The sequence below is a fragment of the Miscanthus floridulus genome, chromosome 14, assembly GCF_019320115.1.
Source record: "Miscanthus floridulus cultivar M001 chromosome 14, ASM1932011v1, whole genome shotgun sequence".
Taxonomy (NCBI): Eukaryota; Viridiplantae; Streptophyta; class Magnoliopsida; order Poales; family Poaceae; genus Miscanthus; species Miscanthus floridulus.
This window is the reverse complement of record NC_089593.1, coordinates 27,587,629-27,658,379: the sequence shown is the minus strand read 5'-3', so window position 1 is coordinate 27,658,379 and position 70,751 is coordinate 27,587,629. Positions and strand designations below refer to the sequence as shown.

Sequence of the window (70,751 nt, the reverse complement as noted above, 5' to 3'; positions counted from 1 at the left end):
ACCACACACTAGCTCACAGGTGCAGCACGCGCCTGGTGGGACAGTTTCAGTGATTCCCATGAGGACCCTGCCAACATCTCGTGGGATGAGTTCGCTGAAGCATTCACTGAGTACCACATTCCCAAGGGTATCATGGAGGCCAAAGCCGAGGAGTTCCACAACATCAAGATGGGAAAGGACAGGGTGACTGAGTACACTACTCGTTTCACCAACCTTCTATGCTATGCACCTTCCTATGTTGTGAACTCTGAGAAGGAGAAGCTGTACTACTACCGCAAGGGACTTAACCCGCACATCAAGCTGAAGTTTGGCGGTATTGAGAGTAACACATTGCGTGCTCTGGTGGATCGCTGCATCCAGATTGAGAAGGACCATGCTGAAGCTGGAGAAGAGTACAGGGAGAGGAAGCGTAAGCCTGAGGAGTCCTTCCGTGGACGTGATCGCAAGAGGTTCCGCAGAGATGCACCATCCAGGGAACGCTCACGTCACAACAGGGATGACAACCCTGGATCGAGTAGGGGTAGTGGAGGCTACACCACCAAATACTCCTGCCCTGCTCAGGATCGTTACACCCGGGACCGTTACACTCAGGACCGTTCCAACCATCCCCGCTCAGCGAATGAACGCCCAGCACAGAACCGCTCTGCACCAAGCACTGGAAACTGGAAGGCCCGCACCAACCCCTATAGGCGGTGCGCCTGTCACCTGCTTCGCTTGTGGCCAACTGGGTCACAAAGCCACTGAGTGCCCTCAGAACTCAGCCGCCCAGAAATCTCAGTTCAAGGGATCTGCTACTCATGGACGTCTCAACCATCTGGACGCCGAGGAAGCACAGACTGCCCCTGACATTGTGTACGGTAAGTTTTTAGTTAATGGCAATACTGCATCAGTTCTATTTGACTCTGGAGCAACTTGTTCTTACATATCATCCAAGTTTGCACGAGAGCATGACCTGCTTGTAACCCCACGTGGAAAGCCTATCATCACCAGTTCACCTTTAGGAGACCTAAAATGCACCCACATCTATAAGGGAGTGAGTCTTACCATTGAGGGTCTTATCTTTAAAGCCGACCTAACCCTGTTACCTTCCACTAACATAGATGTCATCTTAGGAATGGATTGGCTAACCATTCACCGAGGTATCATATCATGTTCACCTAGATACGTCCAAGTGACCCACCCATTAGGCCAAGCTATTAGATGTGAACCCCAGACTGGAAAGTCCACCTCTATCCTATGTGCCCTGAAAGCAAGTTTAGAATCACAACAAGAGGAGAAGACAGTTCATGATGTGCCTGTGGTCAGAGACTATCCCGATGTATTCCCTGAAGAATTACCGGGCATGCCACCAGACCGTGATGTACAGTTCATCATTGATCTTTTGCCGGGAACAGGACCAATTGCCAAGAGACCCTATCGCATGTCAGTTGACGAACTGGCCAAGCTCAAGAAACAGCTTGATGAGCTTATCTCGAAGGGATATATCAGACCTAGTGCTTCACTCTAGGGATCCCCTGTTCTGTTTGTTAAGAAGAAGGATGGCTCAATGAGAATGTGCATTGATTACCGGAACTTGAACGCAGTCACCATCAAGAACAAGTACCCCCTGCCAAGGATCGATGATCTGCTTGATCAGCTCAGAGGTGCCAAGTATTTCTCCAAGATTGATCTCAGATCTGGCTATCATCAGATGAAGATTCGAGAGAGTGACATCCCGAAGACAACTTTCGTGACTAGGTATGGGCAGTTTGAATTCACTGTGGTATCCTTTGGACTCACGAATGCACCCGCATACTTCATGAACATGATGAATAAGGTTTTCATGGATGAACTGGATAAGTTTGTGGTAGTATTCATTGATGACATCCTTGTCTATTCTTCCATCGCTGAAGAACATGAACATCATCTAAGAACTATGCTTGAGAAACTAGCCCAACATCAGCTCTACGCAAAGTTCAGCAAATGCGAGTTTTGGCTACAGGAAGTTGCCTTCCTAGGCCATGTACTATCAGCTGAAGGTGTCGCAGTCGACCCAGCCAAGATTGAAGCTATGAAAGAGTGGGGTCAACCTCGTAACGTGACTGAAGTCAGAAGTTTCTTAGGATTGGCTAGATATTACCGCCGATTCATCGAGAACTTTTCTAAGATAGCCCGTCCAATGACCAACCTTTTGAAGAAGACTAAGGAGTTCAAATGGACGCCCAAGTGCGAGCAAAGCTTCCAGGAATTGAAATTGAAGCTTACCACAACTCCTGTGCTAGCATTGCCTGATATCAGCAAAGATTTTGTGGTCTATTGTGATGCATCCCGTCAAGGACTTGACTATGTATTGATGCAAGATGGAAAAGTGATAGCTTATGCTTCTCGACAGTTGAAAGAACACGAGAACCGTTACCCTACTCATGATCTTGAGTTAGCAGCAGTTGTGCATGCCTTGAAGATCCGGAGGCACTACTTGATAGGCAACAAGTGTGATATCTACACCGATCACAGGAGCTTGAAGTACTTTTTCACTCAAGAAGATCTAAATATGAGGCAACGCCGATGGCTAGAATTGATCAAGGACTATGACCTGGAAATTCATTATCATCCGGGTAAAGCTAACGTAGTTGCAGATGCTCTCAGTCACAAGAGTTACTGTCATGCTTTGATCATAGAATCCATACCACCTGAGCTCAAGGAAGAGATTGATGATTTCCAACTTGAGATACTACCACATGGCTTGTTGAATGAGCTCCACATACAGTATGATCTCACAGATCGCATCCGTCAAGCTCAGAAGAATTGTGAGGGGATCGAATATCTCCGTGGTCTGATGAAACTAGGCTACAAGACCAACCACCATGAAGATGAGCAAGGAACCATCTGGTTCAAGGACAGAATCTGTGTACCTTCCGATCCAGCACTACAAGAAGAAATTCTGTCAGAAGCTCATGATTCTAAGTACTATATTCACCCTAGAGGTTCAAAGATGTATCAAGACTTGAAGAAACATTTTTGGTGGAAAGGTATGAAGATGGACATTGCAAGACATGTGGCACGATGTGACACCTGCAATAGAGTCAAAGCTGAACATCAAAGGCCTGCAGGATTGTTGAAGCCTCTTGATGTTCCCGAGTGGAAATGGGAGAGCATATCCATGGATTTCATAGTCGGATTACCCCGTTCACAGAAAGGCAATTATTCCATTTGGGTGATTGTTGACCGCTTGACCAAGGTTGCTCACTTTGTACCCGTTAAGACCAAGACTGATGCTGAAAAGTTAGCAGATCTATATGTTGAGCATATCCTCAGATTGCATGGAGCTCCCTCTAGTATTGTATCTGATCGTGGCCCTCAGTTCGTGTCCCGGTTTTGGGAAGCTCTGCACAAGTCCATTGGAACCCAACTTGATTTTAGTACCGCTTATCACCCACAGATAGATGGACAGATTGAACGAGTAAATCAGATCTTAGAAGACATGCTTCGCGCTAGTGTACTAAATTATGGCTCTGACTGGGAGAAATGCTTACCCTATGCAGAGTTCTCTTACAACAACAGCTACCAAGCCAGCATCAAGATGTCACCGTTTGAAGCTCTGTATGGCAGACCTTGTAAGACACCTTTGATGTGGTCCCAACTGGGAGAAAGATCGTTCTTTGACTCCGCTAAGATTCAAGATGCCGAAGAAGGAGTTGCCCAAGTAAGAGAGAATTTGAGAATTGCTCAAAGTCGATACAAGAGCTATGCTGACAAAAGGAGAAGAGAACTTGAGTATAGTGTGGGAGATTTCGTCTATCTCAAGGTATCCCCGCTACGTGGAACCGTCAGATTCCATGTGAAAGGAAAGCTTGCCCCTAGATTTGTTGGCCCATACAAGATTTGCAAGAGGATTGGAAAACTCGCTTACAAACTCGAGCTACTCGAGGAATTGGCGGGTGTGCATCCCGTATTCCATGTGTCACAGCTACACAAGTGTTTGAGAGTACCCTATGAAGCAGTTCCAACTGATACACTTGACATTCAAGATACACTTGAGTATAAAGAACATCCTATCAGAATTCTGGACAGAGATACCAAAGAGACCCGAAGCAAAACTATTCCTATGTACAAGATCCAATGGAGCAACCACACTGAGAGAGAAGCAACATGGGAGAAAGAGTCTGACCTCTGGCTATAATATCCTTACCTCTTTGAAGAGTACGTTACACTTTAATCTCGAGGATGAGATTCTGTTAAGGGGGTAGGACTGTAACAACCCAAAAATCCATACACCAAAAATACCAACTACAAATTTTTTCTTAAAACTCCCATGTGATGATGAGTGTCATGTAAAGAAACCCAACCTAAGAGTTGCATTAGAAGTAACCCAACCCAAGTCAACACATAAGCATGGCATGTCATTTGTTGATTATGTTATTTAATTTCTAACAAATAAAATGTTGCATACAATGTTAACTCAAATTGTGATTTGGATTTTCATTTGCTTTATGTTATGCTTAACCACTCCATTAAAGAAATAAACCATAAAACAATTACTAATCAAATCAAAAGACTAAATGCTGAAAAGAGAAAACTAAATTCTATTTCTATATAACAAAACTACACCTAATTTTTGTTATACAAAATAGCTAAATAAATTCCTAATAAATATAAAAGAATATGGTCGGCCTCATATTAAGAACTCCAATGAATTTGGTGCACCCATTTTGAATTCATAATTTAAACCAAATTTGAATTCAAACAAATGGAAGAGAAATGAAAAACAGAAAAAGGAAAAGAAGAAGTGGGCCTCCCAGCCAGCTGCTCGGCCTGCGCCAGCCAGCCCAACCGGCCTACCAACCGCGCCCGCCTTCCCAGTGCGCGCGCGCGGCCTAGCTTGTGGCCCAGCGACCAGCCCCGCACGCTGCTCGCCCACGCGCCCAACAGCCAGCTGCCGCTGCCACTTGGCCCCACGCGTCAGCCGCACATCGCCCACGCCCGCGTGTTTCCCCGTTTCACTCGCAACCGCTGCCCGCTGGACCCCGCATGTCAGCCGCACACCCATCTACAGTGTCATCTTCCTCACCCACGCCTCAACCGCCTACGCGACCGGCGCCCGACAGCGGAGGCAGGGCGGACCAGGGGGTCACGCCCGGGGCATGACCCTATCTCCTTGGCGCCACACCCACGCAACCCTTGCGCCGTGCCTATGCCACCGCACGCGAGCCCTTGGATGCCACTGATCACGCCACCACCGCTCGTTTACCGTCCACCATTGGAGCTTGTAGCTCGGCTATAAAGCCACGGCCCTCGGTTGCCTTAGCGCTCGTCCCATTGCCCGCCACCACTTGGTGGCCAACCACTTCACTGAGAGTAGAAGGCCGAGGAAGAGATCGGGAGAGGAGGGTGGAGCCGCTGCTGGGAGGAGGACCGGGAGCACGCCGGGGTTCGAAGCACCGCCACGGATCAAGCCAGAGCAGGCGACACTGCACGGCACGGCTTCCGGAGCTACATGGCCTTGACTCTTCACTGCACCGCTATCCTCTCGCCCTCAACACCTACGGTGAGCCTTCCGGCCTCTCCCTGCTCGCCACCTGACCTTACTGTGTTGGCCATGGCGCTCCACATTGTGATGCGCGTAGGCCAAGGCCATCTCCGGCCACTGGGTACACACGCACGGCACACTCGCGCGCACACCCGCGACCATCTCCTAGCCCCATGGACGCCGAATCAAAGCTTGCGCACACCGCGCTCACGACGCTACCGCCATGGCGTGGCCACCGTTGGCACACACGGCCGCCTCGCCGGACTAGAACACAGCCAAAGACGATCGTAGTGACGTCTGGAGGACAGCCGCGTAGACCGAGGCATCGATAGCCGACCGTAGTGCCTCGGCCACGAGCACCGAACCACCAGCCGGAGTTCCGCCGTGCACCTCCACCATGGCCAAGTCTGTTGGGGGCACCTGGCGTCTCCTTGACTCGCCTGACCTGATCACTGGAGCCTCATGAAGCTCACACGCACCATTGATACGCCTCTTCGAAGCCGTAGCCACCTCACCGACGTCGCCGTCGTGTCCGGAGGACTGCCACCATGGCCGCCGGGAAACCCCTACCGGCCACATGAGAATCCGAGCACCGCCTTGAGCACTGGACGCCCTCGCCATGCTCCCTCAGAACCGCTGAAGCCTTTACCCGCCTAGCCGAGACACCAGGAAGCCTACACGTGCGACTTCACCGTCGGCGGGCACCACCGAACCGCCAACCACCGTGGCCAGGGTCCTAGGGAGTCCTAGCCGTCGCCCCGACCCCATCGTCGCAGTCGCCGAAGCCTAACAGCGCTTTTCCCCACGTCAATTGGGCGCTAGCGCCGCTGCGGAAGCTCACCGGTGAGTACGTCGCCGGTGTGAGCGCGCCGTGGAAGAAACAGAGGAGGAGGGGCGAGTTGAGCGGCGCAGCCCTGAACTCGGTGCACGTGTGCCGAGCCAAGGAGAAGAGACGGTGGACTTGGTCCACCATGTGCCCTGCCGTAGGTCCATGGACCATGAGCGCTGGTCCACCGTGAGCCACACGGTGTGAGCCGCGCTGTGGACGAAGCCCAATAGAGGCCCATGGCCGTGACATGGCTGCGCCACAGCACGCCACGTGTCCGGCCCGGCCCGACCCAGACCGGCCCAGTTCAGACCCGGCCCGTATTGACCGTTGACTGGTCAATGTTGACCATTGACCTGGCCCCACATGTCAGCGACACAATGTTGCTAGACCCACACGTCAGACGGTGACGTCATGCTGGCGTCGTGATGGCGTCACGCGGGACCCACATGTCAGCGACACAATGTTGCTGGACCCACACGTCAGACGGTGACGTCATGCTGGCGTCGTGATGACGTCACGCGAGACCCACATGTCAGTAGCAACACAGTCGAGGTGATGTCATGCTGACGTCACGATGACATCAGTGGGGCCCACCTGTCAGCCGCGGTTAGCTCTGATGATGCCATACTGACGTCAAGCCGAAGTTAAGACCATGCCAGCGTCGAGGACCTCGGCAACCACTCCGACCACCTCCGCGATCTCACCGACCATGTCGGCGAGCTCTCCGACCACTGCGGTGACCTCTCCGACCACTGCGGTGACCTTTCCGACCACTTCGGCAACCTACCGACCACCTCCGCGAGCTCTCCGACCACTGCGGTGACCTCTCCGACCACTGCGGTGACCTTTCCGACCACCGTGGCAACCTTTCCGACCACTTCGGCAACCACTCCGACCACTGCACCAGCCAAATAGATTTAATCTTCAGAAATTCATAACTAATTCATACGACCTCAGAAAAATATGGAACCAGGACCAAAACTCATCTAAAATCGAGCTCTACGCAATGAACCCATGTTTGAGTGCATTTGCCTCTTTTGAATTTTCATTGCTTCTTTCTGCTATTCTATAGATGTCGCTAATGCGACTATAATACGATCATTTGCAGACTCGGAGGAGAACCTGACGGACGAGGATCGTGATTACCGTGAGGAGTATGGAGACGACTACACTGAAGGTGCCACATCCCACCCAACATCGTAGCACCTATTACGCATGGCTAATATAGAACTGCTATTGCTTTACTTTATTGTTATATTCACACTATGATAGGACTTGCCTGGTAGTATGCTTTCTTGATGGCCTTTACCTTGACGCAACCTTGCCCCTGCTCACCCAGTTGTTAGGCTAGTCACACGCTTGCTACTATATTTCATTGCTTATTACTTCTACTACGCTTGCACTACATTGATGCGTGGTGGAAACTAGTGTTATCTGGACTATGGGGAGTGCCGCGTGTGTGACTTGGGTGCGTGGAGGGTGAGGGTTGTGTCGACCAAGTTGGAGTATACGATGAGCCTGGGGCAAGTCTTGCCGTGGGGTGCTACCTGGGCACCCCTGGAATGGATACCTGTGGTGGGTAAATGGTATATGAGGTGGCCCTGGGTGTGAACCTGTGATGGGTGGAGCACAGGGTGGAGGTGCTGTGGTGGCACGATAAATGGAAACCCTGATGAAGACATTCTGGCTTGGTCATCCCTAAGGACTTACTAGTACTCAGATTCACCGGGAAGCCTTACGTACCACTCGCCCTATATGGTGCGGGACGGCCGAACTACTTGGTAGGATATTGCCACTACTGCTAGGTTGATAGCGGACAGTGTAAGGAGGTACGGGGCGCGGAGGATTTCCCCCACACCATTCTAAGACTTCATGGAGACCTTGTGGACCTGGCTCATGACTCACAGTTTCAGCCACCCCAGACCAGACTTGGGGTGTACCAGGGCTGAATGGTAGAGTGGCATTATCCTAGGCTAGCAAGCGGCCGGAATCAGCCCAGTTGACGACGGTCAGCGAGGAAGGCGGATCTTGTGGTTATGTAAAACCTCTGCAGAGTGTGTGGTTGATCGATCGATACATATGCCGACTTGTCGGTTATGGACCTTTCCTGGGTTTCGCTTAAACTAGATAGCGAGATGAGTCCTTCTTTCTTCCCCTGAGAGTGAGTGTTCGGTCGTAGCCAGGGGCTACGGGCCTTAAGACAGTGCCAAGAGGGAGTTGGCCTATCGACTGAGCAATGGTATGGTTGTGGTATGGTGATGGTGTGGAGATGGTGGTATATCGATCCCAGGATCGAAACCTGGCTCTAGAATGGGAATGGGGTGGAATGGGTGTGGTTATGGTGTTAAAACTTGACTATACAATTATATACTTGATTTGCTAAATACATAGGAAACCTCAGCCTTATAGGTTCCTTTTTGAATATATCCAATTTGCATCCAATTTCCACAAAGCAATGCTCATAGGGTTGGGAGTGGCCAGTACAAATCGTACTGATAAATTTTGGCACACAGGTTCTACTGAGGAGTATAGCTCCGAGAAGTTTGACGGTTGAGGGATTCGTTCCTACGCTCGAGTTTGGCGATCTTATCTTCAAGCTGTTCTGAATGAATGCTACTTTTGATTCCGCCAATGCGGCGATGTAATAATTTATGTAATTCCGCACTATTTGTACTCTGATATAATCGTTGTATGGATGTGATATTCGACTAGAATTTGGGTAATATGATCTACCATGGTCTTATTACACTTTGACTCTGTGGATTTCTCTTCACGGAAATCGGGAGCAGTGGATAAGGTTGGCCACGGTGAGCTCGGAGCTTAGCGGTGCTCCGTGGCCATGGCGGCGACGGCGATGCACAATACGGTTTTACCTCGGCTTGGATGGTGGCACAGGTGGGTCGGGAAGGTGGAGCTGTGGGCGAGGTGGATTGGGTGGTGGTGCTGCGTGGGTAGCGAGCGAGCGCGGCGGTGGCGTGGCGGTGGCGACGCTACGCTTTGCTCTGCTCAGGAGCCGCACGCGAGCGAGATGGAGAGGACGAGAACGAAAGTGATGGCGTGAGGACGTGAGTGGCTGAGTGCTCGCCCTTGTGGCATGGTAGGGCAGGCCAGCGCTGGCGTACAGCCGCCAGATTGTGTGCCTGGCCTGCGCACGGTCGGCCATCGAGGCCGTTTGAAATAGGCTATCAGGCCTGATTCAGTCGATTGACAGGGCGACTTTGAGCTCCTAGATCCCCTAATCTATGGTGATTTAGCAAAAACATCATTACTAAGAATTATAGAGCTACAGAAGATCTGTAACTTCGCTTAAAAGAATTTTTTCTAATTGACAAAGGTTTTCAAACTACAATGCTCCAAAGTAGGCTACTTTGAACGGAAAACCAACTTTAGACTTAGCAAAATTTCGAAATCTCTAAACAGCATTTGATTGCTACTTTGGAGCTATTTTTGACTATGTTAGGCACTGAATTAGCTCTTGACCCTTAAATAAAGCTTGTTACCCATGTCAAGAACTACAACTTTTATTAAGGGTGCACTGCCATGCAAACACTCTATGCTATAGTTCAACTTTAGTCAAATTAGGATCACGAAAAATGACATCATGAGTAAACTAGGACAGAAGAAAAATTGGCCCATGTCATGAATACAAACATTGTTCCATTTACCATCCTAGATATGTCTAAGGTGTTTTTGTGACCTCACAACCATCTCTTGCATTGGTCACACATGATCACAAGCATATGCATGTATATAATCAACATCACATGTGATAATATGTAAAGAATAAGATGAAATTCCATATGCTCATGCTCATGAATGCTTGGATGATGCTTGTGCTCATGAAATGCAAGTGTCAAATGCATGCTTAACACTAGGGTGTTACATATGCCAGCATAGCTGCGATGGTTAAGCCATCCAAAGCATCCCTCCACGCTAGGCACAGCGAGTCTGCTTGTGAGGATGGCTACCGAAGGTCCATAGAGTATGGGAGCAACCGAAACTTATACAACAATGGGCCAAAATCATGGAGTCACACGTGCAAGATATCCAGTCGGCCGTAGCAAGCCATAGTCGGTCATGGCTACATGGTTAGCCACCCGCGGGGGTCGAAAGCCTGCTACAGCTAGCCGAGGCTGGCCATGGTTGGCTGCTTGCTAGCTGGGGAGGCGTTTCCTCAACTATGACTTATCCAACAATGGGTTCAAGCATGCGTCCACTCATGCAAGGCTTCAAGGCAGCATTAGCCAACCATAACCGGTAATGGCCGCATGCCAGCCACCCACGGGACCATCATCCAGCCATAGCCAACCCAAGCTGACTGTGGCTGGCTGTCGACCGAGGTGCCACGGGGGTGGCCAAGGGTCGATGGAGCAGTGAAAACTCCAAAAAAAACTAGAGGTTTCATAGCAGTTTACCTAGGTCTCAGCCACCAAAAAACCCTCACCCCCTACTATACCTAAGAGGTAACCCCCGTCCTAGGAGTTTTGGGGATTTTTTTTGGTCCTCCAGGCACACAATTTTGGAAGACAACATGAAATCCATGTGATATGGGTTTGCCTAGGTGTTTTCCTCAAAAACTTGGGTTCTAGGGAATTGGGGCACACGGGAGATGTTGTGGCCACGGTTGGACCTAACCTTGGACGTTTCAAGTGTCAGCCACATAGGCCGGTCCTCTGAGGACCACAGGCTGCCCCGTTAGGACCATGGCTCGTTTTCAACTGTTGTCGCCCATTTTGCCTTCCCGTTAGCCCTTTTCGCCTCGTATTTTCCATTTTTAGATTGACTTAACGGTTTTCGTATCCTTTTGCCCCATCATAGCCATTTTATCCTCTTTGTGGCCTGTTTTTGGCCCGACATGAGTCATTTTCGCCTCAGACGGCCTATTTTCGGATCGACTAATCCATTTTCTCATCTGGTGTGCCCCAACCTTGTCGTTTCCTCCTCCCGTGAGCTGTTTCTGCCTACCGTGACCCATAATCGGCATGCTCATTGCACGTCCAACTTGTTTTCCCGCTGATATTCGTGCATACATACGTTCATACATGTGGGACCAACCAACCATTCATCCATTGAACCAACCTATGGTTCGATCCTTTGCAGCCATTCGTACACACATGGCTAGGTCTAGGGTTCCATCCTTTTGGTATATGGTGGCACTTAAATTGTTTGTATGCCCTCTCACCCCTGCCTCATAGTAGGATAGCAGACGCCTGGGCGAACAGCTGTTTTTGCAGCACGGACGTGTGGGCGAGGGCGGTTTTTGCCCCACGAGCACCTTAGGATCGTCGGCTCGAGGACTTGGCCTATTTCTCACTTGGATACCATGAACACCTAGGCCAAGCACTATTTTCACACCTTGGACGCCTGGGCAAAGCACTGTCTTTGCCCCACAAGCCACCTTAGGACCCAGGGACCTGGCCTGTTCACGGACACCTAGCCAAGGCGCTAGTTTGGTATCTAAACACCCTGGTGAGCTCATTTTTGCCCTACGGTCACCGTAGGGCCGTCGGTTCACTCCTAGTAGCGGTAAGACCGAATGTTCACAGGCCAAGCACCTTGAACCAGAGGAATCCAATGATCACAATTATGAACTAGAGGTAATTCTGTAGGAGGAGCACACACACTGGCAAAGGAATCCAACACGAACTGAATCCCAGCCGGCACAGCATGAAGATGTAGGGACTATCTGTTGTTGGTCATCAAAAGCAAGTGGAGCTCTCCAACTCCTCAGACATAGTTGCATTACGCCCATACAAGGTTACTGAAGAAGTTCCATAAGGAATCTGTAGCCATTTGCACTTCTAGTGGATTTTCATTGGACTCAAACATGCTAACCAATCCATGCCCAAGATTAAGTCATGAGATGGTATAGCCAGAACCTCGAGGGTTGAGAAAACTGACAAGATGAAATGGACCAAGTACACTAAGGAACTATAGCACCGCAACTCATCACACTCCCATCCGCAACACGCACCTTGCACTGAATAGACGGAACTATCAACTGCGGCAGACGATCCAGCACACGCTTTCTCAAGAAGGAAGAAGTACTCCTAGAATCCAGCAAGCAGATAAGAATCGGCTTACCCACATCCTGTTCGGCAGGCCGTAAACAATCGTGGATTATTTACTGCTGGCTGGTTTGGTGTGAGAGAAAAATACTGTTCTGACTGGAAATTTACGATCGTTTGCGACAAAGCGAACAGGCTGTGTCAGTAACTGTTGCTCTTCATGTTGAGGTTGTTGGCCCCCGGATCTTCGGAATGGGTGAGCCGACCACTCCCCAGCGTTGCCGACCACACACTATGGCTAAAGGTAAAAGAAGGGAGGGAGAACAGAGCGCACACACACAGCACAAGCACCAGCATTGGCCGGAGCTCTGCAGAGGAGATAGCAAAACTGAACTCGCTCTCTTTACTGAGTTGCAGTGGGAAGCTATATATACAACTCTACCCATCTAATCCTAGTGCGCAGACATGTCAGGCTGCCATGCTGTTACAGTGACTGGATGTGACAGCAGGACTGACTTTATAGCTACAGTGCGTCAGGAGAGCCTTTCAACATCTTCCCCTACAGCGACTACAGGAAGGGCAGCAGATTACTTTTACAGAGGTTCAGACTGTTCACCAGTATCAGAATCAGTATCCTACAGAGCAAATAGGTCCCATACCTTTTGAATGGTGTTCAACTGAATGGTGGCAGGAAAGTGATGGTCGTGAGACTATTTCTCCGCGCACCGCTAGCACAGCCCTTGAGCGCGGTTGTACTGACGCAGGTTGCATAGCTTGTCATCAGCAGCTCATGCTAGCATTGCTCCAGAGGCTCTGGACGTTTGGCGGTCTTGTCCAGGGGCAAGGGCAGTTGCAGGGCCGACTTGAACATGAACTTGGAGTTACCAGCCCCATCATGTCTGAAATCATTCTTTAGGCCCAGATCGGCGACCGTTGGTGGTCCTTAACACCTTAAAAATAACCGTCAACTCCTGCATAAAATCCTCCCATATAAACATCAAGCTTAGTATTAGGGTTTATAACTAACAAATTCTACGAGTTTTGATGATTATTCATTTACAGGAGGATATATCAGGAAAATATAGAAAAAATACTCAAAGTACGCATTCAGACGAAGAGTAAAGCAGAACCATACAAAGCACAAGGGGAGAAGAGCCCACAAACTAAAGCTTACCTAACCAAATTGGGCTCAAACACACGTAGACGTGGCCCAGGCACAACATGCAACCACCATGCGAAAGGCGATCGCGGGGAGGTGCCATCAGGGGTGGCTGCACCCAGGGTGCGCCCGCACCCCTCTCCGCACCTCTCACCTCCAGCTGCCACGTGTCATCCTCCGGTGATTCCCCCAAGGCGATGGCATGCGAATCAAGGAAATATTCTTCCAACAACCGACCATTCTGCTACTATAAATAGATGGGGGAGGCCTTCTCACTCGACACACCTACACTTGAGCTTCGTTCTTCATCGACACTTATAGTAGTGTCCCTCTAGGTGCCTCACACCTAGTTGTAGTAAAAGAAAATAGGAAGAGAGCTGCGGAGGAGCCGGGTTTGTCGGATCCTCTTCGATTTTGTACCTTTGATGAGCCAACTTATTTCTGAGTAATATCTAGGTTCTTCTTATGGTATTTCCAAGTTTCCTATTTGACTAAGTTTAGCTCTTGTTTTACTTTACTTAAGGGAACTCTGCTCTACTGAGTGCTCTAGTCTAAGGATCCGAACTAGAGTAGTAATCGTTAGCATAGACGTGGTGTCTAGGCTAGTGTTTACCTGAGTTTGCGCCCAATCCTACGGATAGTTGTGGTAGCCCCAGAGGTGACAACTCTGACTAGGCCTTTGTAATCCACCACATTCGAATTGGTGTTTCCGTAGAGCTTTTTGGGAGCCTCACCCCGACTAATTTTTCTCACCCCCTCGAGGGTCAAAAAGGTATTGCTGCTCCGAAGTAAGTAAGTATAATAAGTCTGATCCTTGGTTATCTACTTTATCTTAGGAAAATCGTAGAAAACCTCTCTCTACCTATAAAAACATTTTTTTTCTTGGACGACCTTGATCCTTTCTAGTACACTTCACATTCCCCGTGGAAAAGATACCTTGGAACACTCCCGGATGAAAGCTACAACGGTATCCATGCACTTATGGATTTATCTATTTACGTTAACTAATACCAACAACGACTTTCTCCTGTAACACAGCGAGAGAATAGGCAGTATCTAGAGTTTGGGGGCCCTGCATAATTACGACAGCACGGACATCATCTTGCAGTCCATCAATAAAACGAGTAACCAAATACAAGGGATCAGTGGCAGGATTGTAAAATTTGAGCTGATCAATCAAAGCTGCAAACCAATCCACATACTCTTTAACAGTTGTTTCCCAATGGATGTGAAACATCTAACGGATCAGCAGCCGATGCTGATCCCTGTCAAGGCATTCATGGATCATCTTACAAAATTCAGGCCAGGCTAACTGCTTCAACTGAGGTTAAATAGACTATACCCAAAGAGCAGCAGCATCAATAAAATGCATATGAGAAACCTAAACCCACTTAGCTGAATACATGTCAAAATAGTTCTCAGCCCGGTAATCCACAAACGAGTATGTTCACCAGTAAATTGTGGAAATTTTAGTTTAGGCGGACGTTTCGATGAAGCGGAACCGTGCTCAGGTGGACGATTGCGAGCGATAAACAAATCAGAAGTTGTGCCATGAAACTTAAAGGGGAGGTGGTGGAGGAGGCAAGGTCATACCCTTGACCAGGGAATGAGATAGGGTTGTGAAAACACCAAACTCATTCTCCCAGTTATGGAGATCATCGCCGTGCTCATTGAGCCGAGCAGCTATGTCACTAGCAGATAGGCGCTGGATGGCCTGCTCCAAGGGCGTCGGGGCAGAGAAGATGACCGCGGACGCAGAGAAGTTGTCGAGGATGGATCGACCCCAGTACTTGTTGAGTTTGGTGACCTTCAAGTGCAGATCATCCACCAGTCCTTCGGTATCCAAGCGCCACGTTTGCAGGTTGTTTGTGGTGACCTCGATCTTCTGGACACGCTCATCCCGGCAGCACGCTCCTCCTGGCGGAGCTCCAAATCAAAGATCCGGCGCTCGAAGGAGAGCTCGATGTCGTTGAAGCGCTTGTCGAATTGGGACGTCTACTTGGAGAAGAGGCGGTGCATCTCATCCATCAAAAGCTTAGTCTCCGGGTTCATGGCGTCGAGACAACATTGGCGATGGGTATAGTGGTTGCGGCGGCGGTCGGGTTCGCTCCGGATCGTAGATTTCCCCACAAAACAACTCGCGTGCCTAGGAATTATAGAGAAATTTCTGGCGGCAGTAGCTCACTAACCCCCAGAAATCTTAATCGGACCTAGAGCTTATGCAAGGTGATCAATGGAATGCGGAAAAGCGAGCGACCAAGGATCGATTGTATCTTATACCAAATGTTAGAGGGAGGGATCGAGGAGAAGTAGAAAAGGGGGGTCAGAGTAGGAAGAACACGGGGAATAGCGAGGAAGGATTTAGTAGAAGGCAAATCACAATTGTGTTCTTTCATAATTCTCTCTTGCTCTCCAAGGGTCTCTCTTATACAACCGGTCAAACCGATACTCTTTGCAGCGCAGCTGCTAGTGGTCACGGCATCAAGTCCATTCTGGCCCAGTGAATCTCTTGTTAGGCAGTCGGGCCCTAGTGCCGCTCCTAGGCTTCTCTTTACATGTTGCCGGACTTGCTGCAGGTGCGTGGCCTCCTTCTGCGTCTTCTTGTCCAAGAGCTCGTTCAGGTTCAGCCAGGTGTGACATTGGTCACCACTCGCACTCGGGTCGGGGTCATGGAAGCACCCCTGGAGGCTAGGGCCTGTTTGGAACGCAGGAATTTCACAGGAATTGCGCAGGAATTTCACAGGAATCAGTTCATTTTCACAGAAAAAAGTACAGGAACAGGAAAAAAATCCTGCGTTCCAAACAGGCCCAGATATGGAGTCGCTTTCTTTTTTGATATAAGATGCTTGGTGCCTTGGTGGGCTGGGCCATGCCCGTGAACTCGTGAAGGACAGAAGGTGAGGTGGGGAGTGGGCAACTGGTCTTAATAAGCGTGATTTGCTGGCCCCCTCACATGGACACTATTCATATGAACCAGCCAGCAGTACTTTTCTCTCACATAAACGAACCAACAACTATATGAACCAGCCAACCGAACAGGCTGAATATAATTCTAGTTGTATGGGCAGTTTGGGTATCGGGACATAATACCCAAACTGCCTAAAATAATTGACAACATATTAGGTGCAAACTAACTAACCCGTGCAAATTTAGAAACTACCAATTAGAACCACTAGATATTGATCCAATGGATGGGGTGAGCGGGCTTAAGCGAAAAAAGGCCGACGGGTGGGGGGCTTAAGCGTAAAAAAAATCACACCTCTCACCCCATCCATTGGATTAGCATCTAGTGGTCCTGACGGGTAGTTTCTAAATTTGCACAAGTTGGTTGGTTTGCACCTGATACGTTGCTAAAATAATTTTGGATTTCTAGAGCTGCTATCTGAATTTGTGATCGAATATTTTGACTTCGGGTATTTTGGATACAGGTTTAGGTATTTCGGCTTCAGCTGTTGGGTATCGAGTAATTTGCCCCGGCCTAGTCGAGTCGAGCGGCAAAGAAGGTACGGGCATCATTTGCACAACGGACCACAACAAACGCGGGCCAGGAGTCACATGTGAGGCCCAAGCGGCCCAGATGATGCGATTCCTCTCGAAAGAGTCTTCGTGAACTCGCACGGCACAGGGACTCAGGAGCAAGAAGACCCACCCCCACGCCGTCTTGGAATTGGTCCCTGCTCCGGCGGCGGCGGCGGCGGGAGGACGAGGGAAGCGAGGGGATGGCGCAGCCGAGCAAGGAGCCGTGCAAGAAGGAGGCGTGCGACATCCAGGCCTGCCTCTCCAGGAACATGTTCGACTCTAGGAAGTACGCACCCCTTTGCTTCCCAAACCCGAAGACTTCGATTGCTTCGTCGGTCTATGGATAGTTGGTGATTTGGTTTACATGGATGGGATGGGGCCGTGGGGTATTTATAGCTGAATGAATGCGCGCTGTTCAGGTTTTAGGAACGGGCAGGCCTTGAGAAGTGAAGAAGCTTTGGAGTCATTTGAGACCTATGTAGTGTTTACTTCCCAAATTGTCTGAGACTGATTAGTCTTGGCATGATTTAAGATTCATTGGGGTGATACCGTTCGTGAAATTTAATTAGTATGACTAAGAACTGTTTTTTTAGTTTAGATTATATGCTTCTCACTACTACTGCTATTTAAATTTGTGTTGTTTATTTAGGCACAACAGAAATTTGACCTATATAAACGTTAGGATCTTCAGTCTACATTGGGGGCGTTTGGGTAATGATGAGTGTGCCTTTTTATCAAATATACATCATTGTGTTTACCAGCACTAAAAAAAGCGGTGGTATTTTAGTAATTATGGTTTTGGATATTGTCAGGTGTTAACACGCAAGCATACATTTAGTAACTGTCAATACGATGCATATAATTTTTGAATCATGTTCTATATGGAAACTAAGTTAAGTGTATAAGATTTTATGAGATCATACTCAGGTGCCCTGAAGTTCCTGCTTGTTCTATTTCTTCAGGTGTGTGAGAGTTATTCAGTTACTTCAGTCATGTTGTGAGCAGTGCGAGTACAAGTCAACACACTGTGGTTCCTTGTCCGGATTACTTAAGAACATTTCTAAGTGATGAAACAATACCGACATGGTTTACTGCAGCCATTGAATAAAAGTAAGTTTTAAGACATTTAGGAATGCTGTGGGTACTACAGTTTGTTTCTGTTTCTGCATTTTTTCACTACAATTTTAAAATTGAAGTTTGATTCTTATGGTAAGGTTTCTAACTCCTAGTTTTATGCAAATAACAGCATAATACGATGAATTTGAGTTGTCTATCCTGGTAAAAGGTTGTCATATTTTATCTTGATCCTGAGAGCAACCATGTTACTGCTCGTGTATGGTTAATACTTAATATACTAAGGTCAGAAGGTTAGAACTATCAGTTATTCCAATCCAAGCATAACTCATTAATATTTCTTCTGTGATACTTCCACAACACTATCTGCATAGATATCCCTGATCCCTGAAAACCAAAGCTTATTAGTATATATATGGGCAAATGATAACACTGAAGCTAAGATAGCTTGAGGGAGAATTCGACACTTTCTATCTGGCATTTCTTCTAGATGGTCAGATTTCGCAAGCAGAATCATGTGCTACCTGTTCTTAGATAACTGCATTGCCAAGTTGACCATATGCTGCCATGTGCAACAAAGGATAGCAGTAGCTGAGCAAATCCCACTTACTTTTCTCTATGCATGAAAGAGAAGAATATCAGGAAAAATATTTTCTCTTTGAGATCCAAATGTGGATAACTTCTTTTTTCTAAACATAAAGTTCTGAAGTTTCATAATAACTTTGTCATAAACACCAATTTTCTTATTCATGTAGAGGTTGATTTTGGAAAACAATTGACAGAGAATTGCTTTTACAGGTTCTGTTAGGTTACCTTAGGACTCTCTGGGGGGCACGGCAATCACTCTTATGGATTAAGGTATTGTACAAATATGTCAGTTCATGTTCATGTTGCCTTGTTTTACTGTTTACCTGAGCCTACCTTATCAGGTTTCAGTTTCGATGCTATTTGAAAATGTCTCTTATTTAAGAATGTTTCTTCTTCACACAGGAGGACTCGTAGGGGCATCAGCAATGCAGACATCCTCAACCTGCAGAATGATGCTCTGGTCTCTGAGTTGTTTGGTACTGAGTTGAACAGCATAGATGTTTGTTAATGATCGGTTCTAATTCCTGTGTACCTGTTGTATCCTTCATAGTTGTTGAGATCCTCTACACATGTAATCCCATGTTCCTGTCTTGAACAGCTAAATAAGTGAACCCCATGTTACATATCATACAATTATCCATATGGAGATATACTTTAGTGACCCCCAAAGTTCTGTATGCCATTTCAATGCTCACCGAGCCATGTTCTATGGCTACAAAATCAAATCTTGATGAACATCTAGGATGACAATTTATCTCTTGGGCAGAAACTTGTGATGTAAGATATGATTCAAATAAGCAAACTCTGTGGGGACATTTCAGTGTCACACTACTCGGCATTTTTGGCCAGTTCCAGGTTGCTGAGAAATACCAGTACCCTACTTGAAGCAATTCAGGGTTTGTGCTGTACTGCCATGTACATGAGTTGTCTAAGACTCTGTAGTCTGTAGCCAACAAACCTTTTGGCTTTTGCTTGTGGAATGAAAACCTGTGCTTCTGTGTGATGCAATACCTACCACTACCAGGCAAGTGTATAAATAAACTGGTGTGGTATGCGATGCGACCGAATTTTTTTTAATTGTAAGGCCTTTTTTCGAAAGTTTCTCATAAATAGATTCCTAGCGGAAAGAATTTAAATAATGGACCCTAACTCGGCGTCATCGATACCGTCTCTGGCGCCGAGCCCCTGGGCTGGGACGAACTTACATGGAAGGAAGCTCGGCGCCATTGACGCTGGCGCCGAGCATGCAGTTTCAGGCGCCGTGAACGACGTGCGTCGTCAGATCGATTCGAATTCGAGGCGGCCCGGGGAGAATCTTGCCAAACGACCCGACCGGCCGGTCCCTAGAGTCCCAGTCGTGCGACCCCGCTGACCTGAAGGCGCTCCTCGCCTTCTCCGACGCCTTGGACAGCAAGCCCGCCGGGTGGGGCCCCGGCGACGCCGCCTGCTGTTCCTGGACCGGCGTCTCCTGCGATCTCGGGCGGGTGGTCGCGCTGGATCTCTCCAACAAGAGCCTCCACGGCGGCATCTCCTCCGCGGTCGCCTCCCTCGACGGCCTCGCCACGCTCAACCTCTCCCGGAACGCGCTCTATGGCGCCGCGCCGGAGGAGCTGGCCGGGCTGCCGAAGCTGCGGGTGCTCGACCTCAGCGCGAACGCGCTCTCCGGCCCGTTCCCGGCCGCTGCTACCGCTGCCGCCGCCGCCGCCGGCGGCGGCTTCCCGGCGATCGAGCAGGTCAACATCTCCTTCAACAGCTTCGACGGGCCGCACCCCGCGTTCCCCGCCGCGGCGAACCTGACGGCGCTTGATATCTCTGACAACAACTTCTCCGGCGTCATCAACTCGTCCGCGCTCCGTCTTGCGCCGCTCGAGGTCCTCCACTTCTCGGGGAATGCCTTCTCCGGCGAGATGCCCAGCGGGTTGAGCCAGTGCAGGGCGCTCACGGAGCTCTCTCTCGACGGCAACTGTTTCACGGGGAACATTCCCGGCGACCTGTACATGCTGCCCAACCTGAGGAGGCTGAGCTTACAGGAAAATCAGCTCACCGGCAACCTCGGCAATGACCTTGGTAACCTCTCTCAGATCGTGCAGCTTGACTTGTCCTATAACAAGTTCACAGGCTCCATCCCTGATGTCTTTGGAAAGATGAGGTGGCTAGAGTCCGTAAACTTGGCCACCAATAAGTTGGATGGTGAATTGTCTGCTTCCCTGTCCAGTTGTCCACTACTGAGGGTAATCAGCCTGAGGAACAACTCGCTGTCTGGTGAGATTGCTATCGACTTCAACTTGCTGCCGAAGCTGAATACTTTTGATATTGGAACCAACAATCTGAGTGGTGTTATACCTCCTGGCATCGCCGTGTGCACCGAGCTGAGGACGCTGAATCTTGCAAGGAACAAGCTCGCAGGGGAGATACCAGAGAGCTTCAAGGAGTTGAGATCCCTGTCGTACCTCTCACTGACAGGGAATAGCTTCACGAACCTCGCATGGGCATTGCAGGTCTTGCAACACCTGCCCAACCTCACAAGCTTGGTGCTCACCAGGAATTTCCGTGGTGGCGAGACAATGCCAGTGGATGGCATCAGTGGGTTCAAGAGCATGCAGGTGCTCGTCCTGGCAAACTGTTTACTGACAGGTGTAATTCCGCCTTGGCTGCAGAGCTTGGGAAGCCTCAATGTGCTGGACATTTCATGGAACAAGTTAAATGGGAATATCCCACCGTGGCTAGGGAAGCTGGACAACCTCTTCTATATTGACCTATCAAACAATTCTTTCAGTGGTGAGCTTCCTATGAGCTTCACACAGATGAGGAGTTTGATTTCAACTAATGGCTCGAGCGAGCGGTCACCAACAGAGGACCTCCCGTTATTCATCAAGAGGAATTCAACTGGCAAAGGTTTGCAGTACAACCAAGTCAGCAGCTTCCCACCGTCACTTATACTCTCAAACAATCTGCTTGTTACGCCTCACTGTTAGCTGGTTGCAATTTTCAGCTGGGACGTCTGCCTGCCTCGGAGCGCTCAACAAGGTTCTGCCCGCAGTTGTGTGCTTGGCGCGTCCTCGACGGCCGCAGCCCGCCGCAGCAGCCCTGCAGTAGTTTGCTTGGCGTAGACGGCAGCCAGAGCAGGCCATAAATGTAAATGGCCGCGCGCGTCGGGTCGGGTCGTTTGACCAAGATTCTCCCCGGGCCGCCTCGAATTCGAATCGACCTGACGACGCGCGTCGTTCACGGCGCCTGGAACTGCATGCTCGGCGCCAACGTCAACGGCGCCGAGCTCAACGCCAGAGTGACTGGCGCCGAGCTTCCATCCATGTAAGTTCGCCCCAGCCCAGGGGCTCGGCGCCAGGGACGTTGGCGCCGAGCTCGGCGCCAGCATCGATGGCGCCAAGTTAGGGTCCATTTTCTGAATTCTTTCCGCTAGGGGTCTATTTGTGAGAAACTTTCAAAAAAAGGACTAAAAAGTAAAAAATTCGGACGATGGGATGACTTCAAGCTGACACGCTCAGGACACTCTACAACTAATTCTTGCTGTCTACTTGGGACCAACCGGTTTGTTGGTGTGTCCTCCACCTCCACTCCACATGGCCGTTCCTTAACTTGTTGCTCATCTTCGATAGATGTCATGATTCAGTGAATGAAGCATTATATATTTGAAACGAGAAAAGGGACCGGTAGTATTCGGTCCATCCTTTTACGAAAAATGGTAGGATTGTACTGGATAAAGCCGCTTCAATTCTTCTTTACGACGGGTTAGCGACATCTAAACGGTTGAAAGCTGAAGCAGAAAAGGGTGTGACTAGGAGTGCATATTTTGAATTTTCGAAATGTGGATCCTCCTTTTTTGTCATTTTCAACTGTTGCTGAGTCAGATAGTCTTGATTTGTGGTCAGAAAAGTTATACTTGCATTCGCCGATGTGATTAGGAAATCTAATCTAGATGTGCTTCAGTTTTCATTTGTACAGGTCGTTTGAACAATTGTGCCTGGACCTCAGCTGAAGATTTTGAAATGAAATTAGACTGAACTTTGCATAATTACGCCCCATAGGACCAGAGAAGCAGATTATACTGCACGCTTTACAAAAGTAGCATTCTAATGACGTTTATCTTTGGAATATGAAGCAATTTGACAAAAGATGCAAAATCAGCCTGACTTTACAAATATCGTTCGATGCAGAGTTCTGATAGCTGCCCTGATTTCAGTAAGATCTTGCAGCTCGTCAAACTTTAAGCAAAACACAAGGCATAACCAAAATTTCTCAACACTCACACAAGTACACAACTACAACAAGAGAAACTTCTAGCAAGAGAAACAGAACATTCATCAGCAAAAGGCCACTCCCACTGATAGCTCTGAACCAAGTCCTTGGTCCTGCGCTACCGAGAGAAGCATGTATTGATCAATTGATCACCTCCGTATATACACCTGATAGGCTGATACATCATCATGCACTCATCAAAGACACTATTTTTTGAGCTGCATCAGATCGGCGGCGCCTTCCGCGACGGGGCGGCGCCGGACTTGTGCGCCAGGAAGAGCTTCTTAAGCAGCCTGAGCATCATGAGCAGGCCCATCCTCCGCCGCCGGACAACGGCGTGCTTGCGAGTCTCGAAGGCGCCTTCGTAGCCGTCGCCGTCGCCGCCGGCGAGCCAGGACTCCTTCGCGGTGGCCCACGACGGCGTGCCCATGGTGAGCGGGCACGGCTGCGCGGCCCGGGCGAGCTCCTCGTTGAAGTCCTCCCACAGCATGTCCATCTTGTCCTCCACGGCGAACCGAGCCGAGCCGTGGCGGTGCTGGTCGTAGCCACCCAGCTGCTGCTGGTGCTGGTCGTGGTAGTCGCTGCCGGCGGCTTCTTGCTGCTCCACGGCCGAGAAGCTCCTCCGGTGATCGTGCTCGTGCACGGCCGTGTCGACAACGCCGCCGGGGACGACGAGCCACGGCGACGCCGAGGCGAAGTGGGGGAAGGGGACCTTCTTGGCGTTGTATTGCTCGAGTGGAAAGCTGGGGAATGTGAACTCTTCCATTGCTGCAAAACTCTCTGTGTGTGTGTCTCTCTCTCTCTCTGTCTAGCTCTGAAGCTCTGAGTCTATGGAAGCCTGTGTTGGAAGATGTATATGAGGAGTGGTCATGGAGGTTGCAACTTCTTTATCTACCGCCTCTTGACATTCCCAGAGATGGAATGGAAACGACTAGAAATAGAGGATGAGAGGAAGGGATATAGGCTTAATCTAATTGTCTCTGTAGTTGAAATCGAAGTGATGGTAGGCAAATGGGGTTATTATAACATGGTGATGGCGGTTGGTAAGATGCTTGGAAGCTGAGATTGCTGTGTCAAGTAATGCCAATCAGACAAGCACTAAGAGCAAAAGTAAGGGTCCTACCTGTTTGATGCTTAATAATTACATACAGGGTCATTACATATATAATACAGCTAAAGTCTAGGAGCAACAGATAATAACTGAATGGGCCCTAAGAATGTTCAGTACTTAGCCGAACATTACCTGCAGCTGCTGGTGCTGAGCAAAACATTTAAAATAAGAATGAAAAATTAGTGTGAGGTACAACTTCTGAATTAACCAATCATTCAGGGAATATATCTGGGTTGCATTTTGTTTGCAATATCCTTAATGCGATGCTTACCGGTGGTGGTTGGAAGATTTGTTTGTCTTATCACTTGTAGTTTTCTATTTGCAGGAGATGTCGTTGGAGCAGTGAGGAGGAGGAGGTCTTTTGAATGGTGTTGAAGGGAGGAGGAGAAGAGCATAGAAGCGCAATGCTTTTCAGCTAAAGGTCAGCGCTCGCCGCCCACTTTACTGACAAAGGTTAAAGATGGCTGCAGTGGCCGCGTCAGCATACGAGGTGGCACCAGTTTGAAAGTTAGAGGGCGACACCTGTGAGACAAGTTTGGTCTGGAAGAGTGATTATTCAGGCCTTGTTTAGATTGAGAAAAATTTCAACCCGATGAATAGTAGCACTTTCGTCTTATTTGGTAAATATTGTCCAATCGTGGACCAACTAAGTTCAAAAGATTCATCTCGTGATTTCCAACTAAACTGTGCAATTAGTTTTTTTTTTACCTACATTTAATGCTCCATGCAAGTGGCTAAAAATTGATGTGATGGAGAGAGAGTGAAAAAACTTGGAATTTTGGGGTAATCTAAACAAGGCCTCAGAACTTTTACAATTGCATGAGAGTGATTATTCAGAACTTTTACAATTGCATGTGGCTATTTAGAACTTTTACAATTCCATGTGGCTCCTCTTGTCGCCACATGCCATTGTAAAAGTTCTGAATAATCACTCTTCTTGTTTATAGTATTAAATAAAAAAAATACTATTACAACCTGAACAGAGCTTCTCTGGTTAGATTCCTTATGGTATTCTAGATTTTTCAAAAATTTAACATTGTTATTTTTTTCTTTTGAACATGCTTGTAAGGGTAAGGTGTATGTCTGTCTTATAAAAGTATGGCTTTGTACATCTATACAGTGTGATTAACAAAAATGCTTTTTCGGTTTTTGAATAAATCAATTTCTTAAGTAATTTGAAGCTAAACATTTTTTAATTTAACTAGATTTTATAAAGAGAATGATATTTTTGACATAAAACTAGTATACTTAGATAAAACCTGCTATATCTTTTTAGGTGTTATTATAGATATCGGTAGTCTTTTGTATAAAAATTAATTTAAAATTTTAAAAAGTTTAACTAAGATCAAAATAAAACTTGATTTATTCATGAACCGAGAGAGTAAAAATTATGATTTGACTCTAAGTCACGGTCTTAAAAATCAACTTTAACCATCAACACTTAGTAATACTAAGGGTCTGTTTGGATAAGATAGGATAGTTACTAATTGGACTAAAAATAAGTTTAAATTAGCGGAGGTTGATTAGCTAGCTGTTAATAACTAGTTGAAGTTTTTTAGCTAAAAAATTAGCCAACCCATTAGCCTTCTGTTTAGATACATTAGAGCTAATCAGCCTATTCATTGGTTAGTTTCAGCTATGGCTTATCAGCCGGTCAACAGTGTTTTTCTCTCACAATAAACCAGCACCAGCTGGGCTTATTAGTCCAGAAACCAACCAGCGAACAGGTCGAATGTTAGGTAGCAATTAGCTCTTATATCAAACAGGCCCTAATACAACATCAAATATTCAAAAATTCGACTTTAACCATCAATACGCAGTAACACAGCATCAAAACTAGAACGGTGAGTTTGAGAGCTCTCGGCACGAAGAGCCAAATGTTTCTGATCCTACTGCCGCTAATTTTTCTGGTCGGTGATGAAAAGATAAAGAAAAAACACTCATATTTGTGAACAGAGTATATAACGTAACAACTCGGATGTATGTACTATATATATAGCAAATTAGAAGGTCACGGAGTATATGCATTAGTCATTAATGCATATACGACTGCGCACATTTGCGCCCCAGTGCAGCCTGTTAATTATCCTAACAAGCTTTTTAGTGTGGCATTGGTACATGGATTGTTTGACTGATCGATTTGATTTGGGGAAAAGAACCGTGGCTGGCCGTAGAGGGGGAAAAACGAAGGAAAACATTTGCAATTCCAATGGGCCTGAACCAGCTACTCTGACTTCTAGGCCAAACGCTCAAGTCCATGACTAGATGGGCAGTCCGTTCCACTAGAGGTCTAGAGCCCACTCTCCTCCTTCCATTGATTCATATAATGGAGTTCAATATTTCCCTACCTAATAGTATGTACTAAGCTTGGCTTGAAATTCACATTAACTGGTTCCAAATTTAAGTTTGGTTTGAAATTGAGTGTTTCTATGCGCATGCTAAGCTGTAGTTTTTTTTTATCATAAAATCCATTTACCTATGTATGGGTGGTGCAATTGGCAACAATAAAACCAAGCGGATCAAAATTTAAGTATGGTTTGTGCATACTAAGGTTATGTTTAGGACGACTTCTTTTAAATATCTCTGATTTTTAGAGCAACTTCAATAATCTCTCTATATTCTTCCTTATTGATAGGAATAGCGATTTTGATTAAAAAAACACACTCTAATAGCTTTTCTAATTAGATATCCACATATTCTTATCCTCTATTTCATATTTTTCGCTTGCCAAAGATAGAGAGTGGTGTTCGTTCTCTAGAGCACGCATGAGATAAGAAGCTGTTGGAAGGTAGAAATATATATAAAATATTTTTTATTCGAATGACTCTACAAATAATGATTCGATAATGATATGCTACGGGTGTTCGTTCCGTGACTCCCGTCCAGACACGCTCTAAAAAAGACTCCCCACGACACCTCCATCCCGCGGCACGGCACCTCCATCCCGCGGCGGCACCTCCATCTCGCGCCATCCATTGCAGCGTCTCCACTGGCCAGCACCCGCCACCAGCCCCTTCTTCTCGTCCCCCACTTGGCCAGAGCTTCCCATCGGCCCCTTCTTCCTGCCCCTACCCCGCCAGAGTTCACCGGCAGTCACCTGCACCTACGGTTGGCCCCTCCCTCCCGGGCAGAGCCTGGCGGTGGCATGTGCCCGTTGCTGGCCTGTCCCCGCCTCTCTCTCCGCCAGCCTGAGACAGCGGCAGCCCGTAGCACGGCCAAAGCATCTCGGCACCCTCTCCCCGCCATCCCCTCTGCTCGCCCCCAGAAGGGGTCGTGACGGTGCTGCCCTCCGCCTGCCCATCTCTCGCTCTGCACTGCGTCGTACGGAAGAAGAAGGGTGGAAAACACATGTTGCAAGCATATGTTTCAGAGGTATGTTGCAAATGTTTCATGTGGATGTTGCAAAAGTAGATCAGAATATTACATTTGTTGCAATGGTTCTACACGTATGTTGTAAGCTTCTGTTCCCAATGTTCATCATTTTTTCCAGACGTATGTTGCAAGTGTGTTAATTTAGATGTTTCATATATTTCACACATATGTTGCAAGTGTTTTATCTAGATGTTGCGTATGTTTTACGATGGTTTTCAAGAATTTTTCAGGTGTTTTTGCAAGTGTTTTAGATGCATGTTTCAAATGTTTCATCTGCCTTCAGACGTATATTGCAAGTGTTGCATCTGGACATTTCAAAAGTAGATCGGGTGTTGCATCTTCCTCCTCGCTTTCTGCTGCCTCGCCTCGGTGTCTTCTCCTCCTCCCTGCCGGCTATGTATCCGTCACCCCCTCCTTCTCTTCTCGATGCTGGTGACGTTCGGAACGGCATGGGCTCCATGTGGGCGTATGAAATGATGCAGGAAACATACTGCAGGTGCGGACGTCCTGATGCCTCGTCCTGACGCTAGCAAGCCCGACGATGATTTGGATAGTTATTTGAAAAGGTCTCTCAGAGATGTTCTTACTATCTTGTGTAGGAATTGTTTTTCTCCCTCTTTACAAATTGATTTGGGAGTATTCCACCTCCCTCGACTGCTCGGTCGGGTGAAATTCTACTACTAGCAGTTTTTACTTAGGCAGTCTCTTGTTTATTACTTGGTTCTTGTGGTGGTCGGTACTTGGTATGAGCAAGTTGAACGTGTGGAGACGGATGCTTGTTGCAATGTTGCCACTCTAGTTGTATGGTTTTGAAGCCTGATTTGAAAAATGTCTATATCAACCCTGAAGTTTGAAGAAGTGTCTACTTAACTCCCCAAACTATAAAACTAGGTATTGAACACATTAAAGTATGCAAAACCAGTCAATTTATCCCCTAGGGTGGTTTTGCCAGGCAGTTTTGCTTACGTGTCAGTGGTTTTGCTTGTGTGGCAGTCCAGGCTGGATGTGTTGGCTTAGGCCCGCTCATCAGATGCATGTTCGTTCCCAAATGTGCGTGCTTGATGCGGATGGAGTAGGGGCGGGCGTGACCTCATGGGTAGGTACGGCCATGCCGAGCAGGCGCAGCCTAGCCGGGAGGACATGTGTCGACAAAATATCATTGGCAGTTTTCCGAGGGGTATCCCACGAAGGTAGATTGATCGGTAGAGAAGCATGAGATCAAGAACAAAAAGGCAACAGAGACACACGAGTTAGACAGGTTCAAGCCATCAGTATGACGTAATACCCTACTCCTGTGGTTTGTTGCTTTGTATTAGCTATCGTATGATATTGCGTGAGTTTGGAGGGGGTCCCTGCCCGCCTTATATAGTCTAGGGAGCAGGGTTACAAGTTGGTTAGATCTGAGAGATAACCAAAAAGTAATAACTGATTATAGGAATCTTGGGATCATACATATCCTAACAGATCTCGTAGTATCTTCAGGATATCTTCCAGATGTCGTGCCCCGCAAGGCTTCATCCTGTGGGCTGGGCCACCCCTGAGGGCGCAGCTCATGTGGTCTGTCGTGGGTATCCGGGGTCGTACCCCCATAGCTAGTCCCTGAGCGCCTTGTACCCATTATGCAACGCCGTCTTGAGCTTGTCCGAGCAGGTGCGAACACGGCCGAGCAGTCAAACTCATGGTCCGACCACCGTGATGAGTTGCCGAGCAGTTGCGAGCAGTGTGAACTATCGCCGAGCAGTGTGAACCAAATACAGCTTGCCATAGGTTGTAAGGAGCTCAAGTTCAGAATCAAAAATTTCTTCGTAGTAGACCAAGTGTGCCCACTTAGAGTCCGACCACGAAAATTTCTCCAGCTTCAAGAGGCGCGGAGTCTTCCAGAATAAAGCAAGCACAGTCACCACTAGGTGAAGTGTGCCCACTTAGTCCCCGAGCCTAACAGTAGATGATGTAGTCATGTGGTGCCAGGGTCCAAAGCAAAAGAAAAATAAAAGACTAGCCGAGCAGGCAGCCAGTCCCCGGGTGTAGCCTCGAAAAACACATTCACCGCAAGGTGAAGTGTGCCCACTTAGTCCCCAAGCCTGATAGTAGGTGACGTGGTCATGTGGTTGGCGGAGAAATCACCGAAGTAACGACTATACAGTAGCAATTACTGAGTCGTAACGGTTGGCGGAGAGGTCGGTGAATATTTGGTGAGCCACAACAAATTGCGGAGATAAATCAGCGATACAGGCCGAGGTTGCACGAAGGACCAGGTAATGGCCCACCTTCAGTTGCGGAGAATTCGGGGTGGCAAAAACCACGGGGATAGTTCCCCAAAAACCCTCGAATGCGAAGGGGTGGGGAAAGTACTTTATAACTATGCCGCCACATCCCACGTTCCCACCTTTGCCATTTTGTCTTCCTCCATAGCCCTCACATTTCCAAATTCGCATCCACACTTGCTTCCGCCGCCAAACCCTAATTAGATCTGAGAGATGGCGCTGAAGAAGGGAGCTGCCAAATCGAAGAAGACGAGCCCCAACAAGGCGAGCGCTGAAGCCTGGCGTGCCGAAGAGTGGGTGTTGTCACGAACGGGAGAAGCGGAGATCAACAGATTGGTGGAAGCTAGCATTCTTCCTAACCGTGCTACCGCTGGATGGTGGCCGGCCCTTGGTGATCCCTTCCCAACACCTCACACCGATGAAGTGGTGGTATTCGAGGATTATTTCTGGCGTGGGTTGGGATTTCCTGTTCATCCATTCCTAAGGGATTTGCTGGAACTTTGGGTGGTTAGTCTATGCAATCTCCACCCAAATACCATTTTACACATCTCTATCTTCATCTATTTCTGTGAGGCATATCTCATAATCCTCCCCCACTTCAACCTCTTCCGTCACCTATTCTGGCTAAAGAAGAGAGGCGGCGATGGTTCCAAGGTGGTCGGTGGAGTATACCTTCAGCTGCGCGATGGAATGGTGGGGGAGTACCTTACTATGCCACTGAACATGTCACTGAAGAACTAGAATGCCAGGTGGTTCTACATGAGGCAAAGCCACCCGGTCGTCTGCTGCGACACTAACCACATCCCGAAGAGCCAGAGGAGCTGGTCGGAGATGCCAAGCAGCGCTGATATGGAGCAAGTGAGGGAGCTCCTTAACTTAATAAAGGGTGTGAACACCAACTGTAGATTGGTGGCGGCGAGCTTTATAGTGCGCCGTGTTCAGCCCTATAAGGAGAGAGCCCACCCCGCCTTTGAGTTCAAGGGAGAGACCGACGGTACTTGGGAGAGGTCGGAGATGCTGTCGAGGGATGTTGTGGAGGAACGGGCTGCAGAGCTATTCGCTCTGTTTGCCTCATTCAGTATGTCAGGGTATATGAAGCCCTTTAACTACAAGAATCTGCCTCCTCAGGTAAATATCTCAGTTGTATGTTCCTGATGCTTGTTACCTTTTGTCATTTCCTAGCATTGGACTGATTTACTTATGCGAGGATCTACTCGCAGGATAGGACGATGTACTTCTTAGGCATGCCGAGCAGTGAATGGCCGAAGGGAGTAGACGCCCGGCCACTACCATAGCCAGAGGAGCAAACTGTCAGCATCTCATCGGAGAGTCCATCCCCGGTGTTGGAGAAAATCCGGGGGAAGAGGGCAGTGGTAGACGAGCCGGCCCGGAAGAAGAGAAAGATGGCAGATGCTGCTCCCCTCAAATTGAGCGGCATCTCGCTTGGTGGTGACCAGACCACTCGAACACGAAGGACTGTGGTGTTCGAGTGGTCGGATGACGACAAAATTCCGGTGGCTGCTTCACCGAGCACAGAAGCACCTCCGCGCAACAGGCACATAGAAGAACAATCAAAGGGAGGTGAAGAAGTCTTCGAGCAGTGGGTGAGGAGAGTCCCTGCGTAGCAGGCAACAGAGGCCTTCGCGGAGCAGGCGACGGAAGTCCTCAAGCAGCATGCGGAGGAAGTCCTAGAGCGACGGGTAGAACAGAGGCCGACAGTGGAGGAGGCGGCACCTCCACCCCAAAGCACAGGAGTCAACCCCATGGCCACACCTGGGGGCTCAAGTGGGCAGCACCGGTTCAAGAAATTGTACTGACAGACCAAACCATAAGTATATTTGCCTTGGAGTTTCTTTGCTATCGTTTCTTAGCTTTTTTGGCGACTGACGAGATGATCTAATGCAGTGCAAAGCGTGTGGAGGATCTGGCCCCACCCGTTTGGACTGCCGAGCAATCGAAGGCTGATCTCAGAGTAGAAAAGGTGACGGTGGACCCCATGCTAGAGTCTCTAGTTGCTCGGTGGCCTGTGGAGGAGTTAACCGCAGCTACTGGTGGACTTGGCGGCGGCGAGAGGTTGGCTGATGGATCGGCGACAGTGCCCGGGGCAATGGTAGAAATCGCCGGATCTTCAGGAGCAGAGGCTGGAGCCGTCGATGCCACGCCGGTGTTTGGAACAGAGGGGCCTACGGTGCTGGAGGAGCAGGCGGCCCTGCCTGAGGCATCAGAGGGCATGGTCGGACACACTATCCGACGACCGAGCCCCCAGGTGGTGCATCCAACTGCGGCGGAGGAGGATGAGGTGGAAGAGATCGAGCGTGCTGAACCTCGACCCCAATCTATCTGAATCCTCTACAAGCGTGGCAATGAGGTGGTGGTTGTCGAGGAGGAGGACACCACTAGGGAAATGAGGAGACTGAAGTCCGCCGTTGCCGACGTGATGAAACAAATCGAGGTCTGTACTGCATCTAGAGAGCTTGTCTTCGACGCTGGAGATCGGAGTTTGTCATTATCATTGTACATTTGCAGGGGATAACCTAGACTATCGAGCAATGACAACAACTAATAAAGAGGATGGAGCCCCTCGTTGAGGAGAACGAAAAACTTAAAGCGGCGATGAACCTCACAGAGATAAACATCTAGAGGGCCTAGCATGAGTGAGACCTTGCAAAGTCCAACACACGGGACCTGGAATACCAAAAGGGGGTCCTATCTGAGCAGCTGCGGAGCAGGTCCGAGCAGCTAGCTACTGTCTCCGAGCAACTGACGGGTGCTGCCGAGCAGTTGGAGTAGCTGTAGAAATTCTCCGAGTAGAAGAAAGGTATGTCATATCGGCGAATATGCTTTGTATTGTTCAATAGCTATATCTTTGGTGATGACTGATGTGCTTGTAGAGCAAGACACGAAGCTCGGCTAGCTGTGCCGGGACCTCGAACAACTCTGAGAAGAGAAGGCGAAGGAGTCAGAGCGAGCAGACAAACTGGCCGAGGAGCTGAAAGGTGAATACTTCCTAGTCAGAGTTAATGTTGAAGTGCTTTCCTTGTATGATGGAACATTGTAATACTTGTAGGCCACCATCATAAAGCCAAGGCATAGTTTGATGTGCTGGTGTAGGAGGCCAGGACCCAAAGGGATAACTTCGACGCTATAGTCGCCGTAGTTAAACCGGTGCTCGACTGCGTCGACCTAGAACCGGCCCCTTAGCCTGACGATAGGCGACAACATCCAGATACCATCATCCAGAGGTGCAAGGCAGCGTGGAAGAACTTCAAGAGCTTCAACCGCGACGCCATTGTGACCGCCGCTACTCACGCCCTTGCGGTGGTTCGGTCCCACTACCCAGCCATCGACCGTCAGGCGATAGGGGTCAGGTTCGTTGAAGGGCTGAGCGAGGCGGAGACCCAACAGCTGGAGGATGAGGTAGAGGATGCAGCGAAGAAGCTGGCCGGCGATATAGACCTGTTCGGCAAGACGGACGGTGATGGCGGAGCACAGTGATCAGCTTGGAGGTTATTGTTTGTAACATCTTTAGAGGGTAGTTAGAATGCGCGAGAGCAGAAAACATTTATGTATTTGTATAAATGTTATAAAGTGCATGTTTATGCAGCTTGACTGTATTTGTGGCAAAAAATCATTGTAGTAATAACCCTAATGCAATTATATGTAGTATAAGTAGCATCCAAGCAGTTAGTTCGTTACTGAGCCCTATGGCCTCGGCTAGCCCATAGCCCATAACGTCGAGCGTGGAGCCCGTGCACGTATAGGAGGAACAGGCGTGACCAAGGAACCGCAGCCCACCACCCATAACATAGAGCACGGAGCCCGTGGCACGTATAGGGACAGATCGGAGACTGGGTCTTCTCCATAGAGCATAGAGCGGAACATGTGCTGCTCGACGATTGGCGAAATAACTTGGAGATAAACATAGTATAAGTGGCATCCGAGCAATTAGTTCTTTACTGAGCTTTCGGCCTTGGCTAGCCCATAGTCCATAACGTCGAGCGCGGAGCTCGTGGACGTGTAGGAGGAACAGTCATGACCAAAGAACCGCAGCCGACCACCCATAACGCAGAGCACGGAGCCCATGGCACGTGTAGGGAGAGATTGAAGACTGGGTCTTCTCCGAAGAGAATAAAAAAGAACGTATGCTGCTCGCTGATCGGTGAAATATCTTGGAGATTTAGAGCAAAATGTTCTGCGATTTGGAGAAACATGTTTGGCGAAATACGTTGGCGATTTGGAGAAAAAGATGTTCGGCGACTTGGAGAAAATGTGTTCGACGATTTGGAGAAAACGTGTTCGGCGATTTGAAGAAAACGTGTTCGGCGACTTGGAGAAAACGTGTTCGGCGATTTAGAGAAAAAGTGTTTGGCGAAAACATTGGAGATTTGGAGAAACTCGTTCGGCAAAAACATTGGAGATTTGGAGAAACGTGCTCGGCACAGTTATGGCGATTTCGTATTGGAGTTCATTATGGAGTAGCATAGATCTCGGCGACCGTAAGCGAAGATTAAACCACAATGGAGAAAAAGTGGAGACAAGTTATGGAGACCAAAACTTTATTTATCATAAAGTGGAGAGTACATATCTGGGGCATTTCAAGGATATAAACATATGAGGTGCTCGATGTGCCATGAGTTGGGGACATCGATTCTGTCTAAGTCACATAGGTGATAAGACCCTGATCGGGTAACCTCTTTGACGACATAAGGCCCTTCCTAGGGGGAGGAGAGCTTGTGCATCCCTTCTATTTTTTGTTTTCTGTAGAGAACGAGGTCACCAACAACAAATGAACAACCTTTGATGTTGTGGTTGTAGTACCTCCGCAAGCCTTCTAGATACTTGGCTATGTGGACGCAAGTGATTAGGCGTTCTTCCTCGGCCCTATCGATGTCCTCTGTCTGAATAGTGGCTGCTTGCTCTTCATCATAATTTTCCACCCTAGGTGCTCGGAAGGCAATATCCACTCGTAGTATGGCTTCTGATCCATAGACCAAGAAATATGGAGACACATTAGTGCTGCGACTAGCTTGAGTGCGTAGTCCCCAGACCATAGCTGGTAGCTCCTTGAGCCACCTACCCAAATGCTTTTCTTCTTTCTGATATAGCCTCTTTTTGAGGGCATCAAGGATCATGCCGTTCGCCCGTTCGACCTGGCCGTTTCCTCCAAGATGGGCAACAGAGACGTATTTGACGGAGATGCATCGGTCTTTACAAAAGTCCCAAAAGTGATGGCCAGTAAATGTAGTTCTGAGGTCGGTGATGATGCTGTTCGAGAGACCGAATCTGTGGATGATATCTTCAAAGAGTTCGACTGCTTTTTTTGCAGTAGCCGAGATGAGCGGTTTATACTCGATCCACTTGGAGAACTTGTCGATGGCAACGTACACGTACCGGAAGCCACCTAGCGTTGGCTTGAAAGGCCCAATCATATCTAATCCCCAGCATGCGAAGGGCTAGGAAGCTGGGATGGTCTGCAGCTCTTGTGCCAGCACGTGTATTTGTTTGGTGAAAAATTGGCATCCTTCACAACGTCGGATGAGATCTTCTGCATTGGAGATGCCCATGGGCCAGTAAAAACTAGCTTGGAAAGCCTTGCCGACCAGTGTTCTCGAGGCCGCGTGGTTGCCACAGGAACCAGAGTGAATTTCGAGAAGTAGCTTCACTCCGTCTTCTTGGGTGATGCATTTTTGCAGTATCCCTTCCTTGGCACCTTTCCTCATCAAGTTGTCATCCACCAGCATGTAATGCTTGCTTCGATGAATTAGGCGTTCGGTTTCAATCTTATCGGCGGGTACTTCGGCTCTGGAGAGGTACTTGATGAACTGTTCCCTCCAATCGATGGTCGACAAAGGTACCGTAAGTACCAACTGCTCGGCGGGGGGAACTTCCTAAATTTCCTTATCTTCCTTAATGGATGGCGCCAAAAGATCTTGAATGAAGACCCCCGGTAGAATCACGGCGCGAGAAGAACCTAACTTGGATAAGTGGTCGACAAGCTAATTTTGATCGCGCACCACATGGTGGTACTCGATACCGTAGAATTTTCCTTCAAGCTTCCTGATTTTGGCGCAATACGCATCCATCTTCTCACTGGAGCAAGACCAGTCTTTATTGAGCTGATTGATGACCAGCGTGGAGTCCCCGTATACCATGACATGTTTGACGCTGAGCTCAACGGCTATACGGAGTTTATGAAGACATGCTTCATATTCGGTGGCGTTGTTGGAGGCCAAAAAGTGTATCCAGAGAACGTATCAGAGATTATCCTTGGTCAATGTAATGAACAGAATGCTCGCCCCAGCACCGTTGATGTTAAAGGCACCGTTGAAGTACATCACCCAGTGCTCGGGGTAGGTGGCGGCATTGGGCTCTTGGATCTCGGTCCATTCAGCGACGAAGTTAGCGAGCGTCTGAGACTTGATGGTAGGTGCCGAGCTCGATAGCCCACTTGATGATACAGCCGTTGGCCTCCTTGTTGTGTAGGATGTCTCCCAGAGGGAACTCAGTGACAACGGCAATCTTGTAATACTTGAAATAGTGACGGAGCTTGCGTGAAGTTATCTAGACGGCGTATAGCAGCTTCTTGACCTGAGGATAACGAGTCTTGGGCTTGTTAAGAACCTCACTGATGAAATATACCGGACGTTGCACCTTATAGGCGTGCCCGGTCTCCTCGTGTTTGACCACAATGGCTATGCTGACGATACGAGAAGTAGCGGCGATGTAGATTAGGAGAGTTTTGTCTAGCCGTGGCGCTGTCATGATCAGAGGCTTTGTTAGGAACAACTTGAGCTACTCGAAGGCTATGTCTGCCTCCTCCGACCAGGAAAAGCACTCAAAAGCCTTGAGGAGTTTGAAGAACGGTAGCCCTTTTTTGCTAAGGCGCGATATGAAGCGGCTTAAAGCAACCATGCAGCCTGTAAGCTTTTGTATATCCTTGACGCATGTTGGCCATTTCATGTTGGTGATGGTGGAGACCTTGTCAGGATTGGGCTCAATGCCTCGTGCGCTGACAATGTAGCCCAGGAGTATACCGGATGGAACTCCAAAGATACACTTTGAAGGGTTCAGCTTCCATCGGTACCTTTTAAGGTTGGCGAACATTTCTTCGAGGTCGGCGATAAGATCATCGGTGGTCTTGGACTTGACGACCACATCATCAATGTAAGCTTCGACGTTGTGGCTGATCTATTGATCAAGGCACATCTGAATAGCCCTTTGATAAGTCGCCTCGACGTTCTTGAGTCTGAAGGACATGGTGGTGTAGCAGTACACACCGAAGGGCGTGATGAACGACGTCTTGATCTGGTCTTCTTCCTTGAGGGAGATCTAGTGATAACCGGAGTAACAGTTAAGGAAGGAGAGCAGTTCATAGCCGGTGATGGAGTCTACAACCTCGTCTTTCCGAGGCAAACCAAAGGGGTCTTTAGGGCAGTGTTTGTTAAGATCAGTGTAATCAACGCACATTCTCTATTCTTTATTCTTTTTTTGAATGAGAATAGGGTTTGCTAACCACTCAGGATGATACACTTCTTTTATAAATTCGACAGCTAAGAGCCATTTTATTTCTACCCTAATAGCCTCCTTCTTGTCTGGCGCGAATCAGCGGAGTTTCTGCTTGATCGGTTTGGCGGTCAGTGAGACATTCAAGGAGCGCTCGATCTTCTCCCATGGTACCCCCGGCATGTCTGTAGGTTTCTAAGCAAACACGTCGGTGTTGGCACGTAGGAAGGAGACAAACGCGCTTTCCTATTTAGAGTCAAGGTGAGCCCCAATCTTTATGGTCTTGGAGGGGTCGTTGAGGCTGAGGCCAACCTCCTTGATTTCCTTAGATTTGGCAGAGGCACGAGGAGGCTCTAGCTCTAGGATCTCCATGTCATCGGCGGGCACCGTCTTGTCTTTGGTGACCATGCTAGCCATCTGGATGGAGAGGTTGGTAGCTTCGGTGAGGACGAGACTCTCTATCTCGCAGACGTAGGCGATGGAGAGGTTGGCCCATAGGGTTAGGACTCCTACAGGTGAAGGCATCTTCAGCACTAGATACGCGCAGTGCGGTACAGCCATGAACTTGGCCAGAGCTGGCCGACCAAGTATGGCGTGGTAGGCGGTGTTGAAATCAGCGACGTAAAAGTTGATGTGCTCAACGTGGTAGTTGCTTGCCGTGCTAAACTGTACTGGTAGGGTGATCTCTCCAAGTGGTTTGGAGGCCCTACTAGGTACCACACCCCAAAAGGAGGAGTCAGAGGGTGTGAGATCTGATAACCCGAGGCCTAGCTCCTTTAGGGCTTCGGCGAAGAGGAGATTCAGAGCGCTCCCACCATCGACGAGAACTTTTCTAAAAAGCACCTTCTGGACGGTTGCATCAAGGACAAGGGGCAAACGCCCTATGTAGGGGATGTCCACCCACTGGTCGGCCCTGCTGAAGGTGATGGGGACCCCAGACCATGGGCGATAGCTGAGGTTGGCGACGACGTCTTCCGTAGTGACGGCGAGCTTCCATTCTCTCCTGCTCTTGGTGGAGGCAAGGCCCCCAAAGATGGTGGCGACCACCTTGTCGTGGTCCTAGAAGGCATTGTCATTGCCCCTAGGTGGTCGGTGGCCTCTGGCTCTATCATTGGCGTCGTCGTCCAGCTTTTTATCCTAGAACTCCTTAGCCAAACCAAGGTAGTTCTTCATCTTGTGTTTGGCATTCTTATGGAGAGGGCATGAGCCGTCGAGGATCTTCTTGTATTGCTCATCGTAGTTGCGCTTGGCCCAAGGTTCATTGACGGCAGCGACGATGTGGTCTGGCCGATGGCGGTGATTTTGGCCAGACTTGGGTCCTTTAGGTCGATCACGACTGCTGTCACGATGGTAACTATGGTCGTCATAGCGGCAGTCGTTCTGGTGTTGGTCGTCGGGGCGGTCGTTGTAACGGCGTGTTGGGCGATGAGTGCCCGCATCCTCGTTGAAGCGCACCTTGGCTTCCTCGGCGTCGGCGTACTGGTTGGTGGTTGTGATCATCTCGCCAATCCTGGTAGGCGGCTTGCGGTTAAACTTGGAGTGAAGCTCACGGTAGTGGAGTCCTCGGATGGAGGCGGTGATGACCTCGGCTTCCGTGATGTTTGGAATAGAATTCATCATCTTGGGAAAGCGTCGGATGTAACTATGAAGGAGCTTGGATGGCTTTTGGTTGATGCGGTTCAGATCATGCTTGGTGCCCGGCTGAGTGCACGTAGCCATGTAATTGTTGGTGAAGACTTTTTTCAGCTCTTCCTAGGATCCGATGGAGTTTGGGGCAAGGCTTTGTAAACTAGCTCATGGTGGCTGGTGTGAGCATGATGGAAAGATAGTTCACCATGACATTGGTATCTCCTCCGGTGGTGTGGACAGCAGTGGCGTAAACATGTAGCCACTGTGTCAGGTTCATCCTTCCTTCGTAGGGCTCGACCCCAGTGATTTTTAAACTATGAGGCCACTGAAGTGTTTGGAGCACCCTTGTGAATGCTGGAGGCCCCTCGGGGTTGTCGGCACTGTTGTTTCCAGCGTTACCATCGGTGAGCGGCTCGAGAGCTGAGTCTGGGTTACCATACTCTTGCTTGTACTCCTGGCGGTGGCCTACTTCGTCCTCATGGCGACTGAAGTGGCATTCGTCAATGTGTTGTCATGCATCTCAAAGATTGTTGAGGTGCATTTGGACGTCCTGGTCGACCTCCTGGTCGGGTTGGCGGTGATGTTCAATGTGGTTGCCCCTAGCTCTGCCCTAGAGGGGTTGCCTATCATCGCGGCGCTGGTCGATGAAGCGACTTGGGCGGCGATCGGATCTTGTGGCAACTGATCGGTGAATCGAAGTTGTGGAGTATGAAGGTCTCTGTTCCTGGCGGATCTCATTGACCTGACAATGCGATGCTTTAAGCATTACGGCGACCTTGGCGACCTCTGGTGTCTATGGGAGCCGGGCGAGCTCGTTGGCGGCCACGGCCAGGTTGGCGCTTGGAGTCTTGTAGACGTCGTGGCCATCAACGTGGAGAAACTCGTTGTCGAGGTTGCGCTGGAGTGGCCTTCCTTGTGAGTTAAGCTGCTTCTCGGCCATCACAAGGGTAATCTTGTTTGCTCGGCGTTGTGCACGGTTGACGTTTTGGTTCTCGCGAGTGGCGCGTTCCTCCTCGGTTTCACCTTTCCGAGGGGGCTGTCGACGCTGATGTTGAAGATTACGCCACCACAGAACGGAGGGAGAGGAAGCTGCTCGGTGAAGGTTTTGGTGAGAGTCTCCGTAGAGCCCTAGGACTCAGAATCTGGATTCTCCTCTGGGATGGTCTGGAGGGACGCTCTGGAGCGTCGGCCGACATGGAGCATGTTGATGGCCGGCAGAGGCTGGTCGGTGATCTGGTTGCGAGAGGATGGACGTCTCCCACCTGGTCGGTGAATTTGCCCCTTAGGGCGTCTTGGAAGGTGGTGGCGACGTTAGTGAGCCCGAAGGGCAGAGCCGCAACTTCTGGAGTTTTCTGAGCAGTCTCTGGCAAATCTGGATCAGAGGGTGGTCGGCGCTGGGCCAGAGTGTGCAGAGCTGATTCGGCAATGGAGAGGCAATCGGTGAGCTTCAGACCAACATGATCGATTGATGCGACCAAATCATCATTGTTGATTTGCCTCCTCTGGTAGCGAGGAAGTGGGCGGCGAGTTGTTGATGAAGGCGACCTCGGAGGTGGTTCCGAGATTGGATCTACAGTCACAGGTGCGGGGGTGATCGGCGTAGAATTGATCTGCACCGGCTCGAGGAGCTCTCCGACTCCGTCAGCGTTGATGATCCACGAGATCGACCTAACCATAAAGATCTGGCCGGGCTACGGGAGGGACGAAGAGCCTGCGAAAAAAGCCATCTTGTTCGACAAGGAAACAACACGCAGTCCCCTACCTGGCGCGCCAACTGTCGACAAAATATCGTCGACAGGATATCATCGGCAGTCCTCTGAGGGGTATCTCACGAAGGTAGATTGATCAGCAGAGAAGCATGAGATCAAGAACAAGAAGGCAACAGAGACACACGAGTTAGACAGGTTCAGGCCATCAGTATGACGTAATACCCTACTCTTGTGGTCTATTGGTTTGTATTAGCTATCGTATGATATTGCGTGAGTTTGGAGGGGTCCCTGCCCTCCTTATATAGTCCGGGAGCAGGGTTACAAGTCGGTTAGATCTGAGAGATAACCGAAAAGTAATAACTGATTACATGAATCTTGGGATCATACATATCCTAACAGATCTCATAGTATCTTCATGATATCTTCCAGATGTCTTGCGGGAGACGCCGAGCAGAGTCGTGCCCCGCAAGGCTTCGTCCTGTGGGCTGGGCTGCCCCTGAGGGCGCAGCCCATGTGGTCTACCGTGGGTATCCAGGGTCGTATCCGCCACAACACGGCCGGCAAGGCTCCAACGGGCGTGACCTCGTCGTGCGGATGCGGCTCCGGTTGGCATGACCTTGTCGTGCGGATGCTGCCTGTGTCGTGCTATGTCATCGTCGTGCTGCGCCCATGCTGTGCTGAGCAGTGACGCTGCCGTGCGGTGCTACTGCCGTTGCGTGCTGCGCTACCCCGCGGCTGCCTGTGCCGTTGGCATGCTGTGCTTGCATCTCTCGCTCAATCTCATTGCCTGCTCTCTCTGTTCGTGGCTTACATGGAGAGCAGCAGCCGCCGCCGACCAAAATTCATGAGCTCCACTGCACCATCCCCAAATTAGTCACAACCATAGCTTCACCTTGAGCCTCTCGACATCTCAGGCCTAGCCTCACTGAGTTTCGTCCGAGGTAAAGGCTGCTGTGGACATTTTTCGCATCACCGTCGCCATAGACGAGCCAAAAATAGAGCTCCCTTCGCCTATCAAATTCGGCCGGCTCAAAGCCTCCTAGTTCAATTCCTTGCACCAGTGGGTAGGTATGGAAGTTGCCTAGCTAACGAACCCACAACGAGAGCCAGCAGTGCCCTGTCGTCAATGAATTTTGGAAATTCATCGCCCCTGCTACTTCCACGGCCACCAGGACGCCGTCATGTAAAGTTTTACTTTTGAGTCATGCAAAGTTTTACTTTGGGTCATGCAAAGTTTTCTGTAATCCCGTTTTATGTCGCAGTTAGTTCGTGAGGCCACTGGAGTTGATCCAGGGCTCGGTGTTGTCCATCGCCATCCTCCATGGAAACGACGAACAGAGAGAGCAGGCAGGGAGAGTGAGCGAGTGATGCAGGCACAGCATGGGCGCAACACGACGCAGGCAGCAACGAGGCAACGCAACACTGCTCGGCTAGTGGCGAGGCGCGGGAACAAAGGGTTGGGGAAGGACAGGTCGGTTCGGCGACGGCCTGCTCATGCGGGCCATGAAGGTGATGGCGCTGCTGGAGATGCGGGACGGTGCGAGGCACGGCGCGGCTGCTGCTGGGGCATGTACACCGTCGTGGGTGACTTGTACGTGGTAGCGCTTGGGTTCAAGGCGCGGCATGGATTGGGCCGCGTCCACCCAACAAGGCTGTGCTCGCTCGGCGTGGCCCACTCGTCAATCATCCACATCAGCATTAGAGTCCACCTGAGCGCGCCAGCGTGGCAAAACCACCTAGCAAAACCACCTAGGGGCTAAATTGATCGGTTTTGCAAACTTTAATATGTTTAATACCTGATTTTATACTTTAGGGGTTAAAGTAGACACCTCTCAAACATCAGAGTGTGCAGACTGGTTTCCAGTCAAAAAGCACTAAACGGCTACTTTGTTTTTCATTTTCTTCTTCGAATAAAACTCCGTAAAATCTTTTGCTGTTCTTTAAAAAAAAATAAAAAAAAAACTTAAGCGACGGTGGGCCCGGCGGGCTGGCCCCTTCACTTCATGCCAACGATTGGTACGGTCGCCGGAGCGGAGATCCTCGCGCTCCAGTCCTCTCTCGGAGTCGGAGGTCACGGTGTCTGGCGGCGGCGGCGGCGGCGCCGCAAGGGGCGAACGAGATGGGTAGAAAAGCATCACGGCCGGGTTTCGCCGCCCACCCGCCCAGTTCCTGGGCGCCGGCGCCTGCCCGAAGCGCAGTAGATCCGGCGGGATCGATCCCCATTCCGGCTCTGGGTAAATCAGGAGCCGCGCTCGCCGTCCCGGCGCCGCTGCCTGGTCCCGTTCCCGTCCAAGCATACTAGATGTTCTGGACTTCTGGCAGCGAACCAGACCGGGAAGGTGAAGTTCCACTCCGCCGTGTTTGTCACGGTGCCGTGCGGTGCGCGCTCGCCGTCGCTACCTGCCTGCACCGCGTCAGGTAAGAAAATGCCAATGCCATGATCCCAATCGTCCTGTGCTATACAATTCATTGCCTGAAACTTTTGGTGTAGCTTCAGTTTGTGTCACTAGTCTGTCAACTAGGAATAGATGTGCCGTACGTTACTCGTTAGTCCAATCAGTCAATGCTGAACCCGGCGCAGACCCAAGTGATGGGACAAAGGAAAATATCAACCAAGAAAATTAATGTTTCTAACTTTGACTGAGAAGTGAGAACCATCACAGGTATTTTGAGGAATTTTAAACCACTGGCTAAGAAGATGTAAGATGTAGCTAAATTAATGGTCAAAGCTCAAGAGAAGACGAGGTGAGTATAAGAATCCACTACTCTAGCTTTGAGTTGGGTCATTCTCACACGCACAAGAAACAGACTATGCAGTACATACATTAAAGAGCCAATCAGATGGCAACCTCATGCACTAATCTTGTTTTTGTTTAGCATGGCAAGTTTAAAGCCACTCTCTAAACCTTCAAAGCTGCAGGCTTTTATCATCACAACCTTAGAGCCACTGGTGGAGCTTAGTTAGGGATATAATTTTAGCAGAATTTGGAAGTTTCTCTTGCAAATATTTCAGCAAAATTCCTGACACAACTAAAGAATGAGACAGCATTGGCTTGCAAAACACGAGAATAGGAAACGAGGGACCATTCTACAACCCTGCCAGCTTCTCAAATACCATTCTGTGCTGGCCCCATGGTCCAGCCTTTGCTCACGTTTCTCAGCTCCAACAGCTTTGGATCTCCCTCACACAAGAGTAAATGGTGTTGTACGCCAATCAGTCAATGTGTATCCAACCTTAACCCCCGGGAAGGGGCACTAGAGAAACATCAACAAAATTACAAGAATTCACTTCACAGTAGCCTTGGGTGTATCTGAATCACATTTCCCGACAAAACCCAAGGAAGCCATGGGCGAGCACTCCCAGAACTCAAAATCCTAGAGAGGGAGAAAAAATATCTACAACAACAACAACAACAACATAGCCTTTCAGTCCCAAGTAAGTTGGGGTAGGCTAGAGTTGAAACCCACCAAAAGCCCCAAGTCATGGTTCAGGCACTTCAATAGCTGCTTTTTAAGTACTCCTATTCAAACATAGATCTCTAGGTATATCCCAAGCTTTCAAATATCTTTTTATTGCCTCCCCCATGTCAATTTTGGTCTTCCTCTACCTCTCCTCATATTATTAGCTTGGCTTAGGACTCCACAATGCACTGGTGCATCTGGAGGTCTCCTTTGGACATGGCCAACCACCTCAACCGATGTTGAACAAGATTTTCTTCAATTGGTACTACCTCTAGGCGATCACGTATATTATCGTTTCGAACTCGGTCCATTCTTGTGTGACCGCAAATCCATCGCAACATACGCATTTCTGCAACACTCAGTTGTTGAACATGTCTAATCTTTGTAGGCCAACATTCTGCTCCATATAACATAGCCGGTCTAATCGCCATTTTATAGAACTTGTCTTTTAGCTTTTGTGGTACCCTCTTGTCACAGAGAATGCCAGAAACTTGTTGGCACTTGATCCACCCTGCTTTGATTCTATGGCTAACGTCCGCATCAATATCTCCATCCCTCTGTAGCATCGATCCCAGATACCAAAAGGTATCCTTCTTAGGCACTACTTGACTTTCCAAACTCACATCTCCCTCCTCATGTACAACTCCGCCAAAGTCGCATCTCATGTATTCGGTTTTAGTTCTGCTTAATCTAAAACCTTTAGACTCAAGGGTCTGCCGCCGTAACTCTAGTTTCATATTTACTCCCATCTGGCTTTCGTCCACTAACACTACATCATCAGCGAACAACATACACCAAGGGATATCCCCTTGTATGTTTCTGGTAACCTCATCCATTGCCAAGGCAAAGAGATACGGGCTTAAGGCTGACCCTTGATGAAGTCCAATTTTAATCGAAAAATAATCTGTGTTACCATCGTTTGTTTGAACACTAGTCACTACATTGTTGTACATGTCCTTGATGAGGGTCACGTACTTTGATGGGACTTTATGTTTGTCCAAAGACCACCACATAATATTTCTTGGTATCTTGTCATAAGGCTTCTCTAAGTCAATGAAAACCAAGTGGAGGTCCTTCTTCTGCTCTCTAAACCACTCCATAACCTGTCTTATTAAGAATATTGCTTCTGTGGTTGACCTTCTGGGCATAAAACCAAATTGGTTTGTTGATATCTGCATCGTTCCTCGCAGGCGCTGCTCGATGACTCTCTCCCATAACTTCATAGCGTGGCTCATCAACTTAATTCTCCGATAATTAGTACAAATTTGGATATCTTCCTTGTTCTTGTAGATTGGTACCAATATGCTTCTTCTCCACTCCTCAGGCATCTTGTTCGATCGAAAGATATTGTTGAACATTTTGGTTAGTCATACTATAGCTATATCCCCGAGACATCTCCACACCTTGATTGGGATACCATCAGGGCCCATCGCTTTGCCCCCTTTCATCCTTCTCAAGGCTTCTCTGATCTCCGATTCTTGAATCCTCTGCACAAAGCGCCTGTTAGTGTCATCAAACGAGTCGTCCAGCTGAACGGTGGTGTTCTCGTTCTCATCATTGAACAATTTATCAAAATACTCTTGCCATCTATGTCTGATCTCATCCTCCTTCACCAAGAGCTGCTCCCTCTCATCATTTATGCACTTGGCTTGGTTGAAGTCCCTTGTCTTCCTATCGCGAGCCCTAGCCATCCTATAAATGTCCTTCTCTCCTTCATTCGTACTCAAACGTCGGTAAAGGTCCTCATAGGCCCGCCCATTTGCCTCACTCACCGCTCGTTTTGCAGTCTTCTTTGCTACCTTGTACTTCTCTATGTTGTTTGCACACCTGTCTTGATACAAGCGCTTATAGCACTCCTTCTTTTCCTTGATAGCCTTTTGAACATCTTTATTCCACCACCAAGTGTCTTTCGAGTCGCATCCGTTCCCTTTGGTCACTCCAAGCACCTCTGAAGCAACCTTCCGAACGCATGTTGCCATCTTCTCCCACATGCTGTTTGCATCGCCTTCATCATTCCAAGGGCCCTCTTCAATGACCTTTTCCTTAAAGACCTTTGATGCCTCCCCTTCTAATTTCCACCACTTCGTTCTAGCAACCCTAGCTTGTTTGTTCCCACAAGCTTGCACCAGAAAGCTGAAGTCAGCCACCACCAGCTTGTGTTGAGCGACCACATATTCTCTAGGTATCACACAACAGTAGGCGGTGTTGTACGTCATCGGTCAGTCAACGCTGGACCCAACCCAAACCCAAGAGAAGGGGCACCACCAGAAACGCCTCAACAAACGATCTGTGCTAACCATGGCTTCTTCCTTTGGCTGCTGCTGCTGCTGCCAGTCTTGTTCTTGTTCTCCTTTCTTGATGTGCCACTGGCCGCCGCCACCACTGCCACACAGCCCCTTCCAATAAACACAACACAAGGAGATATCATGCGGGATATTGCGAGTCTGGTGAACTCTGAATCCGCCAACACCAGGTGGAACACTTATGACCAGAATCCATGCAACTGGGAAGGAATCAGTTGCACAAATTCCAGTTCTTTCTCGGCCATCACTAGCATCATCTTGTCCAACTATGGCCTATCCAACTCCTCCATCTTTGCCCCCCTTTGCCATCTTGACACCTTGCGGAATCTTGATCTTTCCCGAAATTCATTCACAAATTTGTCCGCCCAGTTCTTCGCCTCTTCTTCTTGCTCCATGAAGGAAGGGTTGCAGTCACTTAATCTAAGCACCAATCGTTTGGCTAATTCTCTCAGTGATTTATCCGGCTTCCCCTAGCTAGAAGTTCTTTATTTGTCCTTCAATTCCTTTCCCAGTAGAAATCTGAGTGCAGACTTGGGTTCTTTTCACAAATTAAATAGCTTCAACGCTAGTACCAATAACTTGAATGGTGATGTTCCTACCAGTATGGTTGGCTCTTTAGCAGAGTTGGTATTGTCTAGTAATCAACTGAGTGGTTTAATTCCTCCAGGTTTGTTTAAATATGAAAATCTTACTCTGCTAGATCTCAGCCAGAATTATCTAACTGGTGTTGACCCAGATAAGTTCATGAGTCTCTCCAAGCTGGAGACTTTGCTCCTTTCAGGCAATGAACTGATTGGGGAAATACCAGCGAGTCTGTCGAATGTGACAACGCTGACTAGGTTTGCAGCCAACCAGAGCAGTTTGTCTAGTCCAGTCGCCAGCTGGATTACCAACATGTAAGGATGTTGGATCTGAGTTACAACAATCTGAGTGGGACGATCCCCTTTGATTTCCTCTCGCATCAAGGGTTGCAGACTGTTGATCTTACCAGCTACCTGCTTAATGGGGCTATTCCCCGCAATTTATCTCAAAGCCTCTACCGCTTGAGGCTTGGTGGAAACCAGCTTGGTGAGAACATCCCAGAGTCAATTTGTGATACCATGGACATGACTTCTCTTGAGCTGGATGATAATCAGTTGACAGGAAATATACCTTCAGAGCTTGGCAAATGCAAGAGCTTGTCGTTGTTGAATCTGGCATCAAATAGTTTGAATGGTTCAGTGCCTGATTCCATAGGGAATCTTGACAAACTGGTAGTTTTGAAGCTTCAAAAAAAAACAGCAGTAGGCGGTGTTGTATGTCATCGGTCAGTCAACGCTGGACCGAACCCAAACCCACGAGAAGGGGCACCACCAGAAACGCCTCAACAAAATCGTGAGCAGACTTGGGGTCTCCCTCTCTGAAGCACAACACTTCTCATTCCCAACAAAACCCATGGAGGAAGCCATGGGCGAGCACACCCAGCACTCAAAATCCTAGAGGGGAAAAAAGATCTCGTCTTTTTCTTCCTTCCTTCCCCTGCTACTCGAGCTGGTGGAGGTCAGCTGGGATTGAGGAGGAGGGAAAGAGGCGAGGCGGTTAATCAAGCGGGAGGCCAACAACTGGGGGGATGGCCATGGTGGAGAGGAGGTATGGTCCCTGTGCCAGCGATGGCTTCTTCCTCCTACGGCTGCTGCTGCCGTTCTTGTTCGTCTTCTCCTTTCTTGATGTGCCACCGGCCACCGCCGCCACCGCCACCACCACCACGCAATCGTCTCCACTGAACGACACGCAAAAGTCCATCATGAATGATATTGCGAGTCTGGTTAACTCTGAATCCGGCAACACCAGGTGGAACACTGCAGAGAATCTATGCAACTGGAAAGGAATCAGTTGCATAAATTCCAGTTCTTCCTCGGTCATCACTAGCATCGCCTTGACCAACTATGGCTTATCCGACTCCTCCATCTTTGCCCACCTTTGCCGGCTTGACACCTTGCAGTCCCTTGACCTCTCCCGAAATTCGTTCACAAATTTGTCCGCCCAGTTCTTCGCCAATTCTTCTTGCTCCATGAAAGAAGGGTTGCAGTCACTTAATCTGAGCACCAATCAGTTGGCTAATTCGCTCAGTGATTTATCCCACTTCCCCCAGCTGGAAGTTCTTGACTTGTCCTTCAATTCCTTTGCCAGCAGAAATCTGAGTGCAGACTTGGGTGATTTTCCCAAATTAAGGAGCTTCAACGCTAGTACCAATAACTTGAATGGTGAGGTTCCTACCAGTATGGTCGGCCCTTTGCTGGAGTTGGTATTGTGTGGTAATCAACTGAGTGGTTCAATTCCTCTGGGTTTGTTTAGATATGAAAATCTCACTCTCCTAGATCTCAGCCAGAATGCTCTGACTGGTGTTGTCCCAGATAAGTTCATGAGTCTCCCCAAGCTCGAGACTTTGCTTCTTTCAGGCAATAAACTGATTGGGGAAATACCAGCGAGCCTCTCAAATGTGACAACGCTGGCTAGGTTTGCAGCCAACCAGAATAATTTTACTGGTCCAATCGCCAGCTGGATTACCAAGCATGTAAGGATGTTGGATCTGAGTTACAACAATCTGAATGGCACGATCCCCTTTGATTTCCTCTCGCATCAATGGTTGCAGACTGTTGATCTTACCAACAACATGCTTAATGGGGCTATTCCCCGCAATTTATCGCAAAGCCTCTACCGCTTGAGGCTTGGTGGAAACAAGCTTGGTGAGAACATCCCTGAGTCAATTTGTGATACAATGGGCATGACTTATCTTGAGTTGGATGGTAATCAGTTGACAGGAAATATACCTTCAGAGTTTGGCAAATGCAATAGCTTGTCACTGTTGAATTTAGCATCAAATCGTTTGCAGGGTTCAGTGCCCTCTCCTATCGGTGAACTTGACAAACTGGTAGTTCTGAAGCTTCAAAATAACAGCCTCATCGGACCTATTCCAAGTACATTTTCCGATTTGAAAATCCTGAGCACATTGAATCTTAGTCAGAATTCACTCAGTGGAGGGATACCAAGCGGAATTTTCGAGCTGGCAAAGCTTTCAAACTTGTATTTGCAGGGCAACAATATCAGTGGGCATATTCCGATCTCAATCAGTTCATCGAAGTATCTAATCGAGCTCAATCTGGGTGATAATGCTCTGACTGGTACCATTCCAACCATGCCAACCACTGTGACTACATCTCTTCTTAATCTTAGTCATAACCATCTTAACGGGCCTATTCCTTCAAACATCAACTCTTTAAGTGAATTAGAGATTCTTGATCTTTCACACAACAACCTGTCTGGTGATGTCCCATCTTCACTAGGGACCCTGCAAAGCCTGACACTGCTGGAGCTTTCTTATAATGATCTTTCTGGATCTGTTCCTAAATTCCGCCAAAATCAAAATGTGGACATTGATATTGTCGGGAATCCTGATCTTGTAAATGGTACAGGAAACAATAATGACACTCCTACTACTGGTAAGAAAAAGAGGCACAATTTTGTCATCATCTTCACTATTTGTGGCGCTATTTTTGGATTATGTGCGCCTGCTGCTATTGTTATGATCTTATCAAAGGGAATATATCGTGTTGAAGGTGAAAGGATACCTGCTGGGGAGGGTGTTTCTCAAATCATTAATGGCACCTTCATAAGTATGAACAGCACCAACACCGCTACACTTGAGTACATGAAAGAAAAGCGGGATGACTGGCGAATCACTCCTTTCCAAGCTCTGAACTTCGAGGTTGCCGACATACCTCAGGGACTAACAGAGGAGAACCTCGTTGGCAGTGGTGGCTCAGGGCATGTGTACCGCGTCACATACACCAACCGGTACAACAGCAGAACTGGGGTGGTGGCTGTGAAGCAAATACGAAGCTTTGGGTCCCTGGACGAGAAGCTGGAGCGTGAGTTTGAATCCGAGGCTCGCATCCTATGCAACATCCGGCACAACAACATTATCAAGCTGCTGTGCTGCCTCTCTAGCGCAGATTCCAAACTCCTTGTGTATGACTACATGGACAACGGCAGCCTGGACAAATGGCTCCATGGCAACTACGTCCTCCGTGCAGGGAATTCTTTGGCGATGGCATGGCCTGTGCAGCGTGTGCCGTTGGACTGGCCAACAAGGCTCTTAGTGGCTGTTGGGGCTGCGCAGGGCCTGTGCTACATGCACCACGAGTGCTCACCACCCATCGTTCACCGAGACATCAAGACGAGCAATATCCTGCTGGACTCGGAGTTCCGGGCTAAGATCGCAGACTTTGGGGTGTCTAGAATGTTGGTCAGGGCAGGGGAGCCCAATACGATGTCTGCGGTGGCCGGATCATTTGGCTACATGGCTCCTGGTAAGGTTCTGGTTTTTTTGGGTTATTTCGGCAGATTCATTTGGCCGGATCATTTGGCGGGCCTGGTGCAAGCGGTAGAGTCTTACCGCCTGTGACCGGAAGGTCCCGGGTTCGAGTCGCGGTCTCCTCGCATTGCACAAGCGAGGGTAAGGCTTGCCACTGACACCCTTCCCCAGACCCCGCACAGAGCGGGAGCTCTCTGCACTGGGTACGCCCTTTATTTCGGCAGATTACACTCTCATTTTGCCCCTGTCTGTAGAGTAACTGGAGTAATAGGCTTGTAGCTACTGTCTGTATCATAAGTTCTAGTATGGCTGGACCTTATGCAATATATATATTTTTTTTCATGTTTGTCTGCAGAGTATGCTTACACTAGGAAGGTGAACGAGAAGGTGGATGTATATAGCTTTGGGGTCGTGCTCTTGGAGCTCACAACAAGCAAGAAGGCTAATGATGGTGGTGAGCTTGGTTGTCTTGCAGAATGGGCTCACCACCATTACCAATCAGGGGCGAGCATCCTCAATGTCATAGACAAGAGCATCAGATATGCAGGGTACCCTAACGAGATTGAGACCGCGTTCAGGCTAGGCGTCGAATGCACCGGCATCTTGCCATCGCCGCGGCCAACTATGAAGGACGTGCTGCAGATTCTGCTCAAGTGCAGTGAGCGGACACTCCGGAAAAGCAGAATGGAGTGTAGCATGGAGTTAGAAGCAGCTCCATTCTTGCTCCCATAGCGAGCCCTCTTTATATATTTGCATTCACTTTCCTTTCATTTTCGAACCTTTGCATTTAATTTGTTGCCAATTTGCTTTGGAGCAAAATCTCCATAGATTGACCTCCGTTGTACAAGAAGCCCAAGGTTTAATTCCCCAACAATGGAAACAATCATGTGTTTTTTTGCCCTTTGCTTCCATGAATTGTCTTGAAGAACTGAGATTTTTATTGAGATGGTGGGTGCGAAACAAAAGACCAAACTGAAACGATTCCTAGGTTCTAGAAACCGGAAGTTTCTTAAACTTAAATACAGTAATATTAAGTAGTACTAAACCAACTAGTTCATTGTCATGTGGCTGACAGTGGACCAGACGGACTGTGGCTCTGCCTGTCACGATTGGTTTTAGGTGTGTTTGGTTGGAGAGAAAGATAGAATGGAACGTTCACATCCCAAGGTCTAGGAATTGGATGGTTCTGACGTTTAGTTATGTTTAATTTGAAGGATGGAGCGGTTCTATTTTTTCGTGATTATTTTGGTGCATACCGGCTTCATTTATCTCTTGTCGGGCCTAAAAATATAGTCGGGCCATACTATATGTTAGCAAGAGACCAGGCTGGCAACTTCCTGGGTGCGTAAGGGGTAGTCATCGATGGGCTCACTGATGCTGAAATAGCCGAGGTTATTGCTTGCAGGGAGGGTTTAACTTTGGCCTTTGATCTTCCGCTGAGGTCCTTTCAGTTGGCTTCCAACAGCGCCAATGTCATAAGAAGTGTTAGAAGAGCATGAATGTGTTCGTATGGCCAAGTTGTAAAAGAGATAAAGGCTAGGGCACTAGATTTTCTTTTTGTAGATTTTGCTCATGAGAGTAGAAAATCTAATGTTGATGCTCACAACTTAGCCAGAAGTATGTTTTCTTTTGAGACAGACTGTTAGAATCGCCTGTTAGCTTTAACTCATATGATCAACTCCATAGATAAAGAGTGTGGAGTTCTCTCTCAAAGAAAAAAAAAAGCTAGCATGTTTATATAGTGAGTGACTATTTTGTACCCGCGTGCAACGAGAACTGTCACTGCTTATATCCCTCTTTTCTCGCCTTCCCACGCATGTCTCTAGTCTCTACACACTTTTTGTTTTGTTTTGTTCTTAATTCTTTAGTCACCCGTGTGCTTTCACCTAAACAAAAACAACTCCTTAATTACACTTCGATTTGTAATGCAATTGCAACTAGCACTTATTTATTAGCTACTTAATTGAATCTCACTCTTCATCAGCCCAATTGACACATCTCTCTAACACCAGTGGCGGAGCTTGAACACCATCCTAAGGGGGCCATCAATGAATTAGGGGGCCCACTAATGATGCATGAATCAAATTAACTATGAATTAGTGTATTTTTATGAAGAAAAAATATAAATCTAGGGGTGGCTATGGCCTAAGTTTGCATGCACGGAATTTTTTCCAAGATTGTAAGATTTGATTTTGCGACCTTGAAGAAAGGGGGAAATGCCTTTCGTGCTTATCCGTTAACTGTAGCTGTAGTGTAGACAGATGATACGTCCTGTACTCCCTGTCCTGTCGATTGCGACACCAATTAAAATGCTGTTATGCGACTCACCTGATCCAGCTCAGTGCGCGCGTATTCGCATAGTGGAAGAACAGGGCACGACATTGAGGAGCGTCCTCTGTTGACAGCTAAACAACTGAAGCACAAGGCGTAACAAGTTAAGCTTCTTCAGTTCTGCTCCTAGCTAACAATGAACTCTTAACATAATCTACAGGACCCGCAGCATAATCTTACGGAGTACTAGTAGATAACAACTACTGTACAAACTAAACTAGCGGCCTGTTTGGAACCAGGGACCTGCGTTTTTCCTATGAAATTGAACTGATTTATGTGAAAGAAATTCGTGGGTAATTCATGCGTTCCAAACATGCCCTCGCCGTTGCGATCCGCGCAGCCATTATTTTTCCCATAGTATATACGCGTCGATCCATCAATCTGTCCACCACCATCTCCAATACACAGCTCGATCAGTTCAGTACCCAGCATGTCCGTGATCGAATCCGAAAGCCACGATGTCGTCCAGATCGAACGTGTCATCATCATAACTGAAGCGCGCCATGTCCGCGATGTCACCGCCGTAGAACTGCTGCAGGACAGACGTCACGTCCCCCTGGTCTGGCCCGCCGGGCGTCGTCGCCGCGGCGTTCCGCATGGCCTCCGCGGCCGCGGAGCTCCCCGCCGGGGTAAGGCTGCTCAGCACCTCCTCCTGCTCGCCGCCGGCCTCCAGCTTCAGGGGCCCCGCCAGCATCGCGGCGGCGTCCTTGTGTCCGGTGGTGGTTGTGGTAGTGCTGGTCGTGGCCGCGCTGGCGTTGGCCGCGAAGCTGATGAGGCGGGACCCCGCGTGGTGGAGGTCATCGGCGACGCCGCCGGTCGCGTGCACGACGAGCGGCGCGATGGTGGTGGCCGGGTCCCGGCAGGTGTGGACGCCGATGTAGGTGACCGTGTAGACGTCCAGGTCGTCGTCGCGGCGCTGCACCTGGCGCAGCGCCACGCACTGCTGGTCGTACTTGTGCGTGCACCGGAAGTAGGCCCTGCACCGAGCATCAAGCCATGGACAGAAATCAGGAATTCGCCCAAGAAAGGATCATATGGTTGGTTGGCATATTTGGTTGTGTACTAGCAGCACTTTTACTACGACTGAATGACTGATTGAGTAATCAACAATGATTGGTCGATTGAAGGGTAGAAACGTACTTTGGGTACTTGGAGTTTTGTATCTCCTTCTGTCCGTACTTGCGCCATGCGTGTCCATCCTCCAAATCATTGGCGTTCTTCGTCACAACCGATGATGATTGACGGGCTCTGTAACACACATATATACGCCGCAAAATTCATCAGCATACATCCGGCAGTGGTTTAAATCAACTACTATTTTTAGATCAAGAAGCCCTCGGGCTCACCTCTTCCGACAGGCGGCCCTCTTGTCCGCTCCACCAGCAGCGGCCTTCCGCTTGCCGCCGGCAGTGCCGGCGCAGGTGACGTCGCTCTGCACCTCGGACGCCTCCTCCTCGGCGGCGGCGGCCGTGTCGATGGTGCGGGACATGGCGTGGAGGATCCGGTCCAGGAGGCGGCCGGCCTCGGGCGAGTCCCGGAGCAGCGCCTTCAGCTGCGTTGCGTACTCCCGGCCCTTCACCATGTCCTCCATCACCCGCGCGTACGGCGCCGCCATGGCCAAGCCCCAGCAAGAGGGAAGAAGAAGATCACGGCCACCACAGTCCACAGGGACGGGACACAGCTCACTCAGTGACTCACTCGCGCGCGCACTCCTTCGATCCGGGGGCAGCAAGGGCGGCAGCAACCAGCAAGGAAGCAAGAAAACCCTTCGAGGGTCGAGGCAGGTGCCGGCATTTATGGATGCAGAGGGGGGAGAGCCGCGCGAGTCCACGGTGGATGGCGTCCACGGAGGAGCGCAAGCCGTGGTTGGTTTTCTACGCGGCGGGCCCGGTGAAATTTAAGCTTTTCTTAGGCGGGTGGGCATGTGCCGCGCCAGCCAGCCTGCTGGCTCTCGGCGAGGGGGGAAGCATCGTGGAAGGAGAGGGGAGCGAGTGGGGACGGAGACGGGGACGGGGACATGGACGACGACACGCAGGTGACGTCTCGGACGCGACGTCACCATGGTGATGCGCGACTGCGTGCGGCTAGGATGGAACCAAGTACTAGGCGGCGTACAGTACAGGCTCTCCTATTGGTGTAGGGAAGGGAGGGATGCCAGTGCACTATTCTCTCCCGTTCCCGCGACCGGCGTCCTTCACTCCAGCAGCGCCGATTCCGGCACCACCGTCCTTGGTGGCGGACGTGTCACCCGGCCGCGGGAAAGCTTGTTGATGATGGCGACCGTACCTGTGATCTCTAATCCGACCGCGGGGAACGAAGCTTGCTGAAACCTTCCTTCACCATGGGAAGGCCAAGGTAGGATCTGTACCGCTTATCTCGATTTGGGGGTCTAGTCCAACACGCCCGAGATGCCCAATCGACGGCGCCTCCATTTGTGCAGCTTCAGGAGATTGAGATAGCTAGGTTGGGTCTCAATAATAATTGCATCTTTAGCCGTACCACATTGTAGAACCACTTTCATGATGAAACGATACTGAGCCTTTTGCAGGTGAAGATGGATAGTGCTGCTTTGGTAGCTGATAAAAATAGCACCAAGAGTTTGAGTCTTTTAGGCAATGGATTATGTTGTTTTGTTGGACCAGACATGATGTTTGTAGAATATAGAAAGTTGGTAAAAAAAATCAGTTATGTTGAACATGTCCAAAGTCCATGGATCTGGTGCGGAGAACATGGCCACTGAACAAATCAAGGCTGCTGCAGAGGAGGTGGTGAGCGGAATTGTTGCAAGCCCTGTCAGCAAAGAAGGGCAGTCTAGCATAGGAGCAGAGCACCCATGAGAGATCTTGGGAAAAGTTCTTCAGAAATTCAGAAAGGTACGTCTAGCAGCACAGAGATTGCTGAGACCAAGGCCAATAATAGAGCCGGCTGTTGACTTGCATCTTCTCTGAGCCTACTGATATAGTAGTTAGCTCGTCACTATTAATACATGATTGTAAGTGTAATCAAGCTTTATTGTGGGTTTTGGTATTGATGACCACCAAATTAAAGGACTAATGAGATTTATCAAGATGATAAGCAGGGAATAGAAGAATGAGGATGATGAACATGTTGCAGGTGTCCTAATTACAAAAGGTGGCTAGACCTAGCTCAAAGGGGTTTAAATTCTTTTATGTTTTGAATTTGAGTTTAGGGAAAGCCGTACTATTAAGAGGGATTTTAGGACAGTTGATCAACTGTTGAATCAGATGCTCAAATTCACAGATTTACATCCTCCCACCTAGTCAAAACAGCCAGCCAAATTTGATATCATATTACCTGTTTTGACTAGGGCGGCAGTGCCGTCCTGTTAAGAGCGGCAGTGCCACCCTTAACTGACCGTTGGGCTCGGGGAGTATTTATACCATTCAGACCCGGCCCACAACAGTCATCTTCTCCACTGAATCATTCTGCTCGAAACCAGACAGAACCAAAGCTCACCTCTCTCCTTCATTGTTGCTCCTCCATCCCTCAAGCTAATCTTTGATTCCAACCATCAAAACTTGAGAGAGAAGGCAGCAAAACTTGATTGGAGAGAAGATCCACTGATTCCCAAAGTCTAAGAGCATTTGGTTCACGTTTGGCCGGCGGTTCTAGGGTTTGTTACTCTTGCAGCTTGCTCTTAGCCGGCTAGGCGTCGCCCTTATGCTTACCAACTCATGTGGCAGTCTTGGGAGGTTTGTAACCTCATTCGAAAGCTAAGAAATCACCCCTCATTTCAAGAGTTCACTCTCTTAACTTGAGAACGAGGGTAAGGCAAGCCTTTGTGGCAAGCTCAAGCCTTTTGTGGCTTCCTCAACAACGTGGACTTAGGCAAACCAGTGGTGAGCTGAACCACGGGATAAATCTTGTGTCTTGCGTGCTTTATCTTTATTATACTTGATGTTTATCTTATTGCTAGCTATTGTTAGGGTTTAGTTGCTCGATTCATATTTGTGTGAAGTTTCTGTGGTATCCAGTCTTTGAACTGGATCTTGAAGTTACATTGCAGGATTAAGCAGCTAGTGGGGTCAGGTTCATCTCTGTTAAATCTCAACTGTGTTAGATTATTTTTCATAGAGCGGCAGTGCCGCCCTGTAAGGCCGACAATGCCGCCCTCTGTTCTAACAGAGTTTTGAGTTAAATTTTTACAAACCTATTCACCCCCCTCTAGGTCTTCTTTGTCTTCCTGTAGATCCTACAAGTGGTATCAGAGCGAGGTTGCTTCGTATACGCTTCACCGCGTGAAGTATGGAAGAAGGAGAAGATTCGAAGACCGTTCGTGTTGCGGACGCAAGTGGTGTGCACGTCGAGGATGTTGGCAGCAGCAGCGAGTTGTCCATGTCCATAGCAAGTGATGCCACCATCAAAGAACCCAAGACCACCGATGCCAAAAGAAGAAAGGCAAGAAAAGAAAGAAAAACCGTAAATATCGCAACAAGAGAAGCTAGAGAAAAGAAGAAGGAAGAGCAGCGGCTCAAAGACAAGAAGAAGAGAAAAGAAGCTAGAAGAATCACAAGAGAGGCAAGAGCTAAGAGAAGGGCTGCAAGAGCTCAAGAGCAAGAGAAGAATGAGTATGATGCATCATCTAGTGAGCTTTCTAGTAGCTCGGACGATGGAGATGATGATGTGTCATACCATACTTTAAAAGATAGCAAGGAGGTGAAGAGCAAGGACAAAAAGAAGGATAGCAAGGACAAGGGCAGCAGCAACAACAAGAACAAATATGTCGCCGTATCCTTTAATTATTCTTTGTCTAACCATAACAAAATATCTTTTGTCAATGTGCCCATGGGCAAGTTGCCTCATTTTGATGGGACAAATTTTGCCAAGTGGAAGCACTTGATGAGTGCCTATCTTATAGGTCTTCACTCCGGTCTTTGGGAGATTGTGGTGAATGGATTGCAGCCACCGGAAGATCCTGAAGCACCAACAAATGAAGAACTAGTTGCTGTCCATCTCAATGGCCAAGCCACAAGTATTCTTCTTAGTGCTTTGGATGGAAATGAGTACAACCGAGTGATGAATGTCAATGTTGCAAAACAGATTTGGGACACTTTGCATCTAGCACATGAAGGTGTTGATAAAGTAAGGAAGGCAAAGATTGATTTGTTGATGGCTAAGCTCAATAGGTTCGTGATTGTAGATGGAGAGGGTCCACAAGAGATGTTTGATAGATTGATGACCTTGGTGGGCAAGATTAGAGGCTATGGATGTGATGAGCTTGATGATCATAAAGTGATGAAGGTTATGTTGGAAGCCTACTCACCAAGAAATGAGACCATAGTCACCTTGATTAGGGATAAGAAAAGGTTTGAGCACTTCACACCTAATGATGTGCTTGGAAGATTATTGACATTTGACATGCAAAGAGAAGAAGCTAATGAGAGGAGAAGACTTGGTGAGTTGCAAGCCAAGCTAGAAGGCATGAAAATTAAGGAAGTAGCTCTCAAGGCCAATAAATCAAGCAATCAAGGCATCTCCAACAAGGCAAAGGGCAGCAAGCAAGCATCAATAAGTCAACCCAAGGAAATCAAGTCAACTCCATAAAATGATGATCCAAGTTCATCCTCAAGTGAAGATGAAGATGATGGGGCTGATTATATAAAGATTGATGACATGGCTTTGTTCATGAAGAGCTATCACAAGGGGTTGAAAAAGAATGGGTATAAAATAGTGCAAAGAAGGTTTCCCAACAAAAAGAAGAGGACTTGCTACAATTGTGGCAGCACAGAGCACTTCATTGCTAAGTGTCCCTATGACAAGAAAGAAAACAAATATAAGAGGGACAATAATGAAGGCAAGCACGAACACAAAAAGAGATACAAACAAATGGGAGAGGCACACATTCGGCATGAGTGGGACTCAACTAAGGAGTCAAGTGAAGAGGATGTGAAAGTTGCAACCGTGGCTATTCAAAAGTCATCCTCTACATCAAGGCTCTTCAACAACATGTCCGATGATGATGACCACCGCTCCACTCACGTTTGTCTTATGGCAAAGGGTGAGAAGGTAAAATGAAGAGCCAAATCTCCTCCACCTCCTAGTGATATCTCTAGTAGTGAACTTAGTGATTCTAGTGATGATTATACTAGTGATGTTGAGAAATATGTTAAATTGACTAAAAAGTTAGATTCTAAGACCAAGCTCTTTATCATGAATCTAATGGAGGAATTAGAAAGTGTCAAAGCCGAGCTAGCCGATAGAGATGATTATCTTGAGGAAACCAAAAAGATGTATATTGGCTGCAAGGAAGCTCTTGAGTTAGAGAGAAGTGAGGTGGACTCTTTGAACAAGGCCTTGGCTGAAGAACAAAGAGAATATGCTCTCACAAAGAAGACAAATATTGTACTCAATGACAAGTATTGTGTCTTAGTTGAAAAGCACAACAAACTTGAGAAGCAATATAACCTTCTATGTAAGAGCACCCCACTTTCCTCCAACACAAATGACACTTCTATTCCATCCACTAGCCAAGGATGTGGAAATTGCTATAATCTTGACTTAAATGTTCATTCCACTAACCTTGCAAACTTGGAGGTTATGAAAAAAGAGATTGCTAGGCTCAATGCTATGTTAGGAAAAAGGTGCATGGAAGGCAAGAAACCTGCTGGTGGCAAAGGTGAAAAACCAAAGAGGCCATAATACAAGGATGGAAGAAATCCACGCATCAAAGATGGGCTTGGACACACTCATGGAGGTAAAACCAATGGGAGAAAGGTAATCAATGGATATGAGTGTGTTCAGTTCATGAGCAAAGGGCGGGAAGGTATAGATAGGTCTGCACAGATGGTGGCACAAGGTCAGCCCAGAGCAGCACCGCGGCCTATGGGCGGCAGTGCCGCTATGAAGGGCGGCAGTGCCGCCCCCCACAGAAAAGGGAAGACCACCTCGTACTCATCTGCTCATGTCAAGCCCAAGAAGAAGGTGTCTCATCTAGAGCAGGTTGTCCAGAAACCAAAGAAATCTATCTGGGTCACTCCAAATAGATATGCTTACCAACCAAAGACAAAAACACATCCACAATGTTTGGATTCTAACTTTGTTTTGTAGCACAACAGCAAGGGTGAGGTGTTTGCCAAGTTTGTTGGCAATGGTCGAAATGTTTATCATAATGCTTTCATTTGGGTTTCTAAAGTTCTTGTGACTAACATGCAAGGCCCCAAGAATATTTGGGGACCTAAAACTAGGAACTAAACTTGTGTTGCAGGCATACTCCTTCGGTGGGTTAAGTTGGGTGCTTGACAGCGGCTGTACAAATCATATGACCGGAGAAAGGAGTATGTTCTCATCATACTCGCCAACTACAAATTCAGATGAGAATATTATATTTGGTGACAATTCAAAAGGGGTGTGATTGGACTTGGTAAAGTAGCTATTACACTTGATCACAATTACAAATGTCTTACATGTTGATTCCTTGAAGTACAATCTGCTATCCGTCTCTCAATTGTGTGAGATGGGTTATAATTGTCTCTTCACGGATAAGGGTGTGGAAGTCTCTAAGAGGGAGGATTCCTCTATTGTCTTTACGGGTCACCTCAAGAACAAGCTTTACATAGTTGATTTCAGCAAAGGGAAAGCTAAGCTTGAGACTTGTTTAGTGGCAAAATCTAGCATGGGTTGGCTATGGCATCGCCGACTAGCTCATGTTGGGATGAGGAACTTGGCCAAACTCCTAAAAGACAACCACATCCTTGGACTAACCAATATTCAATTTGAGAAAGATAGGATTTGTAGTGCTTGCCAAGCCAGAAAGCAAGTAGGTGTACCTCACCCACCAAAGAGCATCATGACCACCACACAACCGTTGGAGTTGATTCACATGGATCTCTTTGGACCGGTCGCCTACCTAAGCATCGGGGGTAACAAATATGGTCTAGTTATTGTTGATGATTATTCCCGTTTCACTTGGGTGTTCTTTGTTTATGATAAGTCCCAGGTGCAAGAGAAAGTCAAGATATTTGTGAGAAGGGCACAAAGGGAGTTCGGTCTTCCTATCAAGAAGATAAGAAGTGACAATGGGACCGAATTCAAGAACACTCTAGTTGAAGAGTTTCTTGATGATGAGGACATCAAGCATGAGTTTTCAACTCCTTACACCCCTCAACAAAATGGTGTAGTAGAGAGGAAGATCCATACACTTCTTGATATGGCAAGGACAATGCTAGATGAGTACAAGACGTCGGATCTCTTTTGGAGTGATGCCGTCAACACCGCTTGCCATGCAATCAACCGCCTCTACTTACACAAGAAACTCAAGAAGACTTCATATGAGCTTCTAACCGGTAACAAACCAAAGGTGTCATACTTTAGAGTATTTGGGTGCAAGTGTTTTATACTTAACAAAAGACCCAAAACCTCTAAATTCACACCTAAAGTTGATGAAGGCATTCTTCTTGGTTATGGATCAAATGAGCATGCCTATCGTGTCTTCAACAAAACCATAGGTAGAGTTGAAGTCACGGTAGATGTGACATTTGATGAATCTAATGGCTCTCAAGTGGAGCAAGTTGATTCAAGTGTTGTAGGGAAGGAGGATCCACCATGTGAGGCAATCAAGCAAATGGCTATAGGCGACATTAGGCCACAAGAAGATCAAGCCACTGATGATGAGGATCCCCAGGCTGTTGCTGCATAAATTTCCGCTGACATACTCCATCGACGAGGACAGCATTCACCTGCTAAACATCAGCAGGGCGGCAGTGCCGCCCCATCTACCTCAGCAGTAGTTTCTTCAACTCCTACTCCACCACCTCAAGGACTCAACCTGGAGCCTATCTTTGAACAAGAAGAGGCTGAAGGTCTAGAAGAGGAACAAGGATGTGTTGAGCATCCAAGGCTACGTCAAACTATACAATGGGATCACCCCGTTGACAACATTCTTGGGAGCATTCAAAAGGGGGTAACAACTCGTTCACATTTAGTAAATTTTTGTCAATATTACTTGTTTGTTTCCTCTTTGGAACCTCTCAAGGTAGAACAAGCACTTGAAGATCCGGATTGGGTCATGGCCATGCAAGAAGAGCTCAACAACTTTGAGAGAAATCAAGTGTGGAAATTGGTGGAAAGGCCCAACACAAATGTTATTGGTACCAAGTGGGTCTTCCGCAACAAGCAAAATGAAAATGGTGTGGTAACTAGGAACAAGGCAAGATTGGTGGCCCAATGCTTCACTCAAGTAGAGGGCTTGGACTTTGAAGAAACATATGCACCGGTGGCAAGACTTGAAGCAATCCGAATGCTTCTAGCCTTTGCTGCCCATCATGACTTCAAGTTGTACCAAATAGATGTAAAGAGTGCATTCCTCAATGGCCCAATACAAGAGTTGGTGTATGTGGAGCAGCCACCGGGATTTGAAGATCCCAAGTTCCCCAACCATGTCTATAAACTCCAAAAGGCGCTCTATGGGCTTAAGCAAGCACCAAGAGCATGGTATGAATGCCTTAAGGAATTCTTGCTCAAACAAGGCTTTGAAATAGGCAAAGCTGATCCTACACTCTTTACTCACAAAGTTGGAAATGATATATTTATGTGCCAAATATATGTCGATGACATAATATTTAGTAGTACTAACCATGTGTATTGTGATGAGTTTAGTAGGATCATGACTAAGAGATTTGAGATGTCCATGATGGGTGAGCTGAAGTTCTTCCTTGGATTTCAAATCAAGCAAATGAAGGAAGGGACATTCATTAGCCAAACCAAGTACACCCATGATATGCTTAAAAAGTTCGACATGGTGAATGCCAAGCCTATCAAAACTCCCATGCCAACCAATGGACATCTTGATCTAAATGAAGAAGGGAAAGCCATTGACATCAAGGTATATCGCTCTATGATCGGCTCTCTACTTTACTTATGTGCATCTAGGCCGGACATAATGCTTAGTGTGTGCATGTGTGCTAGATTACAAGCCAACCCGAAAGAGTGTCATTTAGTGGCTGTTAAAAGAATCTTGAGATATTTAGTACACACTCCTAACCTTGGCTTGTGGTATCCCAAGGGCTCCAAGTTCAATCTACTTGGCTATTCGGATTCCGATTATACCGGTTGCAAGGTAGATAGAAAAAGCACTTCGGGGACATGTCAATTCCTTGGACGGTCCCTAGTGTCTTGGAGTTCTAAGAAGCAAAATTATGTAGCCCTTTCCACCGCCGAGGCCGAGTATGTTGCAGCCGATGCATGTTGTGCTCAACTACTTTGGATGAGGCAAACCCTTCGTGATTTCGGATGTCCATTTACCAAAATTCCACTCTTGTGTGACAATGAAAGTATCATAAAGCTTGCAAACAATCCCGTAAGCCACTCAAGAACCAAACATATAGACATCCGACATCATTTCTTGAGAGACCATGAAATCAAAGGAGATATCGAAATTCGTCATGTGAGCACCGAAAAACAACTAGCTGATATCTTCACTAAGCCTCTCGATGAGTCAAGGTTTTGTGCTTTGCGTAGTGAGCTAAATATACTTGATTCTCGTAACATGGTTTGAAATATGGCACACCTCTGGTTGACAACATAGTGAAATAGGAAAATGATTTAAAAAAATATTATATTGTGTTTCAAAATCAATTCAAAAGGCCAACTAAGTGTCATGACCATTGTCTGTATTGTTGATTGCTTACTGGTCACGATATTTAGAGTATATATATCCATATCTAAGGTGAAGAAGGTCATAAAGTTTCAGCGTAATCCCTGCAAGATTGGCAGGGCGGTAGTGCCGCCCATTATGGCCGGCAGTGCCGCTCTCTGAAAACTAGGCCGTTTTCAGCCAATTTTGGCTGGGTTGCAGGGCCCGTTTTCTTCTACTTATTCCTTCTCTGGCCCCCGACCTAACTCTCTCCTTCTCTCCCAGCTGACGCCGATGCACGTGCTCCTCCCTTCCTCTCTCTCTCAAGCACGCGCCGCCGCTGTTTCTTGCGACCTGCCACCCCGGTAGTGCCGCCCCTGCTACCGGTCAGGTCTCTTCATCGCTGGTCACTGCAGGAGGCTCCTGGCCGAGCCGTTTCTTCTCTTCTCCCTCCACTCCAACGGTTTGGAAGCAAGGTGAAACCCTAACCCCTTTCGATCTATGCAATGTGAAGCTTTTAGTCATGGATTTCAGTTTCTAGGGGGGTATGAAGGGTTTAGAAAGGTTTTTGATGGTTGAATCGAGTTGATTTTGGATTTCACCGGTTGGATGATTTTGGGGAGAGCGGCAATGCCACCCTTGGGACCATTAATGGCACCCCTATCAGATTCTAACTGCTATACTCAAGCTCATAAATCCGATGAATTTCAGAATGGATTGGATTCATTTATCAAAAATTGTTTCTAAAGTTTTGCATACTCAATCTTTCAAATTCATGGCTAGGGTTTCATGTATTCCTTACTTAGACTGTGATTCTAAAATTGTGATGATGAATAGACACTGTTGGAAATAGGATTTAACCAGAACGAGAAAGTTGAAAATGAAATAGTGAAGCAACTGAGGGCGGCAGTGCCGGCCTCAGGGGGTGGCAGTGCCGGCCTACCATGCTGAATCCAAATCCAGCAAAGCTTCCTATGTCACTTTCAAAATTCTTTTTCTTGTTAAAACCTGCTTGCAGCTGTGTCTAACTCATTATCTTTTATAGTTTCTTATCAAGTCTCATTGAAATTGCATAGATGGACCGAGGTAAAAGGAAGGTGTTGACAACCAAGCAAAAGGTCAAGAGAGGCAGGGGACAGGCGAGCTATACTTCCAGAGATAGAAATCTTAATGAAGACCTTGCTGAAGAGGAAAACATTCAGAGGATGGGAAGAACTATTTGTGTGTGGCTTGATTCTCCTTTGCACATTTTAGAGTTTGATATCAGCTACATGAGAGATAACACTGATAGGTTCGATCTCATTGCTCCCCAAAACAGTGATGATTATAGAGTTGTTGATTATTCCATGAGTTGGAAGAAGACAGGTGAAGCTAGAGAGATTGATCCATACTCCTCTGACAGATCAAATGGCATTGATTATAGATTTTGGAATGCTTTCTAATCTGATTTTTATGCTACAGCCATTCTGTCTAAGTCAAAGGGCAAGATTAGCAAGATGCAGTACATTGACTTTGGTGACTTGGAGAGTAGGGATGATCATCAGTTTGCTACAGCAATCAAGACCTATGACCGCTTTGAGATGACAGACATCATGAGTTTTAGGTATGATTGGAACAGGGAGATTCTTGCTCAGTTCCATGCTACTTACTATTGGAACAGGGAAGTGGATGAGCTTCATTGGATGACTGATGGGCGACATTATCGCATTGATTTTGTCACCTTCTGTCGTATTCTTGGTTTTGGACACATCCACAGGGGATATGAGAGGATTCATAATGAGCGTCGTCTTGAGCCAATGGAAGTAAGCTTCATGTGGGAGGATCAAAATCTTGCAGTTCTTGATTGGTCAAGGACCAAGCTCAAGAGTTTCTATTACATCATGAACAATCTTTTCAGGATCACTCTCAACCCTAAAGACAATGCAACAGATTTGAATGGCTATATCACTAATGTGTTGTCTAGGTTTCCCAGCTGTGAAAAGTTTAATGTTCCAAGATTTATTTGGGTTGAGCTAGCATATGCCATGGATAATGGGAGGAGATCTTTGCCCTATGCTCCTTACCTCATGTTTATGATTGAGAGAGTGACTGGCATGTGGTTCCCTAAGGATTGTGAGCACATTGTTTACAAGATCAAGAAGACCCATGATGGTTTAGGGGGACTTGGATCAGCTACTCAGCACACTAGTTCTAGAGGACCTAGAGATAGTGGGGCAGCAGGCTTTCACCCTTCTAGAGCTGCACAGAGAGATATTCCTGAGCTGTCCAGGGCTAGGGAACAAAAGAAGAAGTCAAAGTGGGGAAAGATGAGTGCATGGATGAAGGCAATCTTTACTCATTGTGCATATGCTTCACAGACTGCTTATGAGGATCGAATGGAGAACAGGGAAGCAGTGAGGCATGCTAGGGAGATGGCAGGGCTACCACCACTTCCACAAGTGCAGCCACCACCTCAGTTTCCTAACTTGCCTCGCCTTTCTTCTTCTGATGAGGAGCAGGATCAGGCAGATGAGCACCATGATGAACAGCCAGATGATCGGCAGCATGGACACTCATATGAGCCATTTAGTCAGTACTATGGGTACCCACAAGGACAACATTTTGAGGAGCCCCCAAGTCAGCAGGACCTTGGTGCAGAGATCCACCCTACAGAGGTCGATCCACAGGTTCAGGCAGCTTTGTTTCGCACATATTCCAGGAGACCGCATCCTTTGATGGATCAGCCAGGAACTTCTACTTCAGCTGGGGCAGCACCTCCGCGATGTTTAGCACGCTTCACTTCACTCACCCACATCGCCGGACGTGCCCGCGTCGACTCCAACAGTGATGAGTGATCTCTCTTTTTTTTTCTTCTCTTTTTGGTACTTGATGCCAAAGGGGGAGAAAATTAGAGGGGTCAAATAGTTTTTCGATGCCATATGTTCTTTGCTGCTACGCTTGATGTTCAGATCCGATGAGAGTAGATATGTTGTGAGTTTGAGAGCCGCCTAAAACTCTATTTTATGAAATTATGCTACTTTGTGACTTAATTTGCTTCGGATATGGGCATGTATTCATGGTTACTATTTTAGTTTGTCATATTATGATTTTAGATTGTTTTATATTCACATGATATGCTATAGAAATTTGATTGCTACCTGACTAATATAGTCAGGCCGGCAGTGCCACCCTCTAGGGCCGGCAGTGCCGCCCTATGCTGTATCGGCCATGATCTTATGTGCTTGAACTGATAAAACATGTCATGTGCATCAAGTTTATTCCTGTGACACTTTGTTCAGCACCCCACAGCAGGCATGGATGTAGGGGGAGGTTCCTATCACACCTAAAATGTGAATTGTGGCCTTTCATGCCAAATTGAGAATTCAAATCTCTATTCACATATTTAGGGGGAGGCTCCTACACCCATAGTTCGAAAATCTCAGTTTAGATTTCATATCATGTGTAAGCTCTAATTGGGTTGTCATCAATTACCAAAAAGGGAGAGATTGTAAGTGCAATCAAGCCCTATTGTGGGTTTTGGTATTGATGACCACCAAATTAGAGGACTAATGAGATTTATTAAGATGATAAGTAGGGAATCAAAGAATGAGGATGATGAACAGGTTGTAGGTGTCCTAATTACAAAAGGTGGCCAAACCTAGCTCAAAGGAGGTTTAAATTCTTTTATGTTTTGAATTTGAGTTTAGGGAAAGCTGTACTATTAAGAGGGATTTTAGGACAGTTGGTCAACTATTGAATCAGATGCTCAAATTCACAGATTTACATCCTCCCACCTAGTCAAAATAGCCAGCCAAATTTGATATCATATTACCTGTTTTGACTAGGGCGGTAGTGCCGCCCTGTTAAGAGCGGCAGTGCCGCCCTTAACTGACCGTTGGGCTCGAGGAGTATTTATACCCTTCAGGCCTAGCCCACAACGGTCATCTTCTCCACTGAATCATTCTGCTCGAAACCAGATAGAACCAAAGCTCACCTCTCTCCTCCATTGTTGCTCCTCCATCCCTCAAGCGAATCCTTGATTCCAACCTTCAAAACTTGAGAGAAAAGGCAGCAAAACTCAATTAGAGAGAAGATCCACTGATTCCCAAAGTCTAAGAGCATTTGGTTCATATTTGGCCGGTGGTTCTAGGGTTTGTTACTCTTGGAGCTTGCTCCTAGCCTGCTAGGCGTCGCCCTTGTGCTTGCCAACTCGTGTGGCAGCCTTGGGAGGTTTGTAACCTCATTCAAAAGCTAAGAAATCACCCCTCACTTCAAGAGTTCACTCTCTTGACTTGAGAACGACGGTAAGGCAAGCCTTTGTGGCAAGCTTAAGCCTTTTGTGGCTTCCTCAACAACATGGACTTAGGCAAACCTTAGTGGTGAGCTAAACCACAGGAGAAATCTTGTGTCTTGCGTGCTTCATCTTTACTATACTTGTTGTTTATCTTATTGCTAGCTGTTGTTAGGGTTTAGTTACTCGATTCACATTTGTGCGAAGTTTCTGTGGTATCCAGTCTTCGAACTGGATTTTGAAGTTACATTGTAGGATTAAGCAGCTAGTGGAGTCAAGTTCATCTCTGTTAAATCTCAACTGTGTTAGATTATTTTTCATAGAGCGGCAGTGCCGCCCTATAAGGCCGGCAGTGCCGCCCTCTGTTCTAACAGAGTTTTGAGTTGAATTTTTACAGGCCTATTCACCCCCCCCCCTCTAGGCCTTCTTTGTCTTCCTGTAGATCCTACAATGATCCACTTGTCTCTCTTGTAAACTTTCTTGGTTTTTATGTCTAAACCAGCTATAAGCTTACAGCCCGCTTCTGTTCTCTCTCCTCTCATCTTTTCTCCACCTCATTATTTAGCCAGCTTGCAGCCTGCTATTATACTTGCTCTGAACATGTAGCACGCTCGTTCATTAGCACTTTTGCTCGATATAGATGGCCAATGGGTCGGCTCGGCTTGGAGGGGGTTAGGCCACCATGCCGTGCCGAGGTCGTGCTACGTGCCTAGCCGCTGGCCTAGGCATGACCTTCAGGGCCGATTTTTGGGCCAGGCTAACCCGATAAGCACGACGTCTGAGGCACGGGGCAGCGCTACCGTCGCGTTGCGGAGGAGTCGAGGTGTGAGGGAGTGCCGCCGCTGCATCGCAAGGGAGTGGCAGGGAGCTACCGAGGCCTTCGGCACCTCATCGTCTTGGCCAAGCGCTACCGCTTTGATGCGCCGCCGTCCGCGCGAAGGAGCACCGCCGCCATCCACGGGGCAGGGAGCGTGAAGAAGGGAGCGAGGAGTGGAACCACGGAGCCCTCGACCTCGGAGGAGCCGAGGCAGAGGCGAGGAGCAGAGTGAGGATCCGCCCGCGCGAAGGAGCTTGGGGAGTCGGGGGCGGAGTTTGGGGCACCGATCACGAGAGAAGAAGGGAAGGAGTCGCGGCCTCGTGGGCGTGCGACTTGGGACTCACGTTCACGAGTGTGGCGTGGGGAGGTAAGACTAGGAGAGTGTGGCGCGGGGGGTAGGGAGGGAAGGGAATGAATTTTAGAGTTATTAGGTGGGATTGGGGTGCAGAGGATTTTACCAGGCCGCCCAAGTCATCATCGGGCCGCATCGGGCCTACTAGTATATGTTGGGTTGTACCGTGCCAGAGGCACGGCCCTATGCATCGGGCCATGCCATGCTTGGGCCGGGCCAAAAAAACGTGCTTCGGGACGTGCCGTCGGGCTACGGGGTCCATGGACATATACTGCTCGGCAACGATGTCTTATGCTGAATTTTAACTTTTTGTATGCATTCTTATTTTTTTGTTATATATATTTGGATTTTAACATTTTGTACGCTCGTTCGTCTAGCTGGCAAGCTTGCATGGATTGGAGCGATGGTTCAAGTGATTCTAACTTGGAATGTACAGATGACACAAACCGCTTCGCTTGGGTAATAAGTTGAAACAGTATTTTTCTCTCACACCAAACCAACCAACAGTAAATAATCCACGATCGTTTACGATGAAACGAACAGGCTGAATGTGCATTGGGTACAGATGACACAAACCACTTCGTTGAAAAAAGGAAGTCAAGAAATGACCGGTCATTTAGAAAAGACTGGTAATGTGCATTGGGTAAACTGCAGATGCTAAGGATGATAGGACTTTGCTTGAGGATCCAAGTGACGAAATCAGCAATGTTTTCATTTATCAGGCTTGGTTAATCGAGTACCTGAAGGCTGAAGAAGTGCAAAGGTAATGTGCTACTGCAAAAGGAGGAACTGCATATCTGCTTGATGTAAAACAAGAGGAAGGCGGGTGCGGTGGCAACAGCAATGCTCATAAGATGGCGTGAAGGTTTCGGTTGAAGCCTAGTCTAGGCTTCTAGCAAATGTATCTTGGTGTTTCAGCTAAGAGTTAAATGCACCAGAGATCCATTAACTTGTGAGGAGGTTTCAGTTAGGTCCATCAACTTTCAAAGTGGTTTTTTGGGTTCATAAACTTTGTACGCCGTATCACTTAGGTCCATTGTAAGGAAAAAGGACCCTTAGCCCATTTACTTTGGATTTTGGTGTTTGATGACCAACACAACCAAATTGGACTAATAAATTTGCAAGTGATTGTTTTGTAGTTCAATAGGATGCAAGACGTGACTTGGACAAAGGCGACATGATGATCCGATGATCAACACCTCAAGCAAGACCTCAAAAGCACAAGAGAAGACCCAAGATATCAAGCAAAGTCCAAGCATGAAGATAGGAACCAAGCCGTATGCAAGATCGCGAAGAAACGAGCTCACAAAGGTGACCGGACGCTGGACCGGACGCTGGAGGAAAGTGACCGAACGCTCCGATCAAGAGGCTCGGCAACAAGCGTGACCGGACGCTGGACCAGATGTTGGCGGCAAGTCGACCGGACGCAGGACAGCAGAGTCCAGTCGAGTACAGAGGTTCTAGAGCGGCGAAACTATGACCGGACGCGTCCGGTGGTAGGTGACCGGACGCTGGCAGCGTCCGATCAAGTGTTCGTGGCTCCAACGGTCGGAACGACCGGACGCGTCCGGTCAGGACGAGTTCAGCGTCCGGTCAGTAGTAGAAAAGCGGGATTTCATCCCCAACGGCTATTTTCTCAGTGGGGCTTATAAATACAACCCCCAACCGGCCATTTGAGTAGTGTGGAGCTGAGGAAACATACCAAGGGTGTTAATACACCATTTTAGTGATCTCCACTTGCAT

At 48.1% G+C, this 70,751-nt stretch overlaps 4 protein-coding genes and 1 pseudogene across 5 annotated transcripts; 3 read left to right on the top strand and 2 right to left on the bottom strand.

Annotated features, from left to right (window-relative positions):
- The first annotated feature begins 19,821 nt into the window (after positions 1-19,821).
- Positions 19,822-22,144, top strand: LOC136503250 (phytosulfokine receptor 1-like). The gene is made up of 3 exons (XM_066498388.1): positions 19,822-19,850; positions 19,966-21,578; positions 21,659-22,144. Exons 1-3 carry the CDS (start codon positions 19,822-19,824, stop codon positions 21,814-21,816), a joined length of 1,800 nt encoding a protein of 599 aa, XP_066354485.1. The 3' UTR covers positions 21,817-22,144.
- A 681-nt stretch (positions 22,145-22,825) lies between these two features.
- LOC136505336 (uncharacterized) lies at positions 22,826-23,914 on the bottom strand. The gene has a single exon (XM_066500485.1). The coding sequence runs from the start codon at positions 23,704-23,706 to the stop codon at positions 23,164-23,166; it is 543 nt and encodes a 180-aa protein (XP_066356582.1). The 5' UTR covers positions 23,707-23,914; the 3' UTR covers positions 22,826-23,163.
- A 22,502-nt stretch (positions 23,915-46,416) lies between these two features.
- On the top strand, positions 46,417-47,696 carry LOC136503249 (leucine-rich repeat receptor-like tyrosine-protein kinase PXC3; annotated as a pseudogene).
- Positions 47,697-47,700: 4 nt separating this feature from the next.
- On the top strand, positions 47,701-51,510 carry LOC136505335 (MDIS1-interacting receptor like kinase 1-like). 2 transcript variants are annotated; one of them, XM_066500484.1, is made up of 3 exons: positions 47,701-49,772; positions 49,890-50,642; positions 51,003-51,510. In XM_066500484.1, the coding sequence occupies exons 1-3, from the start codon at positions 47,903-47,905 to the stop codon at positions 51,377-51,379; spliced, it is 3,000 nt and encodes a 999-aa protein (XP_066356581.1). In that variant the 5' UTR covers positions 47,701-47,902; the 3' UTR covers positions 51,380-51,510. The 2 variants fall into 2 exon arrangements, with proteins under 2 accessions (XP_066356581.1, XP_066356580.1); XM_066500483.1 differs by having other exon boundaries at positions 47,701-50,642.
- A 1,551-nt stretch (positions 51,511-53,061) lies between these two features.
- On the bottom strand, positions 53,062-54,836 carry LOC136505420 (transcription factor WRKY45-2-like). The gene is made up of 3 exons (XM_066500575.1): positions 54,325-54,836; positions 54,119-54,226; positions 53,062-53,955 (listed from the first exon to the last, which is right to left on the bottom strand). The coding sequence occupies exons 1-3, from the start codon at positions 54,591-54,593 to the stop codon at positions 53,397-53,399; spliced, it is 936 nt and encodes a 311-aa protein (XP_066356672.1). The 5' UTR covers positions 54,594-54,836; the 3' UTR covers positions 53,062-53,396.
- Positions 54,837-70,751: the final 15,915 nt, after the last annotated feature.

Excerpts from the sequence above, each read along its gene's own strand:
- LOC136503250 (XM_066498388.1), top strand. The coding sequence starts at position 19,822 with ATGGACCCTAACTCGGCGTCATCGATACC. Across the intron at positions 19,851-19,965 it reads AACTCGGCGTCATCGATACC|ATCGATTCGAATTCGAGGCG; the intron begins GTCTCTGGCGCC and ends GTGCGTCGTCAG. Across the intron at positions 21,579-21,658 it reads GAGGAATTCAACTGGCAAAG|CTGGTTGCAATTTTCAGCTG; the intron begins GTTTGCAGTACA and ends CCTCACTGTTAG.
- LOC136505336 (XM_066500485.1), bottom strand. The coding sequence starts at position 23,706 with ATGGAAGAGTTCACATTCCCCAGCTTTCCACTCGAGCAATACAACGCC.
- LOC136505420 (XM_066500575.1), bottom strand. The coding sequence starts at position 54,593 with ATGGCGGCGCCGTACGCGCGGGTGATGGAGGACATGGTGAAGGGCCGG. Across the intron at positions 54,227-54,324 it reads AGGGCCGCCTGTCGGAAGAG|AGCCCGTCAATCATCATCGG; the intron begins GTGAGCCCGAGG and ends TGTGTGTTACAG. Across the intron at positions 53,956-54,118 it reads CAAAACTCCAAGTACCCAAA|GGCCTACTTCCGGTGCACGC; the intron begins GTACGTTTCTAC and ends TGCTCGGTGCAG.
- LOC136505335 (XM_066500483.1), top strand. The coding sequence starts at position 47,903 with ATGGCCATGGTGGAGAGGAGGTATGGTCCCTGTGCCAGCGATGGCTTC. Across the intron at positions 50,643-51,002 it reads ATTTGGCTACATGGCTCCTG|AGTATGCTTACACTAGGAAG; the intron begins GTAAGGTTCTGG and ends GTTTGTCTGCAG.